At 33.6% G+C, this 72089-nt stretch overlaps 5 protein-coding genes across 5 annotated transcripts; all 5 read left to right on the forward strand.

Moving 5' to 3' along the window:
• The first annotated feature begins 28775 nt into the window (after positions 1 to 28775).
• LOC140866122 (putative disease resistance protein At1g50180) lies at positions 28776 to 29825 on the forward strand. Its single transcript, XM_073271020.1, has one exon. The coding sequence runs from the start codon at positions 28801 to 28803 to the stop codon at positions 29815 to 29817; it is 1017 nt and encodes a 338-aa protein (XP_073127121.1). The 5' UTR covers positions 28776 to 28800; the 3' UTR covers positions 29818 to 29825.
• A 19-nt stretch (positions 29826 to 29844) lies between these two features.
• On the forward strand, positions 29845 to 31409 carry LOC140866121 (putative late blight resistance protein homolog R1A-3). Its single transcript, XM_073271019.1, has 2 exons — positions 29845 to 29979; positions 30088 to 31409. Exons 1-2 carry the CDS (start codon positions 29886 to 29888, stop codon positions 31407 to 31409), a joined length of 1416 nt encoding a protein of 471 aa, XP_073127120.1. The 5' UTR covers positions 29845 to 29885.
• Positions 31410 to 43802: 12393 nt separating this feature from the next.
• LOC140862083 (putative late blight resistance protein homolog R1A-3) lies at positions 43803 to 45722 on the forward strand. Its single transcript, XM_073265086.1, has 4 exons — positions 43803 to 44089; positions 44191 to 44509; positions 44747 to 44988; positions 45095 to 45722. Exons 1-4 carry the CDS (start codon positions 43803 to 43805, stop codon positions 45720 to 45722), a joined length of 1476 nt encoding a protein of 491 aa, XP_073121187.1.
• Positions 45723 to 49091: 3369 nt separating this feature from the next.
• Positions 49092 to 49418, forward strand: LOC140862086 (putative late blight resistance protein homolog R1A-3). Its single transcript, XM_073265088.1, has one exon. The coding sequence runs from the start codon at positions 49092 to 49094 to the stop codon at positions 49416 to 49418; it is 327 nt and encodes a 108-aa protein (XP_073121189.1).
• A 3328-nt stretch (positions 49419 to 52746) lies between these two features.
• Positions 52747 to 53919, forward strand: LOC140862088 (putative late blight resistance protein homolog R1A-3). The gene is made up of 2 exons (XM_073265091.1): positions 52747 to 53039; positions 53115 to 53919. The coding sequence occupies exons 1-2, from the start codon at positions 52747 to 52749 to the stop codon at positions 53917 to 53919; spliced, it is 1098 nt and encodes a 365-aa protein (XP_073121192.1).
• The last annotated feature ends 18170 nt before the right edge of the window (positions 53920 to 72089 follow it).

Consider the following 72089-nt stretch of genomic DNA (forward strand, 5'->3'; position numbering starts at 1 on the left):
ATCTTTATCTGTAAATACATTTGCGAAATCAGTTGAGCAATGGTACACTGAACATGACTGCTGATTGATTCAGTTTAGTAGGGTAAACTGCTTTATTCTCTGAGATGATCAGTTGAGTAAAGATGTACTAATGAATTCAGTTTAGCAAGGTAAACTGAGTTTTAGTCGAGGTAGACTGAATATTTCTTTGCATTTCAGTTTAGTGCTGACGTCATCATTCTTGAATATCAGTTTATAGTTTGGCTTTCTTTTATAAATACCAAAAATAAATTTTCCAACAATTTCCCCCTTTTTGGTGTTTATCAAAACATTTCAGTTTGTCATATCATAAGCTGATATTCATTTGTTATGCAAATTTAATCATAGGAACTAGAACTCGTAAGAACACTTCGTAAGAACTCTTTCCCCTTTTTTGATAAACTGAAAGATATAAGAGTAGATAATATAAATTTCTTGATGTAAGAAAAGAAAATTATCGCCAATCAAAGGATGTTCTGTGAAATTCTGAACTACGAGCTGGTGGATGAGCCGCTGAATGAGAGCGTTGTAGAGCCTGAGATTCATGTTGAGCTCGCAATATATTCTGAGATAAGTCTGCTAACGAGTTCAGCTGCCGAGAGATCCCTTGGAAATTGGACTGAACTGAGTTGTGAAATGATTGAACAAAGCTATTCAAGTTGTCAACTTTTGTCTCCAAAGACTGATGAGAGTTTTGCAGATGAGACAATGAGCTAGTTGATTGAGTTGTATCTACTAGGAGCTTATCCAGTAGTGCAAGTTTTTCCTGAAGTTTTCCAAACTCAGCATTCATTGTTTGTCTCAAAAAGGAGATGTTGATGTCTGTAGTTTGTTGATTTTCTTTAAGACTTGTGATAGTCTTAGACATGGCATAAACTGAGTTCTCAATTTGAGAGTGAAGTCCTTTATCAGTGACTGAAAGGAATTCTTTGGAAAAGTCTTGTTTCTGTCCTTTAGGAGGAGAGGACGGAGTAATTGCGAACATTTCAATCTTTTCTTTGCCCTTATCCAGATGAGTTGATGATTCAGGAGCTGTTTGAACAACCATTGCTAGAGTTTGAGATGAAGTCTCTGTCTCAATAGCTTTGGCAGGAGGAGATGAATCTTTGATAATTTGATCATGTGGGGAAGATTCATTCATTGGTTCTTGCAACTCCTTGTCCTGAAGATGCACTAAGTAAATAAAAGTATCATCAATTGAAGTGAGTTTAGAAGGTGCTTCCTCTGCAGCAAACTCGGTTGGAGTAGGTGTGTCCTTGAGTGGAGATGGATTGTCCAAAGGCTGAGTGACTTTCTTAGATTCTGTCATAACTGATTCGATGGGGATTGATAACTCATCTACTTGAGACAGATGTGGTTCTGAGATTTCCATCTGAGTTAAAGTGAGTGACTCGTCTGTTTGATCATGAATTGGAGAAGATTGTGCTTCCAAGAAGAGTTGTTGAGGTTCTTCAAGTTCTTTTTGAAGGAGAGCGGGAGACACAAATTCTTCTGTAGCTAGCGCTGATATCATCAAAGTTGAGTTATTTTCTTCCTCAATGTGAGAGATAACTTCATCAACGTTCATAAGTTGAAGCTCGGGTAGAGCTTTATCAAAATCTGAAGGGTGTAGTTGCTGCTCGATGGTTGTATCCGGAGCAATTGAAGTTTTTTTTTGAAGTTCATCAAATTCCTGATCAATAGACTGATTGGAGGATTCAGTTGAGGCATGACTTTTCTTGTTCTTCTTGTGTTTGGATTTTGATGAGGAATGATTTTTGTGTTTCTTCCATTCAAATGCTTCTGGAATCTCCAATTTTTGATCAGTTTCCCAGAATTTGACTTCTGTTTGGATGTTGATGAGATCAGTCTGTAGTTGAGTGAATACAGCTCTGTCTTCATAAGAAGTTCTAGCCCGAGGATCATAATTTTGTTGGAATTCATCAACAATTTCTCCTAGCTTCTTTATCCGCAGAAGATCATAGAAATACTTTCTTCTCATCAAAGCTTCTTGAATATTGGCAGTCTTGACTACTCTTAGCACAATCTCTTCAGTTTTGACAAACTTAGAGAGCTCAGCTTTCTTGGTAAAGTGCCTGGCTAAGGTAGAAGTCCTGTATTGATGCCAAGTATCAAATATTTCAGCAGTGCGTTTCTCAGCATATTCAATTACTTCATCCATGGTCAAGTTAATCTGTAGTTGAATGGCATTGGATGGTCTGTCAGGATCTGAGGATGAAGCGATTTGTGAACTTCCTGCTACCAATTCCAAGCCAGAGTGAGTGTATTCAACGATTTGTTTCGAGGATAGACCACCGATTGGTCTTGCTGGAGGCAGAGCAATAATTGGTGAGATAGAGTGCAGGGTGGATTTCTGAGTTTTAACAATAGTGCTCAAATCTTCGGATGTTGGGATTTCTAGCGATGATTGATGACTCCGAAGTGGTTCAATCATCAAAGGTTTCTTTCCCTTTGGATCAGTTTTGGTTGTTAATTCCTCAGCTGTTTTATCAGTGAGATGAGTATCTTCAGTTGAGACCAAACTAGCTGGTTTAGGAATAATAGGAATGATCAGTTTAGAGGGAGAAGTCACAGCCTTTGCTTGTAATGTTCTTGTTCGCTTGATTTGAGGCAATTTAACCACTTCTTCACTGTCAGTCTCATCACTATCATCAATGACAAAATTTCTTTTCTTTTTGGTGGACTTCTTCGTTGGTGTTTTCTGCACTTTTGCGTTTGTTGAGTCAGCCGATTCTCTGGATGGAAAGTTTGTGAGATATTCATGATTCAGAATTCTGAACTTGTGCAGCTGGAATGAAGCTTGGAGAGAAATTCCCAGCGCTTCGAGAAGTTGACTGGCTTGAAGAATATAACCAGAGGATTGCTTTGTAGGTGTCATCATTTGAACAAAGATATTGAACAGAATGTTACTCCAATTGATCTTTACACCTTTCATGATAGCCGTCATTACTTTAAACTTTCTAACAGTTAGCCTAGCAAAGGATCCTCCTTTGGCCAAAATACTTTTGGCAACAATATCAGCTAACATTTGATATTCAGGTTTAAGATCTCTTTTGAGTCCAGATAAAGAAATCGGTTGACTAGAGCCCGAAAATAAATGCTGCATCTCGGTGATATCAGTAATTGAGATAATGTTGAAATCAGTGTTACCTGAGGTAGGTAAACTGAAAGTGCTGGCGAAGAATGCTTCACTGATCTGAACAGAATGTCCTCCAAGAGAAACCAATAGAATTCCATCATCTCCGAGCTTACAGTGATGATATAGTGACAATAGATCATTTTGGTAGATGCTCAACTTTTTTATATCTAAAAATTTGCGAAGTCCAGATTGTTCCAAAGCAGTGCAAACCTTGGATATCTCTAGTTTGTCCATTCCGTATAGGGTTTCAAAATCAACGACGAGAGCATTGAGAATGTAAACTGCAGATGAGGTAGCCATTGATATTCTTTCCTGTGAATCAATAGAAGAAAAGTTAGACTGAAGTTAGGGTTCCTTGAAGAACTTAGTTGTTTGTAAAATGAGATGAAAGACTTGGTCAATACGACACAGGAGTGACGTGGCTTTCAGAGGAATTTAAAATTCAAATTTAATAGTACAGTAAGGCGGGAGAAAGTATACGTATTTCCCTCTAAACATGCTACAGATAATCCTATAAAAAAGTGAAGCTTGTTATACGATAGCTATATAGAACAAATGAGTGATAATATTCCTTTGTTTGGTTTTGATCAAAATCCGTATGTGGTATGTGAAGCATGTCGTGACAAATATTTTGAAGCTGAGAAGAGGAAGATTGAAGAACGTGTTTTTGAAAAAGTAATGAAGGTCTGGCTAAAAATTGAAGAACTTCATATGTATCATCATGCTCAATTTTCTCCGAGAAAATTTGAGGATGCTGAGGAGATAGGTCAAAGGGCAATGTATTACATGATAGCACTGGATACTTTTGCACCCAGAGATATTTTCAAGGATAAAAATATTCTCTATATGATGCTTAGTAAAGAGTACATCACGTTGGTTCGCATTGCAACTGATGAGCTAACTGATCCTGCTGTTGTTTCTCTTCGAGCATGGGTGACAAGTTGGAGTTATGAAGTTTTTCTCATGATGAGGGAGATAAAAAGTGTGTGATTGTAACCTTTTTGATTCTGAAGTTTTAATAAAAATAGTTAATTTATCTAGACTGATTTTGTTCATCAACTGATTTTTCCTAAACTGATATGGTGCATCGTAGTTAATTGAGTGAAGGTAAACTGAACCACTAAAGGGCACGAGAAACTATGCTATCAGGTGATGATTACATGCAGTCAGTATTTTAAAGATTTTCTTGTCATAAACAGTGCCTTATTTTGTGAAAATTTATACGTGAGAGACTCTCGAAATTCCAAATACTTAATTTTAACATATAATAAATGTGAAAAAAAATCTTTGATAACTGGACTTCTAGTCTATATATGTATTAAAAAAATAAAGAAGTTCAGATAAACACTAGAGTAGAAGAAATGGAGAGCTGGAAAATTTCTCATGATGATTTTATCGAAGAAAAAGTTGCTCGACTGCGAGCAAACCTGATCCAAATGCAGTTCAGAGGTCCAGATGCACTCGATCCTGATGAGGTGCTACGTCTGGAGAAATACAAGCAAGTGCTTGGAATAAATGATGCTGCGTACGTCCTTGGCCGGGAAGGCATACGACTCCTGCTCTTGAAGAAGGAGTTAAGGGTGGTAACCCTTTTTCATGGCCTGGAAGAGGTGGAAAAGATGGCCCATTAGAGGAGCATCTTCGCCTGTTGAAAATGGCTGTGGAAATAGAAATGGATATTGTAAAAAGAGTTTATTAATAAAATGAGTTTTTATTTTGAAAGTGTTTTTTTTTTTTGTTTGATGCAAGTCTATCTGATGTCCTGCAAAAGAAATTCCCCCTTAAAATATGCGTAAACCTTTTAAGATAGAGAAGAATTTATCAATACTTAAAATAACAACTAGAAAGTTAGTTTAAAGCCCTGCAAATAATTCAGTTTAGGTCATACTAAATTGTTTGGACAAAATAGATAAACTAATTTTACTCTAAATTGATAAGTCCTAAAATATTTCGAAAGTAAGAAAACTTAGACTCTTGGAGAGGTTTTGTGAAGATGTCTGCTGTCTGTTGTTCTGTTGAAATGTACTCCAGTCGAATGTTCTTCTTTAGTGCATGATCTCGGATAAAATGATGCCTAACTTCGATATGCTTCGTTCTTGAGTGAAGAATAGGGTTGTAAGTAATTGAAATTGTGCTGGTGTTATCACAGAAGATTGGTGAATCATGTTCTTCAATTCCATAGTCCCTCAACTGTTGTTGAATCCAGAGCAGTTGAGCACAGCAACTTCCTGCAGCTAAGTATTCAGCTTCCGTCGTGGAGGTTGCAATGGATGTCTGTTTCTTGCTAAACCATGAAATCAATCTATCCCCAAGGAATTGACATGCTCCACTGGTACTTTTTCTATCCAGTTTACATCCAGCATAATCAGCATCTGAGTATCCAACTAGATTGAAGGAGTTGTGCTTAGCATACCATAGGCCAACATTTTGAGTTCCCTTTAGATACCTCAGTATCCTCTTTCCAGCTATGAAGTGGGATTGCTTAGGATTTGATTAAAATATTGCACATAAACATACTGCAAAAACAATGTCAGGTCTACTGGCTGTTAAATAAAGCAATGACCCAATTAGACCTCGATACATTGTAGCATCAACTGATATTCCCCCTTCGTCTTTGTCAAGTTTGATTGATGCACCCATGGGAGTTGTTGTAACCATGCAATTTTCCATACCAAACTTTTTGATTAATTCCTTGGTATACTTAGTTTGGCTTATAAATGTTCCACTGTCCATTTGTCGAACTTGTAATCCAAGAAAGAAATTCAGTTCACCCATCATGCTCATCTCGAATTTTTCCTGCATTATCTTTGAGAATCTAGTGCATAATTTGGGGTTAGTTGACCCAAAGATGATATCATCAACATATATTTGAACTAATAGAGTGTGATAACCTTTCGTAAATTTGAACAATGTTTTGTCAACTGTGCCTATAGTAAATTCGTGTTCAAGAAGAAATTTGGTTAGAGTGTCATACCAAGCTCTAGGAGCCTGTTTCAGTCCATAAAGAGCTTTATTTAAATGATACACATGATCTGGGAATTGATGATTTGTGAATCCTGGTGGTTGTTCAACAAACACTTCTTCTTGGAGTTTTCCATTCAAGAAAGCACTTTTAACGTCCATTTGATAAACCTTGAAGTTCTTGAATGAAGCATAAGCAAGAAATATTCTTATTGCTTCCAGTTTAGCTACTGGTGCATAAGTTTCGTCATAGTCAATTCCTTCTTCTTGTCTGTATCCTTGAGCTACTAATCTTGCCTTATTTCTAACCACAGTTCCTTCTTCATTTAGCTTGTTTCTAAAGACCCATCGAGTGCCAATGACTGATTGATGTGTTGGTCTTGGAACGAGATCCCAGACTGCATTTCTAGTAAACTGATTTAGCTCTTCTTGCATTGCATCTATCCAACAGCTGTCAGCCAATGCTTCTTCAATTTTCTTTGGATCTTCTTGAGATATGAAGGTTGCGTGAAGAAGTTCTTTAATAATTTGTCCTCGAGTCCTTAGAGGTGCTAAAGGATTACCAATAACAGAATTGAGTGGATGCTTTTTGGACCATTTCAGTTTAGTATTAGACTGATTTCCACTGATTACTTGAGCTTCAGGATCTTGACTAGTTATGTTAGTTTGGTCAAGCTCTGTGGTCTCATGGTGATGTTCTCTAATATCCTCAATTGTGTGAGTTTGGTGAGTATCAATTGTTTGATCAATGTTAAGATCCTCAACTACTGGATCAACTAGTTCCGGTTCAGGAGATTGAAGAGTTCTTGTGGGTGGTGAAGCTTCGTCTTCACTTTCGTCCTGATTATCATTGTCCAAATGTATTTCTTGAAATAGATCTGAGAGTTGATGAGTATTAGTTGTAACATCAATAGTAAGATCTTCATAAAAAATAACATGGATTGATTCCTCAACATTTAGAGTTCTTTTGTTGAAGACTCTATAAGCTTTACTGATTGAGGAATACCCTAGAAAAATACCCTCATCTGACTTTGCATCAAATGCAGTCAGATGATTTTTACCATTGTTGTGAATGAAGCATTTACTCTCGAAGATCCTAAAGTATGATACATTTGGTTGTCTGCCATTCCAGACCTCATATGGGGTTTTAAAAAGTTTCTTGCATATCACTGATCTGTTCTGAGTGTAGCAAGCAGTGTTCACAGCTTCTGCCCAAAATTTTTGAGAAATCTTGGAGTCAACTAACATGGTTCTCGTAGCTTCTTTAAGAGTACGATTTCTCCTTTCTACAACACCATTTTGTTGTGGTATTCTAGCTGCTGAGAATTCATGTTTGATTCCATAATGCTCTAGAAATGAAGATAAAGTATAATTGACAAATTCAGTTCCTCTATCACTTCTGATTCTGTCAATATTACTTGATCTTTCGTTAAAAAGTATTTTAAAGATTTTTATAAGTTGAGAAGCAGTTTGATCTTTAGATTTCAAGAAAATAACCCAGGTAAAACGTGAGTAATCATCAATGATGACAAGTGTATACTTCATTCCCCCTAAGCTTGTTACTGGGATTGGACCAAATAAGTCCATATCTAACAGTTCTAAGCATCGGGAAAATGAGTTATAACCCTTGTTTTTAAAAGATGATCTAACTTGCTTCCCAAATTGACAAGCTGAGCAGACTTTGTCTTTTGAAAAATCAATTTTGGGCAGTCCTGTTACTAGCTCGAGCTTACTCAGACTGGCAATTGATTTGAAGTTAAGATGATTCAGTCGCTTGTGCCAAATCCAGTTGCGCTTAGAATTGGAGGCTACTAGGCAAACTGGTTTGCTAGACTGAATATTCCAGCATACTTTATAAGTATTTCCATATCGATTTCCTGTCAAAATAATGTTACTAGAGGCATCCTTAATAATGCAGTTTAACTTTTGAAATTCAACAGAGTGCCCATAGTCACACATTTGACTAATGCTGAGTAAGTTATATTTGAGAGTTTCAACCAATAGGACATCTTGAATGATAATGTTGCCGTGGATAATCTTACCCTTACCCACGGTTTTACCCTTTGAGTTGTCACCAAAGGTGATAATGGGACCATTGAATTCAACAAGCTCAGATAATAGCTCATCATTTCCAGTCATGTGTCTCGAGCATCCACTGTCTAGGTACCATGATTCTTCTTCCCTTTTATTGATACCTGCTTCCTGCATTCACAAAGTTGAATAACTTTTGGTACCCATATCTATTTGGGTCCATGAGGGATTAATCCTTTAGGAACCCAAACCTGGAATACTTTAACCAGTTTTCCAGTTTGTGTGTTCCTATAGGTATGCACTAAGTTAGATGCTCTAGATAGTGGAGTGTAATGTGCTTGTGAAACTGTATGTTGTTTTCCTTTTCCAATATCCTTGTTATTTCTATATCGCTTTTGAACTGGATGTTGATTATGGTATTGACCCCTATTTCCTCTCATGAGATTAGGTTGAGATGCATTAGTCTGTTCAGGACTTTTAGCAATCTCTGCCTTAGATTCATGAGGATTGAAGCCAATACCAAATCTTCTTCTGTTCATCTGCTCTATTTGTTGCCAAGTCATCAGAATAGGTTTTTCATCTTCATTTTCCCTAACTGCTCATACAAAGTTTATGTATTTACCTTTGCACATATTCAGTTTAGGTAGAGTGCTTGATTCACCAGTTTCCACTGTCTTACCAAATCCAAGACCAGTTTTGTCATGGGTTGGTCTTTGTGAATCATTCATTTCTGTCAACAGTCTCGAAGATTTATTCCATGATTTTATTATTTCATCCATATTATGTTTTTCGATTGTAAGATTCTTGATATTGATCTTGAGCTGTTCATTCTCAGTTCGGAGCTCAGCAATCTCTGTTTCAAGACAGCTTATCTCAACTGATTGTTCAAAGGAGAGTTCAGTTGAGTTGTCTTGCAGATCCTTTTGCTTGGCTCTAACTTCATTGAATGCTAAGGACAGTTGATGATATTCATTTACCATATCATGAAGAGCTTTGATTAGTTCTTCTCTGGTAAATTCCTCAGGACTAAAATCAAATACCTGTTCACTGGTGGATGGAGATTCATGATCATTTGCCATAAGACATTTGACTTCTTCTTCATCATCACTTGAGCTAGAGGAACCATTTGATTCCTCTGAGTCAGTCTTTTTCTGCCCACTTGGTCTTACTGTCCTTTGCAACCAATGCTTGTTTTCCTTTGTTTGTTCATTTCCTTCACAAAGTTGGATCAATTTTTCCCAAATCTCTTTTCCAGTCTTGCATGTCTTGATTTTGCTAAAGGTATTCTTGTCAAGAGTCTTATACAAGATATCCTTAGCCACATTGTCCAGATTTGCCTTCTTTTTGTCCTTCGCAGTCCATTCGATTCTAGGTTTCTCAATGTATTGTGGAGCACCTCCAGAGAGGGCTACAACAGTATTGACCTTTGTGATCTCAAGAGGTCCATCAGTGATAACAAACCACATGTCATCGTTTAGTGCTGATAGATGTGCTTGCATGCGAATTTTCAAGTCATCAAAATCTTCCTTTGAGAACATAGGAATTTTGCTGAATGAAGTCATTTTGTTCAAGTGTTTTAAGAATAAGATAATAACCCCGCTCTGATACCACTTGATAGGTTCGATTGAAAGTCTAGAGGTGGGGGGGGGGTGAATATACTTTCAAGCAATTTTTAGCTAAGTACAATGGAACTCGATCGATTTAAGAATGAGTTCAAGGTTTATCTTAGTGTCAAATGTAGTTTGGCAAATAGAATGTGTGCGGAAAGATGTCAAGCTACAGATTTAAAACACTTGGTGTAAATAAGTTTAGGAGTATGAAGTATGAGGATGAATGGTAAACAGAAATGACAGAAGAAATTGTTTATGGATGTTCGGAGATTTCAAATACTCCTACGTCACCCCTACTTCCACTTCGGAAGGATTCACTAGAAGACTTTGACTTATACAAGCAATTTGCACAAACCCAATCCGATTTAGGACTTAATACTGCCTAAATAAGAACTCCTAGTATATCACCTTGGTTTCAGTACTAGACTGATTTTACAGTAGAGTAAATACAACTCGAAATCTTTTAGTACAAAGATCGACCCTTCAATGGTCAGAATGATGCTTATCAATGTGTGAGCTTTCGAGTTTCTTGATAAAGTCTTGAGCGTAAGATGTTTTTGAAATTCTTGCAGTGGCAGTGTGTCAACCCTTGAACTTTGATCAAGATCCCTATTTTTAAGCTTTGGTTTGCAACGGTCATAATTTCAAAATGTTCTTCAGATAGGATTCAAATTATTCCCGTTGGATTTGTCATTATCATCAACGATCTCTGATGCTGACATTCTCTTAGTATCGCGGCACTACATTCTGCAGATGTGTCAGAGTACGGACTATCTTTATCTGTAAATACATTTGCGCAATCAGTTGAGCAATGGTACACTGAACATGACTGCTGATTGATTCAGTTTAGTAGGGTAAACTGCTTTATTCTCTGAGATGATCATTTGAGTAAAGATGTACTGATGAATTCAGTTTAGCAAGGTAAACTGAGTTTTAGTCGAGGTAGACTGAATCTTTCTTTTCATTTCAGTTTAGTGCTGACATCATCATTTCTTGAATATCAGTTTATAGTTTGGCTTTCTTTTATAAATACCAAAACTAAATTTCCCAACATACATTTTCTTTGCCCACCAGTGTTTTGATGAAATGTGCAGACCTACCGGATGGTAATATAGATCACTGGGTAGCTCAGTTCACGTTGGATGGAGCACCTATCAAAGTAAATGGTCTCAAACAAAGCTTGAAGCCAGCATATCGACTGTTAGCCAACATCGCCGCAAAGACACTCTTAGAAAAGGCTGGATCTTATGACAATATCACTCTCGAAAAGCTTCAGTGCATGGCCTCTATTGCTTCCCATTTGAACTTCAACTGGTCATCCATTCTTTACTCTACTTTCTGCGAGATGATTCGAGGCAAAGGACAATCAGAAGGTTTTGCACTACAGATATGTCATCTTCTTGCAACATTGGGTGTGGACTCCGCAAATTTTGAAGCCCTACATGTCTCTAAATGGCTCAATGCAGTCACTATCCCCTTATTCTTGCTAAAGAATCAAGTAACCTCTGATCAATTAAGGACTATCAAACGGGAGATCGGGGCAGAACAACAAACTGCTATAAGTACTGCAGCTCCTCAACTTAAACGACCTCGAACTACCAGACGCACTATGTTTGTGGATTCTGACCTTGATGATGACATCAGTGACAATGCTCCTCTGGTTTAGGTTTTTGCTAGTTTTTCTCCCTCTCCTAAGAAGAAAACAACTTTCAAGCCATCTCAACTGAAACCAAAGAGGATCAAACTGTTATCAACCATTCACACTCCAACTTCTCAGCTGACAGCAGCAACGGTTGAAGTCTCTGCATCAATGACACTTCCTACTCAAACAGTTCCTATTCCTTAGCTGACATCCCAGCCAGTTGCAAGTACCATAGTCACTGCGGTACCTCTTTCAGTGGCGATGCCCATCTCATCGGTCGATGAAGCCTCAATTATCAGACAACAAATTCTAAGGACTCAGAATCTGGTTTTAAGCACCAAATTTCCTCCACTAAAAGGAATCACCTTCAACGAAAAAACGTCCTCAGCACCCAACACAACCGATCCTCAAGAAAAAGGGAAGGGAATCTTCATCCCACCTCCAAAAGCCCAATCAGTAGGCAAAATGGAGGTCCTCATCATCATTTTCAACATTATCAGGGCTGTCCGATTCAGAATTCAGGAATTTGATGAATGGATGAATTATCGCATCAACGTCTCATATTCTCAAATTCTATAGGAGAATAAGCTGGAATACCTCTCCAAGTTAGAGGACAAAATGTTCATTCTTACAGCTACCTCCAATCTTGAGACTGCACTCAACAGATACAAATTGGTTGACGTTCAGCTCCGTGATAGTCTCGCCATATACATTCTTTCTAAAAGAGAAGAGAACTATCAACCAATGAGCAAGACTACCAAGGATGACAGTGAAGTTATCTTACGTCTTAAGCAGTCAGTCAATGTCACTGATACCTTTCTACGAGAATATCGGCTCAAACACTCCATTCATTTACCAACCGAGGAATACGAGTGCGCATATCGAGCAGAAGTTCAGGCGATGTTTCCAATTATGGACTCTCACGACAATTCTGAACCATCTGAATTCATATTCTCAGCGGATGAACAGGAATTCATTGCGGCACAAGAAGAATGTCCTTCGACATACTTCTCATTTGCTTCCTCTTCTGCCGAACAGACGACATCAAGTACCGATCATGTTTCAGAACCTCAACTGATTGAACCAATTACATCAGTTGCTGACGACTCTCTTCCAGAGATTCCACTCACCTCAGTCTCAGACGTTATGAAAGCCATATTTGATGAAGTTCAGCCTACCTCTCAACTCATGAGATTCACTCAGCAGATTCCTCTCCGAACCCGACTGTTACAACATCACAGCCAACTAGTCCGATCAGTCCAATTAACCAAGAGATTACGATTGATGTACCATCATCCTTGAACACCAAAACGGTCACACCTCCAGGCACAAAGCATGTCATCTCATCGCTTGTCATGACTACTGCCGATGATCAAGCCATTACGCTCAAAGCAACAGGAGATACATTTGACGAACATGCTCCAGCTTCAGTTGCTGAACCAGAATCTACAACTTATGCTTTGGAACGCCTCATAGACGACCTTCGTTACACAACGCAGAGCCTTAGCAATCACATCCAAGGACAAGATGCTGGCATTGCAAGATCCAGGTCCGCGATTATGTCTCGTCTAAACAACCTATCTTCTGAGCTCGGCCACTGTGTCACTGAACTGCGAAAATACAAATACCACAATCTTCAAGCCATGGATACCATTTCCGAACATGTTTCACAAACTGTTCGTCGCACAAATGAGCACACCTCCGCCCAAATCTCGGTTCTTCAGGCTGATTTGACCGCTCACATTGACTCCCGTATTGACTCATTCCAAACCACCGCCGGTGCTCAACTTGGAGAAATTATCTCTCATCTTAACCGTGGTGATGTCAAAAAGGGGGAAGCATCCAGAAAATCAGTTGACACCAAACGCTAAAGGAAATAAGGTATATTAACTTTGTTTCAGCATCGTAGGTGTAATAAGATTTTATTGCGATTTATCAATGATTGCTTGTAAACATATTATGTATCAATCCAATTCATCTTCGCAATGAATTCATTTTGTAAAATCTGTTTCTTAATGATTTTTGGGGCCTAGGTTTTGTCATCACCAAAAAAGGGGAAATTGTTGAATCCTGACTTTTGGTGATAACAAAACAATACATCGTTGTTTTAGAACGGTCGCCATTTAATTGTATGCACAACTCATCTACCGACGTCAAGATATCAGCTGACCAAAAGATTTCAACTGGAATTAGCAGTCTCAGCTGATCAAAGCATATCAACCGCTACTTGTCAAGCGAGCCAGACATATCTACCGACTAAGATATCTACTGAACTTCAAAGATGGTCAGTTACACGCTACATTTAGAAGTTACAGATTCCCAGGTCTCGAAAAGTTGACAAGAAAACTTTCAATGCAAAGGACGAAGCATTTAAGGAGCCGTCTGATAAAGTGAGAAAGCCATCAATAGCATTTAATGTGAGAGACACATTGAATAGACTATTAAAGGCGCTCCCAGTACGAGATATTCAGAAGATACTATTATATCTGACAGCAGACGCCTCCCTACCATTGAAAGAAGAGAAAGACTTTGGAGAAGTCAATATAAATATCAGAATCTCTCTACAAGAAAATAGTCCAAGAATTACAAAGAATTCGCACACTTGAGCTCTTGAATCTACTTTGAATACTCGACCGCTCATTCAACCCTTGGCCAAAAAACATATCTGATCTACAAGGAGATCTCTTTAAGGGTCACTCAAATCATGTTGTTTGAAGAACACTATCTGCTACAAAGGATTTGAGAGTCTAAGTCGTCAAGAAACTTAGACGTCCATCGTCATCAACTGAAAAAGAGTTTGATAAGAACTTTAAATCTTATCACTGTGAATCTAGGAGTTCCATCTTAGGCATTGGATAAGTCCTAACTTGTCGGGTGTATTGCAGACGTTGTAATAACCAAAGTCTTCTAGTGAATCCTTCCGAGGTGGAAGAATGCAGACGTTGTAATAACCAAAGTCTTCTAGTGAATCCTTCCGAGGTGGAAGAATGGGTGACGTAGGAGATTGAGCTTCGAACATCCAGAAACATATCTGTGCTTATTTACGCTACTGCATTACTATATTCCATTATTATCAACTAGCATATTGAGAGTTGTTTTCGCACTATTTTAAGTAGCTCATATACGTCTAGCAGGCAAACAGAAAATCGGTTGAGTAAACTAACATTTGCTCAATCACATTGCATAAGAATTTAAGATTATCATAAGTGTGTATTCACCCCCCCTCCCCCCTCCCCCCCCCCCCCCCTCTACACACGCTATCGATCCCCAACATACATGGCTACGTACCCTCCATTGCCACATAAATAATGTTTTTTTAATTATATATTTATATGTGTGACTATTCAATTAACTAATTTATCTATCTATCTATTTTTTTTATATATCTAATCTAATATATCTAATCCAATATATAATATATCTTAAAAAGTGCGAGTTTGATTGTGTAATATACATTTTGTCCTTGTGTCAATATTAAAGATAGTGAGAGTTTAGTTGTGTCATTCTTATTTGTCCTTGTGTCAACATTAAATAAGGTGAGTGAAATTGTTTTTTATCTTAATTGTCTTCCTCTTGATTTTCTTACGTTTAAATTTATAATATATATATATATATATATATATATATATATATATATATATCTTCATGTCAAAAAATATTTAAAAATATCACAATTGTGCAAATATAATTTTGAACAAAAAAGTAGCCGGTAGAATGTTTGTTTTTGTTTCATCCGACATCGAACCGAAAGATGACACGTGTCCTCGTATATTTTCAAATATAGTTGAACATTTGAATCAGTGTATAGCATGGAGGCTAACGTCTATATCTCCAATAAATTTCTTGTCTTTTAGCCTACTAGGCTACTAGCTTGCTGCGTAGCTTTGATCTGGTCTGATTGTTCGATCTAGTATATGTATATATATATAATATGATAATAAATATATAAATATGTAGGTTTAATTGTGAATTTACATTGTTATCATTGTGTGTTTAATTGATCTAATTAATGAGTTTTCTTTATTAATTTCTAATGAATTTAATTATATGGTTTATGTTTAAACATTACTTACAAATTACATAAAACATGATGAAAAAATTATTGAGAGCTATTTTTTTCCATTTGAATTCTTATTTCTTATATCTTTAGTTGTGATTGGATAAAAATTATGATTTCAAATATTAATTTTTATTTTTATATATAAATATGCAAGTTCTATTATGAATTTACAAACATCCTCTTGTTTGTTTAATGATTTTAATAAATGTGGTTTTTTTTGATTTCTAATTAATTTAATTTATATGGTTTATGTTTATACATTACTTGTATAAAACATGGTGAAAACATTATTGTGAACTATTTTTTTTCTTTATTGCTTTCTAATGAATTTAAGTTATATAGTTTATGTTTAAACATTACTTACATAAAACATGATGAAAAAATTATTGTAAGCTTTTTATTTTCCCATATATATGAATTATTATTTATTATCTCTTTGGTAGTGATTGTTTGCTAAAACTTATGTTTTCAAATATTAATTTTTATTTTTATTATATATAAATATGCAAGTTTTATTGTAAATTTACAAATATTACATGGTTGCCCTTGTATGTTTAATAACTTTGATTAATGAGCTTTCTTTATTACTTTCTAATGAATTTAAGTTATATAGTTTATGTTTAAACATTACTTGCATAAAAATGGCGAAAAAATTATTCTAAGCTATTTATTTTCTTATTTGAATTATTATTTCTTATCTCTTTAGTATTAGTTGTTTGCTAAATTAAAATTATGTTTTCAAATATTACATTTTATTTTTATTATATATAAATATGCAAGTTCTATTGTGAATTTAATTATAAATATCCCCTCGTTTGTTTAATGACTTTAATTAATGAGGTTTTTTTTATTTTTAATTAATTTAATTTATATGGTATATGTTTATACATTACTCTTATAAAACATGGTGAAAAATTATTGTGAGCTATCTGTTTTTTTTTTTCATTTGTATTCTTATTTTCTTTATATCTTTAGTTGTGATTGTTAGCTAAAATTTATGTTTTCAAATAAATTTTTTTTGCAACCAATGTTTTTTAGTTGAAAGTTACAAATTAATTTAATTGTTTTTTTTATTTTCCCAATAATGATTTTGTGCATTGTTTGTTTGTTTGTTTTTTTTTCATAACACTTTATCCTTAAGAAGTCTATTGATTATTTTTAAAATAAGGCTAGAATTAATTTTTTTTTTCATTTTCTCATTAATTTTGGCATTGTTTGTTTGGTTGTTCTTCACACTTTGTCTTTATTTTCATTGATTGTTTTAAAAATAAATCTAGAACTTATGTGCTTAAATAAATTTTGTTGCAACCAATTAATATTTTGTGGCGTCGACTACAACTATAATGTGTTTTAAAAAAAAACTCTGCAACAATTGGTTGGATTACATTTATATCATTTACTTGTTTATACATTACTTACATAAAACATGGAGAAAACATTATTGTGAGCTATTTTTTTTCCATTTGAATTTTTATTTCTTATCTCTTTAGTTGTGATTAATTTGTAACTAAAACTTATGCTTTTAAATATTAATTTTTATACGTAAATATGCTAATTTCATTGTAAATTTACAAACATGTATTTTTTTTGTTAATGACTTTAATTAATGATGTTTCTTTGTGACTTAATAATTAATTTAATTTATATGATTTATGTGTATAAATTACTTGCATAAAACATAATGAAAAAATTTATTGTGAGCTATATTTTCTTTTTTTATTTCTTTTTCCATTTGAATTACTTGAATTGTATAATTAGTTTTTGTTTTGAAAATTTGTTTCATTTGATATTAACTCACAAGACACTATTATTAAATCTTAAGGCGGAAAAAAATTCAAAATATGATCATACAAGAGTCAATCACTAACTTATACATAAAAAAATAATTATCAACATAATATATTGAAAAATTTCTAATAATTAATTAAACACATATATTAAAAAATTTCTAATTAACTACGCTAAAGTCATTTATAATTATCATATTTTGTCTTTTGAACTAGCACCAGTTATTCTTAAGATTTTTATCACAATTCTAAGTCAGCATGTTAATCTTGAATCTTAATTATGATGTATATTTTAGTTTGTAAATAGTTCTTAAATTATTATTCAATAAATTTATTTTGACGCATAATATTGATATTTAGAATATTAATTTTAGATGTATATTGTATGCATGCAATACGTATAATCATTAATATAAAAGTTCAAAAAAAAAACCATAAAACATGAACTAGACAAGATATATAAAAAAACACAATTAAACAAAAAGTACCACAAATAAAAACTAAATAATTGTCTATTACCTATAGCTTACTAATATTGAATTCTAAATATTGAAGATCGGGGAAAGTGGGAGGCTTTATTTAGTTAAAAAAAATCTCAAAAACTAACATTTGATTGAGCAACAATGACTCACTGCAAAGTTAAAGTTAGTGGAGTAAAAGATGCAACACAACGTGAACTAATGAAACTATTAAATGAGTTAAGTTGTATAAAACTCAAATATACAAGTATCTCATTTAGTGTAAAGAGTTCACTCACCTTACGTAGTTATGTTGCATCATTGCACAATGTCAAAGTTCTCATACTGTACTTGTGACGTCCGAAACAGACAAGAGGGTGGAGAGTAATCGCCGGTGTCAAGAAGTTAAAAGAAGCGACTCTTGACAGGCTTCTAGGTGAAGAATAACCTGAATGAATCGACTTTAAATCGAAATGAGAGACGTCTGAGACTATGTAGGTATGTGGCTGAATGTGGTGTCCTCAAATGCTGATCTTGGACAAACATTGTCATAGGTAACCGCACACGCTGCTTTATTGATCCAGTGAGTGTCACACGGTTACAAAAAACAAGAGCTGAGCGATCCAACTAAACTGACTATATCAAGGGATATCAGACTCAACATGTTTATCACATGTTCATACATAACATGACGGGATACAAAAACATCATATGTTATATAATAATGCAATGCATAAACATGCATATTCAGTTGGATACCTATATATGTCAATAGTTATGTACCTCTAAAAAATTGGTTTAGGAGCACATAATCTAAGTACCAGCCTAAAGATAAGTGGATGTCATATCACTATATTTTTTTTTAAATCTAGAAGTATTTGCTAATCCAGAAGATACTACAAATAATTAACTATTAAGGATTCAAGACAATAATTCCATCTATCGTTAGTCTGTAGAAGTCAGTGCCTCAACTGAGCACAATTTCGCTACAAACTCGGTAGCACAATGCTCTTTGCTAGCCCTCGATAATATGGTTAGAAACACATAAATATAAACTGAATGACTCAGAAAACTCTGTTATACATAGGGAGAATCTCATGTCTATTTTAACTTATGTGTTTAAATCAAAGTTTTTTGCAACTAACATTTTTTATGATTTTTATTTATAATTTACTTAAATAAAACAAAATAAAAAATAATTTTGATATATTTTTTAAAGTTTCTAATTTTATATTGTTAGGATCGAAATACGTGTGTAGAGGGGGGGGGGTGAATACACACTTAAAAATATTTTAGAGCTACAATAGCTCGTTCTTGAAATGTTAAAAAATAAACCGAGCATCGATGAATTATATCGAGTTTGGTTTTCAAACCAAGCGGAATACACTCGAAATAATCCTTCATAGAAACCGAATAAACATTTTATAAATCATTTGAAAGAATGCAAGTTGAAATAATAAAAACAGTTTGGTTGAAGCATTTTATCAAACACTTTGTGTGTAATATTTTGGTCTATGAAGAACACTTAAAATGCTTCAACGATGCTTTCTAAAAATAGTGGCAATAATAATGTAAATGCGATAAACAAATAGAAACGAATTTGTTTATGGATGTTCGGAGCTCAATCTCCTACGTCACCCCTTCTTCCTCCTCGAAAGGATCCACTAGAAGACTTTGATTTATACAAACTCATTTGTACAAACCCAATTCAATTTAGGACTTATCCAATGTCTAAACAAGAACTCCTAGCCACTCTCGATCGTAGGCCTCAACCTCACAATCCGCATATTGTTTAACGTCTCTTATGCCAAGACTACAAACACAATGTTTAATGTCTTTGTGCTAAGACTTTCACTCAACTAATCTTTCAAAGCATGCCTCTCGTATGTGTGTGAGTGAGCTCTATTCAACTCATATACAAAGATATTGAACATGGAAGAGTGTTCTATAAAGTGGGTTTGGTGTATAGGATTTAACGTTGAAAGCTCATCTTTTCATCTTCTTCCTCACACCTTGGGCTTGCTCTCATTCTAGCTTATTTTTCTTCTATAATCTGCCCATGCTTTTAATCCCCATCAAAAGCTTGTGTTTGATCTTCAAAGTGTTGTATTTATAAGCTCCAAGAATTATTTGAACGTTAGATTCAATAATATGACCGTTTGAGATGTTTCTAGACACTTTCTGAAGTTGCAACGGTCATATTTGAGTTGCAGTCCATTTTCTGAAGTTGAGCTGATTTTACTGTTCATCGGACTGGTTTGACCGATTCGATCTAGTCAAACTCATCTGGTATGGTCAAGATTTGATCTGGTCTGGTCCAACTTTGATCTGGTCGAGCTTTGATATGCTCTGGTTCATAGTTGATCTAGTCTCTTAGTTGATCTGCATCATTCCAATTGATCTGCTTCGTTCATGATTCAATCTGATCTTTTCACTTGCTTATAGCTCTTGATTTACTGATTTATGGGCAAGGTGATGAACATAAAAGTTGTAGCCATTTGTCTTGGCTTTCCACGGAATCACGAATCGCTTGATTTCGAGTTTGTATGTGAAAGATATACTCGAAATACTAAGCTATGTCAGAAATTGTGTTCTGCATAATTTATGTGCAGATCTCGAAACTTCATCATGCTTTATCTGCTTCTTACACTCCGATTCAGATTGAGATTCTTGAAGATTATTTGTAGATCATTGTTTTAGCTTCGTAACGCATACAGAATCATCCCGTTTAGATAAGCGAGCTGTAAGTTATGGCTAAAATACCAGAGCTGGTCTGTTTGATCTGGTTGCTGTAGCTTTGATCCGATTCGCATCCAGCTCGATGTTGCGACCACTTTTTCACCTTGATAACTTCCGAATTAACTCATCTTTCCTGAGATATGACTTGTAGATATTTGAGTAAGCTTTCCAACCGTTTTGGCCTCAATTCATTTGGGTCACCGAGCTATGAGATATGATTGATTCACTGAACTGCGCCAGCTTGATGAACTTTGATTTCCAGCTCAAACCTTCCATCTTTGATCTACTAACTATAACATTTATGTTAGAAACACAATAACAAGTTTTGTTAACATCAAAATCAAGATTGCTTGTGTTTTACAACCCAAAATATAATTTGTAATAAGTTTTTTTTCCAACCAACGCTTTCTTGTGGATTATATTAATAAATTATTTTAATAAAGCATGATGATATATCATTGCGATAAGAATATAACAAAAGAAAATGATACGATAAAATCAGATATGAGAAGAAAAAAAATTGTGTATTCCAATGTTTTAAATTTTTTTTCCAAATTATTCACATATGAGTAATTAACATGAATTTTGAAATTTAATTCTATTTTCATTATCTTCCGTTAAGTTAATTAATTTTCGAGTAGGTGTTTTGTGAGACGGTCGCACAGATCTTTATCCTTAAGACGAGTCAAACTTGTTCATATTTACAAATAAAAATAATATTTTTGTTATAAAAATCAATAATTTTTCATGTGTGACCTAAATAAGAAATATATCTCATAAAGTTGACTAGTGAGATTGTCTTACATGAGTTGTTCTTTTAATTTTCTTTCAAATTCAAATTACTCCAACATATGTTCTTCATGTCCGAGATCCACTACTAATCATTTGATAAACATGTAATTAAATTAATTAAATTATTAACATATAAATAACTGAAAATTAAAGAAAACTTGAGAATTAATTATATAACTCAATCGATTACAATAAAAAATAGAAATCCTTAGATTAAAACCAACGGTTCCCTCTGCTCCTAGGTCATGGTAATTGACTGAATATTGATTCACCTTCTGCCTGAACAACTTACAAGTTGCACCATCCAATGTGTTCTCCATGATAGAATCAAGGACGTGAGTGAAATTTCCAAGTACGCAATAAATGAGTACACATGTTTTATATGCAAAGACTCCTTTGGTTAATCGGGATTGAAAAATTGGAACTCATGCTTAGACGATAAGAACCCCAGTATGAGCTCGATGTTCCAAAAATCCATTAAATGCAACAAATACTGATCGTGCTTTTGGACATACACTGTGTAACACCCGGTATTTTTAAATACGTAAATCCGCATGCATAATTAGGATATTTAATTATTTAAATTTTAGATTTATGGGTTAAATAATTATGTGAATTATTTGTGCATGATTTAATTTATTTTTAAGCATTTAACCCATAATTAGTGGTTTTTATGATTTTTAGTATTTTAATTATTTTATCGCGTTGACGGGACCGTGGACGGACGAGATGACAACTTTCCACCCAAATTATTTTATGAGTCTTTTTAGAGCCCAAAAATATTATTTTGAGTTTTATTATCTCAAAATTTTAAGTATTTAATTTTATATAATTTTAGGAGTCCATTTTTATCCAAATTGAGCCATTTTAATGACATTTTATTATCTTTAAAAATTCCCTAAATTAATATTTCGGGAATTTCAATTAATTATCAGGTTTCTTTTTTTTTTATTAGAGTTCTAAGCAATATATGTTATATATTAAAATCCTTATTAATAATTTTTAATTTACCTAAAACCTATTTTATTAATTAAAACCTAAACCTAATCTACCCAACCCCACACTCACACACGCCTCCATCACTCAGCCGACACCCCACTATTCATCATCCTCTCCATCGGTCGAGACAGTCCCAAGGACTCCATAGCCAATCCCCTCAAGTTTTTTTCTAGGTTTCTCGTCGCCCCGTCGTCCCGGAATCGTCATCTACGCCTACGTCTTTCCATTTTACGGTGCAAGGCATGATTCTTTCTTTAATTTTCGCACCATCTCAGTTATTATAGTGTGCGTATGGTGTATGCATCAAAACTTGAAAGAATTTTCAGAAAAAGATGGGTTTGTTCGGTTGCATGCACTTGGCTCTTGATTTTCATGGACATGCTCACGTTTTTATGGTTATGGGCGTCTGGGTTGCTGGTCAGAGGTTCCTAGGTTGAGGAAGGGTGGCTTGGACTCGAGTGGCTCGAGTGGTTCGAGCCAAACGAGCCCAAGATTGGAGCTAGTGCAGATCGGGTGCTTGGGGGTGCACAGACTAGGGTTCGGGAAGAGGCTTCGGCTTGGGCTTCGTGGACTGCATGGGGCTGGGGGCTGGGACAGGTTAGCACCGCCCAGACGTGGGCCACGTCTGGGCGGCGGCGCTCCGGCCAGGGGCGGCCGGAGCAGGCCGGCAGCAGCCATGGAGTGGCTGCTGCTCACGGCCGTAGCAGATTAGGGGGGAGGGGCGATCGGGTTTAGGGTTAGGTGATGGGTCCGGGTCGGGTTGGTGGTCCGGGTCAAGTCAATAGGGTCTAGGGTCGGGTCAAGTGAGTCCGGGTCCGGGTTAGGTGGGCCGGGCTCGAGTATTTTAATTTTTAAGTGACTTATGTTTTAATTAAGTTTTTGGGCTAATTAATTAGAAATAAAATTATTTGGGTCACTAAATAATTTTATTTGGGCTTCAAATAATTTATTTAAGTCAACCCAATTAATTTTATGGGCTTGGGAGCCCATGGGAATTATTGGGCCAGTCTTTGGGCTTTTAGGCCCATTGGGCCAGTTTAAGTTGTTATTGGGCTTAGAATGTTTTAAATGGGCTTTAATTATTTAATTGGGCTTAGAATAATTTTATTGGGCTTAAGTATGTTATTGGGCCAGTCTCAGTATTAATGGGCCAGATTTAAGTAAATGGGCTTGAGTGTTAGGGCCAGCAGTCCAGGACCATCCATGAGAAAATTGCATGTGTCCTGATTATATATTTAATTATTTTTATGCATTGAAGTTATTTTAATATTTATATGTTAGTAAGAAATTAAATTAAATATATATGAAGGACACACATTTTATTTAAGTACATGCATCCATGAAATAATTTTATGCATAATTGAATGTTTAAGGTTGAGCAATAATAAAATATTTTATGTTGGAAGTTAAAGTAGTGTGACAATTTAAGGGGGATTCGTCCCCATATGTGACCTATTGAAGGGCAGTTTACTGCCAATTTAAGAGGTGATTCGTCACCGCCACGTACGTTGGTTTCCACGCTGATCAGTATTTAATGTATGATTTAAGGTTACACTACGGATACAACCATGCGATGTTAGAAAATTAATTGCTCAACAATGTTATGTATTATGTTATTTAAGTTTATTTAAGTTAAGTTATGTTATGTAATTTTTAAGCATGCTCATTCATGTATATGTATGTATTAGTATTTAATTGTTTTAAATTATTTTAAACCCTTGTTATGTTAGCATGTTGGGCCTCTAGGCTCACTACACTGGTATGGTGCAGGTGAGTACGTTGAGGATGATGTTGTACCCACCGGAGGCGAGGATGTATGAGCGGACATGCAGTGACCCCGTGACCGTGATAGATGTCTGAGTCACATGCATGTTTATTTATGTCAGCATGCTACATTTTATATTATTTTTTCAGTGGTTGGGAATTTTGAATATTTTATGGAATATTGTCAGTGCATGCAAATTTTAATCATTTTATTTATGCAGTTTTTTTTAACTAAATGTTTGACTCAGATATTTATTTTATTTTAAAGAATGCATTTTTATTTAAGTATTTAATTGTTTATTTATTTATTTATTTTTAAATCTTTTTATTTTGTGCATATATGTATGGGCATATATGTACATATTTTATTTAGTAAGTATAAAAAAAAAATTTCCGCATATTTATTTATTTAATAATTATAGAGTTAGGGTCGTTTCAGATGTGACGCCCGGGGCTGAGGAGGCAGGGAGTGATCGCCGGTGCCAAGAGGTTGCACGGACAATGAGCGGCTCCTGGTAGGCTTCTAGGCGGAGGGAGACATGAATGAACCGATCCCGTGCCGGAATGAGAGGGGATTCTGAGACTGTGTAGGTATGGGACTACATAGTTGAGGAGGGCTTAAAAGATTTCATATGTACTGCTCATATCAAGAAGGTGCATCTTCTTTTCGGGAGCTCATCACATAAGAACTCCAAAGTTAAGCGTGCTTGACTTGGGGAAATTATAGGATGGGTGACCCCCTGGGAAGTTTTCCAGGGTGCGTGTGAGTGAGGACATAAGCACGCTGAAAAGACTCGTCTTGATACAGTGGGTCGTTACACACTGTCCTAGATAAGTACCACACACGATGTTCTATGGATCCAATGGATGTCACACAGTTACAAGAAACAAGAGCCAAGCGACCCTACTTGACTGACTATCTCAAGGTATATCAGGCTCAACGTGATTAGCACATATTCATACATACATTACAAAATAATCATGCATCATATCACAGATATCTCATACAATACTTACGTATCTCTAAAAAAACTGGTCTAGTAGTGCAGAGTTTATAAAGTCCCAGACTAAAGAAAAGTGAACATCATAACACTATTTTTTTTAATCTAAAAATCTTTATTAATTCAATAGATAATATTAATAACTATTAAGTATTCAGGACTATCTTTTATCTGTCGTTAGTCCGTAAAAGTCGAGAACCTCACAACTGAGCACAGTTTCATTACGACCTCAGTAGCACACTGCTCCTTGCTATCTCTTGATAATATGACTAGAAACACTCAAATATAAACTGAATAACTCATAAAACTTTGTTGCATGTACTCAAGTATGAGAATCTCACTAATATTTAACTTATGTGTTTAAATTAAAAATTTTTGCAACCAACATTTTGTTGTGATTTTTATTTATAAATTACATAAATAAAAAATAATAAAATATTGTTTTGATATGATTTTTAGAGTTTTAATTTTCTAAATTTTTATCATTTTTTTCCAACCACTGTTTTCTTTTGATTTACATTTATAAATTACTTTAATAAAATATGGTAAAAGATCATTATGATAAGAATATGACAAAATAAAATGATACGATAAAATAATATTTTAAATAATTTAGTAGTTCAAATATTTTTAATTTTTTTTTAAAAAACATATATATTTTTCCAAATTGGTTAATATGAGTAGTTAACATGAATTTTTTTTTTTTCCAAAAGACGCCTGCTGTGGCGGGGGTTAGGCAAACCCCTAACCGTTTATTAGATGAAGAAAAGAGATTTACAAGAGAGGGAGACTAGACCAAAACCTCTGAATACTAGAATTACAATAATGAAACTAAGAACAACCAAAAAGCCAAAACCAATTAAGAGTTATAAAATTTCGAGGAAGTACGAATATAAGGTAGACCAAACATGAATTGTTAAAATTTAATACTATTGTTGTTATATTTTGTAGACCAGGAAAGTACGAATATAAGGTAGACCAAACATGCATATATCATCCCTGTAAAATCTCGTTTCGCTGATAACCCCTTGTGAAATTTTTTTGAGCTAAAAACCCACTGTGTTTCTGGATCGGTAGCACGCGCACCCCTCTCGCTGTGTTTTGTGGCTCACGCGCTGTTAGATGCAAAAATGCAAGTGTTTTTTTTTTATAAATTTGGTTAGAAATACCCTTAAATCATACCCAATCAGTTCGGCCATTGAATCCGTCACTTTCATCTTCTCCGATCACGACTCCGATCAGCCGTATTTTCGACGTTCCTTGCTTGCTTTAGACTCCTCTTCACCTCCCCTACAAGCCTAGACATTTTCCCCTTCATTTTCTTCCCTCAATCTGTCGAGCTCCAACTCCAACCACCAATCTTACAAATAAATCCTGATCTGTGACCCTCTCGTCCAGACGAACAAAACGCACACATCAATTTCACCGATCCGTACTTCCTTTGGGAGGATAAGATAGGGGCAATTTCGTCATTTTTATTTTTCATTATATTAAAATTTTGAATGGTAAGGGTATGCTGTAAATGTGAAATCATAGGGAGTTATTAGCTCAAAAAAGGTTATCAGCGAACACGGGATTTTACAGGGGTGATATATGCAATTTTTCCAATAAAAATAATACTTCTGACATTAAAATTAATAATTTTTCATGGATGATCTAATAAGAAATCAATTTCAAAAAGTTTGCTCATGAGATTGTCTTACTAGAGTTTTTGTTTTAGTTTTGTTTCGAATTTTAATTACTCAATCATATGTTCCCTACGTGCAACTGCACGCATGTGCATGTTTTCTAGTCTAGTATATATAAATATGTAAATTTCATTGTAATTTTACAAACATGCCCTTTTGTATTTAATGACATTAATTAATGATTTTTCTTTATTCTTTCTAATGAATTTAATTTATCTGATTTATGTTTATATATTACTTGCATAAAACATAACTAAAAAGTTATTGTAAGCTATTTTTTTCATTTGAATTCTTATTTCTTATCTCTTTAGTTGTAACTGTTAGCTAAAACTTATGCTTCCAAACTAATATTAATTTTTATATATAAATATGTAAGTTACATTGTATATTTACAAATGTGTCTTTGTTTGTTTAATGACTTTAATTAATGAGATTTCTTTGTGGATTTCTAATTAATTTGATTTATATGATACATTACTTGCATAAAACAAGATGAAAAATTTATTGTGAGCTATCTTTTTTTTCCCATTTGAATTCTTATTTTTTAGAGAATTTATTATTTTGGTCATGCAGATTTGTCATTTTGAGATTTTGATCATCTATGTTTTCATATTTTAATTTTAGTCTGATATCTTTATTTTTTTGGCAGTTTTAGTCCTTTTTCCGACATGGCGCTGATGTGACATCAATGTAGTGCTGATGTGTATAGTGTCACGTAAGCATTTTTTTAAGAAAAAAAGACTGTAATTGTCAAAAATCAATATATGCAAGACTAAAATTGAAATATGAAAACTTAGAGGATTGAAATCGTAAAGTGACAAAAATAGAGAACTGAAATTGCAGGTTTCCCTATTTTTTATCTGTTTAGTTGTGGTTGTTAGCTAAAATTTATTTTTCAAATAAATTTTTTTTGCAACTTATCTTTTTTATTTTAAATTTACAAATTAATTTAATTATTTTTTATTTTCTCATTAATTGTTTTGTGCATTGTTTGTTTGTTTTTTTAATAATACTTTATCTTTAATAAGTTCATTGATTATTTTTAAAATAAGGCTAGATTTTTTTTTAATTTCATTTTCTCATTATTTTTTGTCATTGTTTGTTTGGTTTTTCACCACACTTTGTATTTATGTCTATTATTTATTTTAAAAATAAAGTTAGAACTTATGTGCTTAAATTAATTTTGTTGCAGCCATTATTTTGTGACGTTGACTACAATTAATATGTTTAATTTAAAAAAAAAACTATGCAAGTTCGTGTCAATAATTCTGATAAACACGATTTTTGGTTTTGAACAATTATCATGATACGGGAGTTGTTAGAACCTGTTTTTGTTTGGATGGAAGATTTTTGCTTGTCAATTTGTTGGATCCGGATCCTCTGCTGTGGAGAAAGAAACAACACAAGATACTGTGCATTAAATAGTATTCTTTAATTCATATCACATGGTTAAATAAATAATTAATTAATTAATTACACACCTGGAATATTAAAATCATGTCTATTTCAATGAACAGTATCATGTATTGTTTCTCTCTCCACAGCAGAGGATCTTTTTCCCAATTTGTTTGTGCATAATTTAATGATAACTGATAAAATAAAACATGACAAAAAAATGAAAAAAATTCATTATATCGTACAAAATTATTCATTATAGCATCTCTAATAAATTATATGGAAAAAATATCTTTAATACTCTTGATTTTAACATAGTCCATCGTATTGTTTTAACCAAATAAATTGCTAATGCAAAATTATGTTACACTTTACGAGAGTAGAGGTAATTTAAAAAATAAAATAAAATTGTTACGTTAAATTAAGTTCATTTTACATTTTAATATATTCTAAATTTGAGAGAATTTTCAAATTACTTTCATTTCATGAATACAGTACATTTTATATTATTATCATTATAACAAAACTAATTATTATTATTATTGTTAAATTTTTTTATAACGACGTGATTATTATTATTATTATTATTATTATTATTATTATTATTATTATTATTATTATCAATTTATATATATATATATATTGTTTTTCATTATAATTCTTGAAGGGATGTAAAATGAAACTCCGACTGAACAGCCAACGACAAAGAAAGAAACATGGCAGCAGCTTACGCCTCCCTACTCTCACTTGCTCGAACACTACGCGAGACTTTGAATCTTGAGCGCTGTTACAATCCTCTTGACAAAGAAAAAATTGTTTCCCTCCTCGAAAAAGTTGATTTCACCGTGAATTTCCTCGAACATCAATCCGAGGAGCATATTGGGGCAGTCGATCGTGAGGGAAATCGAATGAGACAAGCTGCTTATGAAGCTCAAGATTTCGTGGATTCGTATCTGTGCTCGATATCGAATACCGAGGCGTGCCACGAGGTGATCACCGTGGAGCAAGCCCTGAACAGCGCGCGGGAAAAGATCGATTTTTTCTTTGAAGAGATGGTGAAGATGAAGAATAGCTACGCAGGAGAAGATCGCCGACCCATTACGTACTTTTCTTCTCCCGCCGATTATTCTTCCGGTGGAAAAATGGCTGCCAAAGATATGATTGTGGGATTTGACGATGACTTTAATGCAATCAAAGAACGGATATACGAAGATTCGAGCAAGCTGCAAGTTATCCCAATTGTTGGGATGGGAGGAATCGGGAAGACGACTCTAGCTAGAAGAGCTTATGATGATTCATTCCTTACTCGGCATTTCGACATATATGCATCGATCACAGTTTCTGCAGAGTACCAAAGAGGGCAGATTCTTTCAGGACTTCTTCATCACTTGAAGATACTCGATGGGGAACAATCTCATCATCAGAGTGATACTGAATTGGAAAGACTAGTGTATCAAAATCTCAAGGATAGGCGATATCTCATTGTGATCGATGATATTTGGAGTACTAAGGCTTGGGATGATCTGAAGATGATATTTCCCGACGATGGTAATGGAAGTCGAATCTTGTTGACTACTAGGCTATCGGATGTTGCTGTTTATGCAGGATCTTGTAGTACTTCATTTCACCAAATGAGTTTTTTGAATGAGATCAAAGTTGGAAACTACTTCAGGCACGGATTTTTGGAAGCCAATCTTGTCCTCCCCAGCTGGTGGAGATTGGGAAGAAGATAGCAAGAAATTGTGGGGGACTTCCACTCACTGTTGTGGTGGTTGCGGGACTACTCGTTTCTTCGGGCAACATGGCGAAAGAAGGCTTATGGGAAAGTATTTCAGAGCATATAAGCTTGACCAGATCCACAATTGCACAGCATTGCTCAAAGATACTAACTTTGAGTTACGATAAGTTACCTCTTCAACTAAAGCCATGTTTCCTCTACTTTGCGGCTTTTCCAGAGGATTCTGAAATCGTTGTTTCTAAGCTAATCATGTTGTGGGTTGCAGAGGGATTTCTTCGACCAGGCGACCAATTTAAATGCTTAGAAGACGTGGGAGAGGGGTATTTGGAGGATCTTGTGAATAGAAGTCTGATTTTAGTGAACAAGAAAGGGTCCAATGGAAAATTCGAAAGTATTGGAATCCATGATCTGTTGAGGGAGATTTGTATAAAGAAAGCTAAAGAAGAGGGGTTTCTTCATCATGTTTCCTTTGAAATGAATTCTTGGAAAGATGCTGAACCGAATCTAAATCGCCGCATCAGCATTCATTTCACAAAGTCTTCCGAGGAATGCCGAATACAAGATTCAAGTGCATGTTCTCTTCTCCTTTTCTCTAAGAGAAACTGGAGATCGAGATTATATCTAAGTTGTAGGCGCCTCATTATCTTGGATGCACCTGAAGTAACATGGATGAATTTCTCAGATGTAATCTCATTGTTCATCGATTTAAGGTACATTGCTTTTGCCTTAAATCATACGACTTGCCCCAATGGATTTCCTGCCCCACTATATAAACTTCCCAATCTCCAGACTATAATTACTCACAAAAATGATTACCGACCATTGAAAATACCCTATGAAATTTTTGGCATGCCAAAGTTAAGACATCTGATCACAGTCATCCCTTTTCGTTTATCTAATATAGCTAAAATAACAAGTATTCACGAAAGTGATCTACAAACACTTGAGACGGTGATCAATTGCTCGTTTACCGAAGAGCTTATAAAAATACTTGTGAATCTAAAGAGATTGAAAGTTGACTTTGATATGGAAAATGATCATTGGGATGATCTTAATCTCAACAATCTTTTTCAACTTCAAAAGCTTGAAGAATTAGAAATCACTGTGCGCCAGCATAATCGGTTGATGATATGGAAGCATGCTTTTCCGGTCGGTCTTAAGAAGTTAACTCTACAAGGAGTTCCCTTGGCTTGGGAAAATATGACTATAATTGGGTCACTCCCAAATCTTCAGGTGCTCGAGATGATGTATATTTGTGCCCCTGAATTTTCCGAGTGGATCCCAATGGAAGGTCAATTTCTTCGACTGAAATACTTCCGTTGTTCATTAGATAATGTGATCAAGTGGGAAGTGGAAAAAGAGCATCTTCCAAGTCTTGAAAGCTTGATTCTTGCGTATGCTACGTTCATTGAGGAGATTCCCTTTGGTATTGGAGAAATAGATTCTCTTCAACTCATTGAGTTATGGTTCTGCACAAAATCATTAGTGAATTCAGCACAACGAATTCACGAGCAGCAACATGAAAATGGGAACCATGATTTTCAAGTTCGTGTGTTTGGTTCTACTGAAAAAATTTATGCTATTTGATCGTAAGAAAAATACGGTCTTCTCAAATCGAGTGATGATTGTATAGATTGATCAGTGAATAAAATCGAATCACTGAATTACTGTATCTAATGAAGCTACATAATGTGGGTAATGCCAATTTTGATCAATATGACAAACCAAATTTGATTTAGTAATACATAATTATTTTGGTTATGTGCTTCGATTATAAAACCAAATTCATTGAAGTGAAGTTGGGAAATTTTTTATGTACATACTTTTTATCCATGAAATCGGAATTTGAAATTAATCTTACAAGGATATAGCTAGCTACGAGAGTCATTGCATGTGAGGTTAATCTTAAGGAACACCACCCGTTTCCAAGTTCATGACGATGCTTTCTAGCATTCTAGCAGTTGCGGCCCTGCACGGTTCAAAGTTGGGTTTTCATGTTAGCATAGTGTATCAGACTCCCATAAATATTTAGATGCCTGATTTTAGTACCATATTTTTTGTCTAAGGAAAGTTTAAACATTACCAGTTGTTGAAAATGGAGAAGTGATTTGCTTTACTTGGCATAGCAAAATGTCTGTATGATGCCATCGCTCGTATAGAAAGGGGACTTGGGAAGGGAAAGGCTGTTGCTGATGGTGAGAAGCACTGGAGAACATCAATATCTGGTTGGTGGATAATGTTTCTTTCCAGAGTTTTTATTTTTCAAATTTCATTACTTATGGTTACTCTAAGATTATATATGTTCAAGCGATCGGTTTGCTCAACTATGTTCAAAGATGTTTTAGCCAGATGATGTGTAGGAACGAAGTGACACCATGTTAGCTCTGTTGTTGTATGAAGATACCATCAAACAGATAATGCAGAGGAAGGCTCTCGAACTCACACAAAAACAACACGAAGAAGATGATTCCTTAGAAGTGGATGGTGGAGAGGATGATGAATTTGATTACGGTATTTTCTAGTTTATAACTTTATACATGGATTAAGCTTTAGATGCAATGTCAATTTGGGATGTGGCCAAATCTGTATGGATTTGGGACAGAAGTGACAATTTGTCCCTTACAGTAGGGGCATTATTTTCTTCTAATGGGATAAGACTTACGAGCTATGTCTCATATAAACTTGTGTTGACAAATATCCAGTCAAATCTATTATCTATTATCTATTACTCTATTATCTATTATCTTCTATTATCTATCTATTACATATATAAATATGTGAGTTCAATTGTGAATTTACATGGTTACCCTTTTCATTATTATATAATCAATGTGTTCTTTTAATTATTTATTCATTTGACTCTTCAATGAACTCATTTATTTCAAATTATATCATTCACTTTTTCAAATAATCTATATATTATATATTACATATATAAATATGTGTGTCAATTGTGAATTTACATGGTTAAATTTTCTATTATTATATAATTATATAATCAATGTGTTTTTTTTTAATTATTTATTCATTTGACTCTTCAATTTACTCGTTTATTTCAAAATTATATTATTCATTTTTTCAAATAAAAAAGTAAAAATACTTTTACTATTTTTAACATATTTTTTACCATGCGTTCTAATTTATGTTATCCGATTATATAATATTTCACCTATGAACAAGTACGTGGAATACTAATAGGAATTTCAAGGAAATAGAAAAGTAAGAAAGTTACACAAAAAATTGTGAATTTACATGGTTACCCTTTTCATTATTATATAATCAATGTGTTCTTTTTATCTATTACATATATAAATATGTGAGTTCAATTGTGAATTTACATGGTTACCCTTTTCATTATTATATAATCAATGTGTTTTTTTAATTATTTATTCATTTGACTCTTCAATTAACTCATTTATTTCAAATTATATCATTCACTTTTTCAAATAATCTATATATTATATATTACATATATAAATATGTGTGTCAATTGTGAATTTACATGGTTAAATTTTCCATTATTATATAATTATATAATCAATGTGTTTTTTTTTAATTATTTATTCATTTGACTCTTCAATTTACTCGTTTATTTCAAAATTATATTATTCATTTTTTCAAATAAAAAAGTAAAAATACTTTTACTATTTTTAACATATTTTTTACCATGCGTTCTAATTTATGTTATCCGATTATATAATATTTCACCTATGAACAAGTACGTGGAATACTAATAGGAATTTCAAGGAAATAGAAAAGTAAGAAAGTTACACAAAAAATTGTGAATTTACATGGTTACCCTTTTCATTATTATATAATCAATGTGTTCTTTTAATCTATTACATATATAAATATGTGAGTTCAATTGTGAATTTACATGGTTACCCTTTTCATTATTATATAATCAATGTGTTCTTTTAATTATTTATTCATTTGACTCTTCAATTAACTCATTTATTTCAAATTATATCATTCACTTTTTCAAATAATCTATATATTATATATTACATATATAAATATGTGTGTCAATTGTGAATTTACATGGTTAAATTTTCCATTATTATATAATTATATAATCAATGTGTTTTTTTTTAATTATTTATTCATTTGACTCTTCAATTTACTCGTTTATTTCAAAATTATATTATTCATTTTTTCAAATAAAAAAGTAAAAATACTTTTACTATTTTTAACATATTTTTTACCATGCGTTCTAATTTATGTTATCCGATTATATAATATTTCACCTATGAACAAGTACGTGGAATACTAATAGGAATTTCGAGGAAATAGAAAAGTAAGAAAGTTACACAAAAAATTGTGAATTTACATGGTTACCCTTTTCATTATTATATAATCAATGTGTTCTTTTAATTATTTATTCATTTGACTCTTCAATTAACTCATTTATTTCAAATTATATCATTCACTTTTTCAAATAATCTATATATTATATATTACATATATAAATATGTGTGTCAATTGTGAATTTACATGGTTAAATTTTCCATTATTATATAATTATATAATCAATGTGTTTTTTTTAATTATTTATTCATTTGACTCTTCAATTTACTCGTTTATTTCAAAATTATATTATTCATTTTTTCAAATAAATCTATTACATATATAAATATGTGAGTTCAATTGTGAATTTACATGGTTATCCTTTTCATTATTATATAATCAATGTGTTCTTTTAATTATTTATTCATTTGACTCTTCAATTAACTCATTTATTTCAAATTATATCATTCACTTTTTCAAATAATCTATATATTATATATTACATATATAAATATGTGTGTCAATTGTGAATTTACATGGTTAAATTTTCCATTATTATATAATTATATAATCAATGTGTTTTTTTTTAATTATTTATTCATTTGACTCTTCAATTTACTCGTTTATTTCAAAATTATATTATTCATTTTTTCAAATAAAAAAGTAAAAATACTTTTACTATTTTTAACATATTTTTTACCATGCGTTCTAATTTATGTTATCCGATTATATAATATTTCACCTATGAACAAGTACGTGGAATACTAATAGGAATTTCGAGGAAATAGAAAAGTAAGAAAGTTACACAAAAAATTGTGAATTTACATGGTTACCCTTTTCATTATTATATAATCAATGTGTTCTTTTAATTATTTATTCATTTGACTCTTCAATTAACTCATTTATTTCAAATTATATCATTCACTTTTTCAAATAATCTATATATTATATATTACATATATAAATATGTGTGTCAATTGTGAATTTACATGGTTAAATTTTCCATTATTATATAATTATATAATCAATGTGTTTTTTTTTAATTATTTATTCATTTGACTCTTCAATTTACTCGTTTATTTCAAAATTATATTATTCATTTTTTCAAATAAAAAAGTAAAAATACTTTTACTATTTTTAACATATTTTTTACCATGCGTTCTAATTTATGTTATCCGATTATATAATATTTCACCTATGAACAAGTACGTGGAATACTAATAATAATAATAATAATTAAAAAAATTTATTATCTTACAAGTAGTATATGGATACTATAAATACAAAATTTCATATTGTACTTTACTTTTTTTATAATTAATTTATATATTATCTATTCTATTATTACCATTATTATATAATTTATAATCAATGTGTTTTTTTTAAATTTTTTTTATTAATTTGACTCTTCAATTAACATATTTATTTCAAAATTATACCACTCACTTTTTCAAATTAAAAAGTAAAAATACTTTTACTATTTTTAACATATTTTTCTAGCATGCGTTCTAATTTATTTTATCCGATTATATAATATTTCACCTATGAACAAGTACGTGGAGTACTAATAATAATAATAATTTTTCTTATCTTACAAGATAGTATATGGATACTATATATACAAAATTTCATATCGTACTTTACTTTTTTTAATTAATTTATCTATTATATATTCTATTATCTATTATTATTATAAATATATGAGAAAAAATTGTGAATTAACTCAAATATTTTTTGTTTTTTACACACTATTTTTCTGTGGTATCTTTTCATATTTTGTGCATCTAATATTTTTTATTTACTTCTTCTCTTATTTGAGTTTTTCCTAAAAAATATTTTTAACTTATTTAATACACACTATTTTTCTATTAATCTTATAAGATATAGTATATGGTTACTTAAAATACAAAAGTTGCATAATGTACTTTATTTTTGTTATTATCTATCTATTATCTATTTTATTACTAATATAAATGTATGTGTGACAATTGTGAATTAACTTAAATATCTTTCTTTTTTACAAATTATTTTTTTTGTTAATCTATTATTTATTATTAATATTATAAATATGAGTTATAATTAGAATTAATTTATATATCATTGTAGTTTACACACTATTTGAGTTCTAATTATGAATTTACTTAAACATTCTTGTTTTGTATACATTATTTTTTCATAAATTTTTCAAAAACATGATAAAATATCATTTTTTATGTCTTTTTTTAGATTTTATAATTTTTTTGAATTTATAATTATTTTATTTGTTGCGTTGACTAAAACTATAATGTGCTTAAAATTTTAAAAAAATTTAATGCAACCAACATTTTTTTGGTTACCTTTATAAATTACTTAAATAAAATAATTATATATTTAAATAAATTAAATATATGTCACGTGACTTGGTTTCCAATATCTAATTTGTTTTTAACTTTATTTTTATGGTTTTTATTTAAAAACTACTTAAATAAAATTTGATGTGTTATACTTTTTATGTCTAAATTTTCCAGTTTTTAAATCCCTTTAGTTGTTATTCTATCCTGATACACTACTAATCACTTGATACGTAAGCAAGTGTCCAACGTCCGTAAAATAGCCTGTGAAAACTTGTCCCAAAATAAACGACATTAAAGCAGAGCTTGTCACGTGTCTTTGTCTTTTTTCCAAAAAAAGGTGCAGTGGCTCAGAGGCTATTTGGACTATAGTAAATACGGAAATCGATGACTCTTTTAATCCTTTTTCTTTAATGAGAATATTTTTGAGCAATCCTTGAGTGCATCAGATCGAATGTCAGATGGAATATGGATCAGTTCAAAATGGTTTTCTTGTGTAGCAAAACTTTGTAGAAATTTGAGTTTTGAAATGCTAAAAGTAAAACTCTCACGTACTTCGCCCATTTAAAATATTTCATCTGGTTTTCAACCTCTTGGATAGCCAGGTTGATTGTAGTTTGGGTGGAAGGATCCATAGTTGTCATTTCCTTTCCTTCGATTTTGAACTGCTCCAATCCAGAATCCGTTTTGATCATATCTTTCCCCGTTATCACAATTACCAGATCATATCGTGGAGATTGGAATAGATGGAATAGCGGGGAGCTAAATTGGTGGAGTGATCATATGCTTGACCATCTTGGATATCTTTTTCTTTGGGTGACGGGTTATCTTAGGAGGTTTGGTATGCTTCTTCTAAGCTGGTTCCTTGGTTGGACTTGATTTTGTCTTGATAACCAAGCCATCCGTTGGTGATATATAGATTCTTGGTCCAGTAAGCTACATTAGATATCTCATTCAAAATCTTGTGCACATGAAAAGTTGAAGTAGCACATAGCTGAATGCCAAAAATTTTCAAAATACAACTGATTTGGACCATGAACTCATTGAGATTGGATATTAGGGATGGTGATCATAGAAGTGAGATTCTTGAACAAAATTTCAGACAAGTTGATCTGGATCCCAGCAGTGATAGCAGCCATCACATGCAGCTAGCTTTTCCACGGTGATGGTATAGCTGCTTTTCCACTGTGATGTTATTAAACGAACACGTGTTAGCACGAAGAGACTTTGCTACAATATCAACAAGAAGTCTGTACTCCATCTTTATGTCTTTATTCGTGCATGATGACTTGATAAGAACATTTTTTATGGAGTATCTTGACTTTATTTCTTTTCGAAGTTGCCCAAAAATTAGGGAGAAGTCAGTGAGTTCAGGTGAGGGCAGATCAAACCCCTCGATGAATATTGAATCCTTAGTGATGGAGATTGAATCCCATCAATAGAGTTTTATACTTATATCATTTGTGACGTTCACGGCCTGAAAAAATTTGGGCAATGCCTACTTATAGATCTGGTTGCCACAACTCAAAAATTTTCACAGTCTAGATGCTTATAGAGATCGGAACATATATATATATATATATAAACAATTATAAGTGAGTTGACATCGGTCGGCATGAAGTGAAAAACAGTCGATACGAGTTGGAATTTCTTCAAAATAAGTCAAACTCGGTGTACTCGGTTCATATCAGTAGATATATATAAACTAAAAATAAGTCAAAACCAATCAAAAATCAGTCTATGTGAACTAAATATCAGTCAAATATCAGTCCATATGAATTGGAAATCATTCCATATGACTCCTCATGTGTACTTGAAATAACTTGGTCAAATGTGTGTGTGAGTGTATACACACACTAGAAAGGTAGGTCATAAAAAGTGTGAAAGTCAACTTGGAGAATGTTTTGGGAGATTGGAGACATGGTTGCAACATAAATTTGTGAAATGAAGAACATGAAAGACTTAAATCAGATAGAAAATTTGTAAGCACAAAAATTCTAAATGCGGTGAAGAACAACAAGAAGAAGAGATTGAGTTACAAAATATTTAGTATATATACAGTCGCTTAGGTAAATTCGTCGGTCCACGTGACAATATGTTTAAAATTTTAAAAGTTAAAGGCGGTTTAAAAAAATTAGTAAAAAATAAAGCGTAAATAAAAATAAGTAAAATTTAAAAAGAGTAACTAATTTTGACAGTTTCATAGTACATTAATATTTTCGAAGTGATTGTTAACTAATTCAGAACTATTGGATAAGATTAGACTAAGTTTTGAAAAATTGAGATGTACCAGCTTGATTTCAAAATTGAATTGTATCAGCTTGAGTTCAAAATCGAGTTGTACCAGCTTGAGTTTAAGAGTGAGTTATACTAGATGGATTTTCAAAATTAGGCTAACAATTGTCTTATCAGTTCAATTTTTCATTTCTCCCGAGTCAATTCGTAATCAATTTAAATCAACTAAACCAGTAAGTATGAAAACTTAGCTCGAGTAGTGGCTTAGTGAAGATGTTTGCCACTTGTTGATCAGTTAAATATATTCAAGCTAAAATTCATTCTTCATAACACGATCTCGAATGAAGTGATGTCTGATGTCAATATGCTTTGTTTTGGAAATCTTTGAGACGAATCAACCTTTCTCGGATTTTCAAATAAAAATAATACTTTTGACATAAAAATAATAATTTTTCACGGTGTCTCAAACAAGAATTTCGTCTCAAAAAATTGACTCGTAAGATCGTCTCATAGGAGTTTTGTGTTAATTTTGTTTCGTTTTTTAATTACTCCAACATATGTTTTCCACGTGCAACGCACGTGCCTGATTTCTAGTCTATATAAAAGTGACACTTTAGTTGTGAATTTACATTTTTATCCTCATTACAATTCATTTAATGATTAATTTTTTCCCATTTTCAAGACTTTTTAAGGTTTTTTATGTCATTCTATTGAGTTATTCAATGCTTATTTAATTTGTCATTATTTATTTATTCTAGGTAAAATTAATTGTTAATATTTAATTAATGTCCAAAAATTAAAGTTTAGTTGTTAATTTACATTTTTATCATCGTTTTAATTCATTTAATGGTTAATTTTTGTCATTTCCAAGACTTTTTGAGGTTTTTGAGGTCATTCTGTAGATTAATTCAATGCATATTTAATCTGTCACTATTTATTTATTTTAGTTCATCTCCTAAAATTAAATTTTTATTTTTATTATCAATTTATTTCATTTAATGATTAATTTTTTGTCATTCCAAATACTTTTTGAAATTTTTTATGTCATTTTGTAGTTTTATTCAATGAGTATTTAATTTATGACTATTTATTTTATTATAGATAAAATTAATTGCTAATGTCCTAAAATTAAAGTTTTATTAATTGAAAGTTATATTAACATTTTTTTCTCTACATCAAAGAAATTTATTATTTTTGTGAAATTATTTTCAACATTTATCTTTAACGCTTTGCTTTTAGTCGTCATTATTCTAAATTTTTTAACCTAATATTTTGATTATTAAACTTTTAAACAAATAACAAATTAAATCAAATCAATTATTTTAATCATCTGATTCAAGATAAGTAGAATCATATCATAATCATAAATCGATATTGTATTCCACTTATATAAGAAATGTATCTCATATTTTATTCAATCAATCCGTTTATTTTTTGGAATTTGGTAATTTAACTAAAATTTTTTGTATTCATGTTTTTAGGAAGAATAACTATAAAACTAACAGTGATGTATAACTAAGTAATATTTTATAAAACTTTAGGGACCAAAAATATTTCAGTGATAAAATAAAAGTGTAATCAACAATATTTATACTTTTTATCAAAGATAAACAAATATATAATTATAAGTAAGTTTCATGTTGATGTTTGAACTACAGTATAATACTTATTAATAATATATATATGTATATATAACTGACAATTTATCTATATCTATATAAAATTGGCGCTTTATTTATGAATTTAATAATTAGTTTTATCATTTTTAAGGTTTTTGAGGTTTTATTCATTGTATAGTTTTGTTCAATGAGTATTTACTTTGTATCTATGTATTTATTATAGATAAAATCAATTGCTAATATTTAATTCATGTTCAAAACAAAAGTTTTATCAATTGAAAGCTATATTTTTTTATTTGTCTATAAATTTACAAAATTTATTAATTTTTTTAACTTACTGTCAAGCTTTATCTCAATCGCTATGTTCTTAGTCTTTTAAAATTTTTAACTTAATTTAGTATTAAATTTTTAGAACACAAAAAATTTCAATCGAGTTATTAACTTTTACCGTCTTGTTCAAAATAAATAAAATCATATCATAAATCGAGATTTTATTTTACTTAAATAAGAAATGTATTACCCTCTTTTATTCAATCAATTAGCTTATTTTTTGCATTTGGTAATCTAACAAAAATCTTTGGTATTCCATTTTTTAAGAAGGAGGACTACAAAAATAATGGTGATAACTAATTATGTAATTCTTTAAAAAAATTTAGGGATTAAAAATATTTTAGTGCTGAACTAAAAGTGTAATTAACACTGATATTTTTTTGTCCAAATTAAAAAATATATAATTATAACTAAATTTTATGTTGATGTCTGAACTAAATTATAATATAATATTTATCTATATAAAAGTGGTTATTTAGTTATGAATTTACAGTGTTGTATTTATTTTTTTTTAATTTAATGACTAAATTTTTTATCATTTTTAAGGTTCTTTTATGTCATTTTGTAGTTTTTTCAATGAGTATTTAATTTATGTCTATTTATTTATTTATTTATTTATTTATGTGAATTAATTATTAATATTTAATTCATGTTCTAAAGTTAATGTTTTACTAATTGAAAGCTATTTTAATCTAAAAAATATATATTAATTTGACAACTTACTTTCAACCTTTATCAGCATCGCTATGTTTTAGTCTTTTAATTTTTAAACATAATATTTCGATCATTATAGTTTCGCGAAAAAAAATTAAATTGAATCATTAACTTAGTCATATGGTTCAAATCAAGTAAAGTCAGATAATAAATAATTGAGACTATATATCACATATAAATGAAAGATATTCTCCTATTTTATCCAATCAATTCGTTTTAATTTGTTCATTTTTTTTGAATTTAGTAATCTAACTAAAATTTTTGGTATTCCAGATTGTAGGAATAATATTATAAAACTAATGGTGATGACTATGTAATCTAACTATGATAGTTTACTGAAAAAAAAATATTACAAGATTTGAAGAAATAAAAAAAATTACCTTGATTATGGCATACTATATGTATGATTTTTCAGAAGAAGGAAAAAAAAAAGAAAGACATTTACTACATATTAATATTTTAAATTTTAAAATAAGATTATGACAAACTTATGAAACAATTATTTTATCATTAATTAAATAAATAATTGTATGAATAAATTAATTTTTTGGCATAAATTTTTTAATACTTAAACATAAGAGTTTATGTTAGAAAAATTATTTTGTATTGAATTTTTTTAGGACATTAATTATTTTATATGCTAAATATTATTGAATGTATATTAAATTTAATTTTCAAAGCTAAAGAAACAAAGTTATTCAATATTTTAGAAAATATACACAAAATTGTGAATGTATTATGCATGAGCAAAAAACTTGAAAATCAAAGCAAGTCATATGTACATCATGTTTTATCAGACGTAAAAAAATATATATGATTTAGATACACTTTATTCATAGAAGATCAAATTTTATCTTTAACTAAAACTTTTAAATTAAAAAATTATTATTATTTTTCACTAACTTTTTAAATCTTAGGTTTTGGTCACTAAGTTTTCAAAATTTTTTTTTTAAGACTAAATTTTATTTTAATCTATTTATACCTTGTGGTGACACTGAAAAATGCTTATTTTGCATCGAAAAATACTGACATAGGCATTATAAAAATGATGCAACTTAAAAAATTGTTGACTTATTAGATGTCATGTCAACAATTGAATTAAAAATAGTCAAAATTAAAAGTTAGTGTATCAAAACTTAAATTTGACAAATCAATTGACTAAAAATCAAAATGTGATGTGTTAATGGAACAAATTATTTTCTTTCAAATAAATTACTGTTTTAATTCGCAAATCAATAGAAGTAAATTATTATTTAATAAATATTACTTTTGTTTAAGTGCAATAACTATTCATACTGAGAAGAACAATCGAAACATGATGTTTGAGATCCAACATAATTTAAAATATTGGATAAGTATTGTTACCAATGACTATAATTTTTGAAAATGCAATAAGCATTTGACCATATAATATGTATCAAAGTGAAGGTCATGACTTCGATTCACATTGATTGCAAACATAATTATTGGAAAAGAGATTATTGGGTATATAATTATATTTTTGATATGTAAAACAATCAAAATGTAGTGTTTGAACTGTTACACAGATTAAAATATTTGAATTGCACAATTATATATCAACTATATATAGCTTTTAATAAAATGCAAAACGCTCGGTCCTACGGTTTATAAAAAATCAATGTATTTTTTTACATTTCTCGACAGTTATATAACATATGTTATTGTTTTAAAGTCATTAATTAAAAAATAAATTAAAGACAAGGTATAAAACATAAAAGTATCGATTAGATACCATAAATCGATCGTTAAAAAAAATTAAAGACAAAATGTTCTCACTTCAATAACTAATTAGAGATCAAATGATTATAACCGAAGTTTGAAATTGATAGTACAATATATAACACTTATTAAAAATAGTAAGTAATCAACTAATAAAATTATTATAACGTGTCACGTGCGTTGCACGTGCAATTTTCTAGTGTAACATAAAAATGTATCTTTTTCTTGTGCTAAATGATCAATTAAATAATTAGTTGGTCAACTCTAAAAAAATATATATAATACAATGCTACGAGTTGTGTCCTACGTGCTAAACGATTAATTAAAGAAGAGGTTAGTCAACTATACAAAAAGATAATAATGATAATAATAAGTCAATTACACATGAATTTATGCATTATAAAGACAATGCATCTCTTCTTTCTGTCCATCTTTGTCTCCCATGGCCGCTGCTTATGTGGCGCTTCTGTCCCTTGCTCGATCACTACACCAGATTTTGAATCTTGAACGGCATATCAACGCTCACCACGAAGAAAAAATTATATCTCTCCATGAAAGGATTAGTTTTATATAAAATCACAAATGTTTCGCATGAAGCGCAAGATTTCATGGATTCGTATCTGTGTAAGGTGTCAACAACCCATGATGATTGGAGTTCTTGTGATGAGGTGACCTTGTATCAAAACTTTGAGAGGATTAATTTTATTGAAGAAGAAACAACGAAGATGAAGAACATGAGAAACACGATAGAAGATCTCCGATCCAGAACTTATCCTTCTCCGGTTGATCATTCTTCCACACTCAAAGTCACAGTTAAAGACATGGTTGTGGGACTCAATAATGACTTGAATGCAATCAATGAATTGTTATACGAAGATTCCACTAAGCTCCAAATTATCCCAATAATTGGGATGGGAGGAATCGGGAAGACGACTCTAGCTAGAAGAGCTTATGATGATTCACTCCTTACTCAACATTTTGATTGCTATGCATGGATCACAGTTTCTGTAGAGTATCAAAGAGGACGGATTCTTTCAGGACTTCTTCATCACTTGAAGAAACTCGATAGGGAACAATCTCATCATAAGACTGATGCTGAATTGGAAATACTAGTGTACCAAATCTCAAGGATAGGCGATATCTCATCGTGATTGATGATATTTGGAGTACCAAGGCTTGGGATGATTTGGAGATGATATTTCCGGACGATGGTAGTGGAAGCCGAATCTTGTTGACTACGAGGCTATCCGATGTTGCTGTTTATGCGGGATGTTCTAGTACTTCGTTTCACCGAATGAATTTTTTGAATGAAGATCAAAGCTGGAAACTACTCCAGGAAAGAATTTTTGGACAAGAATCTTGTCCTATCAAACTGGTGGAGATCGGGAAGAAGATTGCAAGAAATTGTGGGGGACTTCCACTCACGATTGTGGTGGTTGCGGGACTATTCCTTTCTTCCAACAATATGATGAAAGAAGAATTGTGGGAAAATATTTCGGAAAATATAAGTTCAACAGAACCCACAATTGCGTTGCAATGCTCAAAGATACTATGTTTGAGTTATGATTGGTTACTTCTTCAGCTAAAGCCATGTTTCCTCTACGTCGCAGCTTTTCCAAAAGATTATGAAATTGATGTTTCTAAGCTAATAATGTTATGGGTTGCATAGGGATTTCTTAAACCAGGGGATCAATATAGATGCTTGGAAGATGTGGCAGAGGGGTATTTGGAGGATCTTGTGAATAGAAATATGATTTTAGTGCGTGAGAAAGGGCCAGACGGGAAACTCATTACTGTTGGAATCCATGATCTGTTGAGGGAGATTTGTACAACAAAATCTGAAGAAGGGGTTTCTTCATCATGCCTCGAATGCTGGGAGAGAAGTTGTTGCAAATCCAAAGCGTCGTCTCAGTTATCATTTCCCACAGCTTTTCCAAGAACTGCGAACACTAGATTCAACCGTGCGTTCAATTTTTTGTAAGATATATTTCACTTTAGGATTGTCTCTATGTTGTAGGCGCCTCAGTGTTTTGGATGCACCAGGAGTGACTTGGACAAATTTCTCAAATGAACTCTCAAGATTCATCAATTTAAGGTACATTGCTTTTGCATTAAACAATATGTCCTTCCCCAATGGGTTTCCTGCCTCAATCTCTAAACTTCCCAATCTCCAGACTATAATTGCTCATGGAATTTACCATGGAATATTGCAATTGCCCTATGAAATCTTGAGGATGCCGAAGTTGAGGCATTTGATCACTAGCCAAACATGTTACATATCCAATCTCTCAGACGTAGGAATGGTTTCCGAAAGTGATCTAAAAACACTTGACAGTGTGATCAATTTCACATTTACTGAAGAAACCATTAAAATACTTGCGAATCTAGAGAAATTGATACTTGTTATAGCTAAGAACTGGAGTGATAATTGGGATGATTATAATCTCAAAATTCTTTTCCGTCTGCGAAACCTTGAAGAAATACAAGTATTTTCCCGTTTTGACAATGATTTTTATGTGCGCTACACTCCTAATCTTTCATTGTCATGGAGCTTCGCTTTTCCAATCGGTCTTAAAAAGTTAACTCTACGAGGAGTTCGTTTGCTCTGGAAAAATGTTGTCACGCCCCGAAACGAGCCTAGTTGACATCGGCGTTGTTTAACATTTCGAATTGAAAAAAAACAAGCCACGTAGTATAGATAACAGCCTTCAACCAGTCTTTTACATAACCAAATATGTCTTTACAAAATAGGAAATGCGACAATAGCGGAAGCGACAAAATAATAGAAAATAACTACTAATAAAACTTCAACTTGATCACCAACCCCAGAATGCATATTGTTCATCCTCTTCTAAATTTTCTTCGGTATCTGGGGAGGAAAGTAAGGAGGTAAGTGTTTTGGGAAACACTCAGCAAGTGGGGGCCGATCGAGCACGATAAACACCAAAATATATTTACATGTACTCATGTATATTTCATAATCTCGAAACAAAATAAGCATGATGAATTTGAACAAATACGAAGCAAATATTGCACTGTTAATTATCTCATTTTCTGTGGTTCTACTGATCAGTCCCCTGTATGTTACTCCTCTAAGGGGCGAGGCCAAAGGAACGGTTATTATAACCCACCGCATCAGGGCCATATCAAATCAAATCAAATCGTCGGAAATTCCTTAACCATTTCTAAATCGACTCTTAACAGTGCATCTCAAATATTTCCAAATAATTCTAACATGCTTCAAATAATATCACGAATAGCCAATAAATAATATATATCAAAGTTAAACAAATATTATCATGCTGATCGAATTTTCAAAAGTATAAGTATTTATGTTATAAAACTTAACTCACACGCAAAAATAGATATAAGTATAGAAACTTATATCACGCAAAAGAAAGGTAGAAGCCCACTTACCGTATTCGATTTCTAAAAAAATCGTGTAGGAGTAAAGATTATTGGAGAGCCTCGACTGGAGTAAAAATTCAAATAGATTCACGGCAACAATCTGCTCGATCTTAAGGAAATAAGCTTCTCAACTTTGGACAGAAAGTGCAACTCCTAGCTCGACTTAGGTGATGCCTCTTGAATTGAACCCAACCACTTTCTTCCTTAGATTATTGTAGGTTACTTCTCGAACCTGGGCAGACCACAAAGCTTCAGAAATGAGCAAAAACTTGCTCTCGAAATGGACAGAAATTCCTTCAAAAATGGATAGAATGTTTACTTCGAAACGATACCGACTTTTTCCGAGTTTTTTGGAAACTTTGAAGATCAACACCGAGCAGAGATTTCCGAGCTTCAAACTCCTGCTATTGAGTTTCAAATTTAGGAAGGAGATAGGCTCAAAATTTGGACAGAAACATGATCTCAGATTTTTGCTTACTGGTTTTCGAAGATAGCCAAAATAATCATTCCGATACGATGCCAACTTCTTTGAGAATTCTGGGCAGCAACTTAATCCTTTGAATTGCTCGATTCAATCGCTGCTATTGATCCGTAAAATGGGCCAAAAATCCGCTTCTTGAATCCTTGCTAACTCGACTGCAATTCGATGCTTAAAATGGCTGGAACTGGAGCTCGAAATGAACAGAAATGAACGGAACTCAAAGCTTGAAAAAAATGTTGTTGCTGTTCGAGTATGGAGTGTTGGAGGGATCGAAATTGGTGTGTTTCCCATCAGCTCAATCCATAATTTATAGGCTTCAAGTAGCTACTGAAAAGCCTCCCATGATCAGTCATTTAACCTCCATAATAATCATTTAATCACCATTACATGACTGTTACACTAGCTGTTAAAATTCTTCAGTTTCAGATTTGAAAAGTTCTCTGCCTTCACTCCTTGGGTTATGGTTCATGCCTTCACTCCTTCTGTTATGGCTCATCATTGCTTGCTTGGTGGCTGGGTTCTCACATCCCACCCTTCTTATTGAGAGTTTCATCCTCGAAACTTGAGTCGTTCTGCGATCCCTCCAACACTCCATACTCGAACAGCAACAACATTTTTTTCAAGCTTTGAGTTCCGTTCATTTCTGTTCATTTCGAGCTCCAGTTCCAACCATTTTAAGCATCGAATTGCAGTCGAGTTAGCAAGGATTCAAGAAGCGGATTTCTGGCCCATTTTACGAATCAATAGCAGCGATTGAATCGAGCAATTCAAAGGATTAAGTTGCTGCCCAGAATCCTCAAAGAAGTCGGCATCGTATCGGAAGGATTATTTTGGCTATCTTCGAAAACCAGTAAGCAAAAATCTGAGATCATTTTTCTGTCCAAATTTTGAGCCTATCTCCTTCCTAAATTCGAAACTCAATAGCAGGAGTTTGAAGCTCAGAAATCTCTGCTCGGTGTTGATCTTCAAAGTTTCCAAAAAACTCGGAAAAAGTCGGCATCGTTTCGAAGTAAACTTTATATCCATTTTTGAAGGAATTTCTGTCCATTTCAAGAGCAAGTTTTTGCTCATTTCTGAAGCTTTGTGGTCTGCCCAGGTTCGAGAAGTAACCTACAATAATCTAAGGAAGAAAGTGGTTGGTTTCAATTCAAGAGGCATCACCTAAGTCGAGCTAGGAGTTGCACTTTCTGTCCAAAGTTGAGAAGCTTATTTCCTTAAGATCGAACAGATTGTTGCCGTGAATCTATTTGAATTTTTACTCCAGTCGAGGCTCTCCAATAATCTTTAATCCTACACGATTTTTTTAGAAATCGAATACGTAAGTGGGCTTCTACCTTTCTTTTGTGTGATATAAGTTTCTACACTTATATTTATTTTTGCGTGTGAGTTAAGTTTTATAACATAAATACTTATAATTTTGAAAATTCGATCGGCATGATAATATTCGTTTCACTTTGATATATATTATTTGTTGGCTATTCGTGATATTATTTGAAGCATGTTAGAATTATTTGAAAATATTTGAGATGCACTGTTAAGAGTCGATTTAGAAATGGTTAAGGAATTTCCGACGATTTGATTTGATTTGATATGGCCCTGATGCGGTGGGTTATAATAATCGTTCCTTTGGCCTCGCCCCTTAGAGGAGTAACATATAGGGGACTGATCAGTAGAACAACGGAAAATGAGATAATTAACAGTGCAATATTTGCTTCGTATTTGTTCGAATTCAGCATGATTATTTTGTTTCGAGATTATAAAATATACATGAGTACATGTAAATATATTTTGGTGTTTATCGTGCTCGATCGGCCCCCACTTGCTGAGTGTTTCCCAAAACACTCACCCCCTTACTTTCCTCCCCAGATACCGAAGAAAATTTAGAAGAGGATGAACAATATGCATTCTGGGGTTGGTGATCAAGTTGAAGTTTTATTAGTAGTTATTTTCTATTATTTTGTCGCTTCCGCTATTGTCGTATTTCCTATTTTGTAAAGACATATTTGGTTATGTAAAAGACTGGTTGAAGGCTGTTATCTATACTACGTGACTTGTTGTTTTTCAATTCGAAATGTTAAACAACGCCGATGTCAACTAGGCACTCCCAAATCTTCAAGTGTTCGAGATGGTAGAAAATGGTATGAATGGGTTTCCTGAGAGTTGGACGACAGTGGAAGGTCAATTTCTTCAACTCAAGTACTTCTGTTCTTCATTGGATAATTTGGTGAAGTGGGAAGTGGAAAAAGACCACTTCCCAAGCCTGGAAAGTTTGATCCTCAGGAATTCTTACTGGATTACTCATATTCCCTATGAATTAGGAGAAATAGATTCACTTCAACTCATTGAGTTGCAGTACTGTCTGGAATCGCTAGTGGATTCGGCAAAGCGAATTCAGGAGCAGCAACACGCGAATGGGAACTATGCTTTTCAAGTTCGTGTCATTAGACATTAATCATGTGTTGTGAACAATTATTTTTGGCAGCATTTGAAAGTGGAAATTGTGAGAGTTGTATTTGTTTGGGTGGAAGATTTATTGCTCGATTACTCGATCTAAAATAATTGAATACGTGATGGCACATGGAGGTTTCCAGCTACCATTGATGCTTTGCTTGTTTCAAACATTCAAAATTTATATCAAACATTGTCCGCGTGCGGCGTGCGTGCTGCTAATAGAGTAGCACATTTCATTGCCCATAAAGCTTTAGCAGATGGGGAGTCTGCTGATTATTTTGGATCGATTCCATTCTTTTTGTGTAATATTGTAAATATGGATATGAATTGTGATTAATGGAATCCTTCTTACCATAAAAAAAAAACCTATACAATTTTTCATTTACCTTTGTTTGGCAAGATATTTTTCTATATCTGAAAGGTGAAGGAAAGTTCATAGTAGCGTATGCTTCCATTTCCTTGTATGCATCTCTACATTTTTCTATATTCAGTTACTTTCCGGTTACTTCAGATAAGGATGGACAATCTTTGAGACTATTTTTACATCGCATAGAATGGAGATGTCCTTTACTTAACACTTCGCGGTTGCCTGATATCTTATGTTCAGTATGTCGAGTGTAATTGAACTCTCGAATACTTATTGGTGTTTGAGCTTCTAACTGCTTGCTTTCGAAAGCTTGACGATTATTTTGGTTGAACATGTAGCTGATTCTTAATGAATTATAGTTTTCAAAACTTTTCATTTCATGGAATGAGTCCGTCTTCATAATATTTCTGCCAGCAGATTGCCATTGTTTTCGAAACAAGAATTACCATTATGTTGTAAAACCATGAATGGAATGGCCTTATATCCATTCAAATTTTTTTATAGAAAAATGTTCAATAAAAGTCTTTTTTTTTCCTTCAAAAATAAAAGTATTTTTAAAAAATATATATATATAATAAAACGTAAAACTTGAGAACTTCTATGTTCTAACTAGAGATCACAAAATCTGTTATGTTTCTTAGCACCGTTATAGTTGCGTGCACATTTCATTATATAAAGTTTAATTGTGAATCAAATGAGACCTAGATGAGGTGATAAATGAGTTAAATGTCCATCGAATTATATTATTTTAAAAAAAAATGAAAAATTTTACATTAAGTATAACTTTATATAATTACATACTAGTTATTAATATATATTTTTTTACAAGGAAATATACAGATTAACAGATATACTATTTTTTTATTTTTTAATTACAAAATTATGATGTCAAAAAAAAATTACAAAATTATGAACTTGTACATCGAGCTGCCTCCGAGCTAGACTGCCATTCTATCCATCGCTTTCCCGTCTCCATGTTTCTTGTACATATAATAGAAAATAGATGGAATACAACCACCGCCAAGCGCCGCGCCGGGCTCCGCCGCATCCGTCGATGGGGCGGACGTGAGTTTGATTAAATGCGACGGAAGGCGTTACTTATGCCGGTGACCGTGGCGGCGCCGGTCGTCATGACAAAGTCGATGGACTGGGGGTATTTTTTGTACTTCGTGTATTGTATATATTGCATATTTTCCTTCGAAAGTTATCTTTTTGTCGCATTATTCAGTGGTTTACTATGTATTGTGTTAGAATCTGTTCTAAAATAAGCTCTGCCATTTTTACCTTCTTTGTTAGATGTCAGGTGTAAAAGATAGTTTGTATTTTTTTGCGGCTGTAACAGAATTTAGGTTCGAATTGGAATATGCTGGAGAATGGGAGTTACCATTGTTTTTCCAAGGTTTCATTCTTGTAAATGACAGTATACACGAAGGATGCAATTAATGGGACGAAGAAAGAAACATATGAAAAGGAGATAAAGAATGATTACAAATTAATAGTGATAAATAGAAAAGAGTTTGAAAAAGGTAAATAATTTATATCCCGGAACGATAGAGATCGTGACAGTATGTCTTATCTGAAATGGTATTTAGACAGTGTCACTTCTTCGCTATGACAGTACGTCTTATCTAAATGGTATTTAGTTAATGTCACTTCTTAGCTTTTCCTTAACAAAAGCTCTTCTTGTAAGCTCTCCCAAACACATAAACTTTGATTGTTGATCTAACAATGCACTTATGTCATATCACGTTGATTTATTTACTATTGATTTATAAATAATTTCTTTATGTGATGTTTTCACGCATACATGTCGTTCCTTAGATGATATCCGAAGCAGGAGTCATGCGTACTTATCTTTCTTATGTTATTGCTTTTATTAACATTGTTATTTTTATAGGTAAATTGTGCTAGATAATCATTTATAAATAATTGCAACTTATTAGTGCTTTAATAGCTTTATTTTATTGTGATGATTGGAGTTCTTGAGATGAGGTGACCTTGTATCAAAACTTTGAGAGGATTAATTTTATTGAAGAAGAAACAACGAAGATGAAGAACATGAGAAACACGATAGAAGATCTCCGATCCAGAACTTATCCTTCTCCGGTTGATCATTCTTCCACACTCAAAGTCACAGTTAAAGACATGGTTGTGGGACTCGATAATGACTTGAATGCAATCAATGAATTGTTATACGAAGATTCCACTAAGCTCCAAATTATCCCAATAGTTGGGATGGGAGGAATCGGTAAGACGACTCTAGCTAGAAGAGCTTATGATGATTCACTTCTTACTCAAGATTTTGATTGCTATGCCTGGATCATAGTTTCTGCAGAGTATCAAAGAGGACGGATTCTTTCAGGACTTCTTCATCACTTGAAGAAACTCGATAGGGAACAATCTCATCATCAGACTGATGCTGAATTGGAAATACTAGTGTACCAAAATCTCAAGGATAGGCGATATCTCATCGTGATTGATGATAAGGCTTGGGATGATTTGAAGATGATATTTCCGGACGATGGTAGTGGAAGCCGAATCTTGTTGACTACGAGGCTATCCGATGTTGCTGTTTATGCGGGATGTTCTAGTACTTCGTTTCACCGAATGAATTTTTTGAATGAAGATCAAAGCTGGAAACTACTCCAGGAAAGAATTTTTGGACAAGAATCTTGTCCTATCAAACTGGTGGAGATCGGGAAGAAGATTGCAAGAAATTGTGGGGGACTTCCACTCACGATTGTGGTGGTTGCGGGACTACTCCTTTCTTCCAACAATATGATAAAAAAAGAATTGTGGGAAAATATTTCAGAAAATATAAGTTCAACAGAACCCACAATTGCGTTGTAATGCTCAAAGATACTATGTTTGAGTTATGATTGGTTACCTCTTTGGTTAAAGCCATGTTTCCTCTACGTCGCAGCTTTTCCAGAAGATCTGAATTGATGTATCTAAGCTAATCATGTTATGGGTTGCAGAGGGATTTCTTAAACCAGGGGATCAATATAGATGCTTGGAAGATGTGGCAGAGGGGTATTTGGAGGATCTTGTGAATAGAAATATGATTTTAGTGCGTGAGAAAGGGCCAGATGGGAAACTCATTACTGTTGGAATCCATGATCTGTTGAGGGAGATTTGTACAACAAAATCTGAAGAAGAGGGGTTTCTTCATCATGCCTCGAATGCTGGGAGAGAAGTTGTTGCAAATCCAAAGCGTCGTCTCAGTTATCATTTCCCACAGTTTTTCCAAGAACTGTGAACACTAGATTCAACCGTGCATTCAATTTTTTGTAAGATATATTTCACTTCAGGATTGTCTCTATGTTGTAGGCGCCTCAGTGTTTTGGATTCACCTGGAGTGACTTGGACAAATTTCTCAAATGAAATCTCAAGATTCATCAATTTAAGGTACAGTGCTTTTGCCTTAAACAATATGTCCTTCCCCAATGGGTTTCCTGCCTCAATCTCTAAACTTCCCAATCTCCAGACTATAATTGCTCATGGAATTTACCATGGAATATTGCAATTGCCCTATGAAATCTTGAGGATGCCGAAGTTGAGGCATTTGATCACTAGCCAAACATGTTACATATCCAATCTCTCAGACGTAGGAATGGTTTCCGAAAGTGATCTAAAAACACTTGACAGTGTGATCAATTTCACATTTACTGAAGAAACCATTAAAATACTTGCGAAACTAGAGAAATTGATACTTGTTATAGCTAAGAACTGGAGTGATAATTGGGATGATTATAATCTCAACATTCTTTTCCGTCTGCGAAACCTTGAAGAATTACAAGTCTTTTCCCGTTTTGACAATGATTTTTATGTGCGCTACACTCCTAATCTTTCATTGTCATGGAGCTTCGCTTTTCCAATTGGTCTTAAAAAGTTAACTCTACGAGGAGTTCGTTTGCTCTGGAAAAATATGACCATAATTGGGTCACTCCCAAATCTTCAAGTGTTCGAGATGGTAGAAAACGGTATGAATGGGTTTCCTGAGAGTTGGACGACAGTGGAAGGTCAATTTCTTCAACTCAAGTACTTCTGTTCTTCATTGGATAATTTGATGAAGTGGGAAGCGGAAAAAGACCACTTCCCAAGCCTGGAAAGATTGATCCTCGGGAATTCTTAATGGATTGCTCATATTCCCTATGAATTAGGAGAAATAGATTCACTTCAACTCATTGAGTTGCAGTACTGTCTGGAATCGCTAGTGGATTCGGCAAAGCGAATTCAGGAGCAGCAACACGCGAATGGGAACTATGCTTTTCAAGTTCGTGTCATTAGACATTAATCATGTGTTGTGAACAATTATTGTAGATCATTCCAGATATTTAATTTTGAATTAGTCAAGTACTGGAGTGTTAATTAGTTTCTCAAGTAATGGGTTAATGGGTAATTAGACTAGGAAGTTATTTAACTTCTAGGTAGTTTATCTTTTGTTGACATGTAAAACTTGTGTTTTGTAGTTTTGTACATGTGTGGGCATTCACAGAATATTCAGAGAGAGTTGAGTGGATTCCATCACTTGTATAACTCTTGTATTTGAATGAAGGAATTTGGTTCTGGGAAATTTTCTTTGTGTCTCTTTTATAATCTTTCTCATATTTACACTTCACACACATATTATCAACTTTATACAGCATTCCCTTAACTATTTTCGCTGCCTAAATCTCAACAAATTGGTATCAGAGCCAGGTTGAGGGTTGAGGGTGCAACGATGACGTCCACAAAGTTTGATCTGGAGAAATTCAATGGAAACAACGATTTTGGATTATGGAGGATTAAAATGCGAGCGTTGCTGGTTCACCAAGGCCTCGATCTTGCCTGGAAGGAGCAGAAAGAATTACCAGCAAGTTTATCGGCCCAAGAAAAGGCTGATTTACTTCACAAGGCCCACAGCATACTGATCTTAAACTTGTCTGATTCGGTTTTGAGGAAGGTGGCAAAGGAAGATACAGCTGCTGGAGTGTGGAGTAAACTAGAGTCTTTGTAGATGACAAAAACTCTAGTGAGTAGGTTATTCTTGAAGCAATCCTTGTATGCTTTCAAGATGAGGGAGGATGGTGATCTCGAATCTCAACTAGATGCATTTGAGAAAATAATCCAAGATTTGGAAAACATTGGAGTGGCGGTGGATGATGAGGATCAGGTACTCTTACTGATAAATTCTTTACCAGGATCATACTTAAATTTTGCGGACACGTTGCTGTATGGAAGAGAGAGTTTGTCTCTGGAAGATGTCCAAAGTGCACTGAGATCTAAGGATTTAAAAAGAAATCAGATGCAAAAGACAGAGACAGGAATGGTGAAGGATTAAATGTGAGAGGAAGGCAACAAAAGAATGAGATCTATAAACAAATAAGTAGACCAAGGTCACTGTCAAAGACAAAGATGAAATGCTTTGTGTGTCATAAAGAAGGGAATTTCAAACGTGATTGTCCAGAGAAGAGGAAGAAGAAGTCGAAGGATGATGATCAAAAGGATGAAGCTAATGTTATTGAGGGATATGATACAGCCGAAGCTCTCATGGCTTTTTCTGATGCTTTGATGACTTCCTCTGGAAATCTCATGGAGTGGATCTTAGACTCAGTATGCACGTTTCATATGACACACCACAAGGTATGGCTTCAAAACTTTAAAAGTTTATCTGGGGCCAAAAGTAATTCTCGGAGATGATAAAGCGTGTGCAGTGGAGGGAATAGGCACTGTGAGTCTCAAATTACATGATGGCATGGTAAGAACATTGCAGGATGTGAGATACATTCCTGAGCTCAAAAGGAATCTTATCTCACTTGGTGAATTTGATAAGGCTGGATACACTTTTATCGGAGACAACAAAAGCTTGAGGATTATCAAGGGAGCCATGGTCATGTACAAGGGAGAAATGAGACATGGGTTATATCATCTGCTGGGAAAGGTTTCAACAGATCCAATCTGTAATCTTGTGACCGGGCGAAGGAATACAACATCCTTATGGCACAAGAGACTAGGGCATGTGAGTCACAAAGGTATTCATGAACTCAAGAAACAAGGAGCGTTGGGGGATCATCATGAGGATGATTTGGAATTTTGTGAGTATTGTACTCTTGGCAAAACTCAAAAGGTGAAATTCAACACTGGACAACATACAACTAGATCAAAATTGGACTACATACACATGAACTTATGGGGACAAACAAAGACTCATTCACATGCTGGTGCAGTGTATCTCTTGACCATAGTGGATGATTATCCCAGAAAACTATGGGTCTTTCCACTTGCCAGCAAGGATCAGACTTTCCAAAAGTTCAAGGAATGGAAGACACTGATTGAAACTCAATCAGGGAGGAGGATCAAGGCCATAAGGACTGACAATGGAATGGAATTCTTGTCAAGGGAGTTCAAGGATCTATGTGCAGAAGGAGGAATACTAAGGCACATGACTGTTCCAGGTAATCCCCAACAAAATGGCTTGGCTGAGAGGTTCAATAGAACCTTGCTTGAGAGAATACGGTGCATGCTTATTGATGCAAATCTGCCAAAAACATTCTGGGCAGAGGCTGCCGTCATAGCAGCATATTTGATTAATAGGTGCCCTTCTACAGCATTAAAATTCAAAACTGTTGGAAAACTGTGTTCAGATCAATTAGAATTGATACCCGGTGCAGCGGAAGTTTAAAAATTTATTTTATTAATATGGAATGATTCCATATCTGGGTATCAAAACTTTACGATTAAATTTGTGTAAGTAAAACAAATAATCACTATTAAATATTTTACCTTGAAATCTCGAAGCGAGATTATGAACACCAACAGAATTTAATCTGCTCTTGTTGTATATCCCAGGAACTGATGAATGAACGTTTCTTCAATCAGGTCCACGAATAGAAAACAAAACCCTCTGATTGACTGCACTAGAAATCAATCAGAAGTTTGCGTAGAGAATAAACAGATATGATCTGTTAATTCAGATTGTAATTTTCACAAAAATCACAACCCGAATTTTCTCCAAAAGGGACAGAGGATTTCGAAAATCCCCTTGAATAATATAGGCTGAAATTCAAAAATTGCAAGACTGAAAATCTTATGGAATTTTCAAACACTGCAGTATATTTATAGATAATTTCTAGTTATAATTGTATCAGGACTCTAACTCCTTAAAGCCCACAATCCATAACTTAAGCCCAACAAGCCAAGCCTGTTGTTATAGAAATTAATATAAAATTCATCGTGACTCCGATTGATAAACTGATTTCACCAATGTGCACAGAAACCATTTCTGCATCTTTTAGAGTCAAAATAATTTTTCTGAATCCGAATTCAGTGATTTCCAAAAATGCTCATCCCTATGTCATTTTAGGAAATTTCACTCCCTTTAGTTAAGAAGTCCAACTTCTCTTTCATTAAATTTAACTCTTTAAATTTAACTATCTCTACAGGGTTTTAGTAATCCATTACTTGTGTAACCCTCAATGGTTCAGGAATACAGCTAGCCGTGGGTTCACAACTCCAACTTCTCTTTCATTAAATTTAACTCTTTAAATTTAACTATCTCTACGGGGTTTTAGTAATCCATTACTTGTGTAACCCTCAATGGTTCAGGAATACAGCTAGCCGTGGGCTCACAACTCCTTGTGACTCGGAACAACAATTTCCGACTTACCCATCGAATCATGGTAAGAGCGCCTAGCAACATCGCCCCATGATTCTCTAGGTATTACTGATAGTGCCTGCAAGAACCAGTAGATTTTGGTTAGCATACAGTACGGTCCCTTCATCCATATATCCCGATCGAATCAACAACCATTGGTATATCGAGAGTTGTTCGAGATTCGATAACTATGCATAACATCTTGGAGATCTATTAGTGACATCGCATGTGTTACTAGGAAAACCCATTAACCTAAAACACATCATGTACTCTAGCCAGAGATTCGTCACACTAATATCTCCTCAGATTGCATAGGATATCCACACTCGCAAGTATGTGGTGAATCCTTGACAACAAAGCATCGACTCCTATATGTGTCGTAACTGTACCCAATCCCGACACCTGATGACCCCAATAGAGTCGGTAAATGAGTCAAATTACAGTACTAGCATATAGAGTCTCAATGATGTTTCAAGTAATAAGGACTAATGGTGTACAACCAAAACCGCGAACTTTATCCACTCGATAAGTGATAACCACTTGGAAAGTCCGAATAGGGTAGTTCGATCATTCATCATATGAATATCCATTTGCATGCTTTGAACATCTCTATGTTCCATACCAATGAAACGTGGTACTCGGCATCACAAATGCTAGTCTCAATCTCGAGCGATCCTTATCCTTATTTGCGGACGGCTCAATTGACTAGGAACAGTTTAGAATATACAGTGACTATAAGATGTGTTTCATGATAGCCATCCCCATGTGCTACCACATCTTACATACACTATAGTATATTCAAGGTCTTTATCAAAACAACAATAGTATATCATAATATAACAATATGAAGAAAGATAAAGTCAATGCCATTATAAAAGTGTAAATTATATTAAACAAAAGATTGTTTTACATAGAGTCATAAAAGCCCTTATCCACAAGTTGGCTAACCGGGCACCCACTCTTTCAATATCCCACTTGCCCTAAAGCCAACTAGTCATACTACGTAATCCCATTGCTTCGCGATGTTTGTCAAACAATGGTCCTGGCAAGGGCTTAGTAAGAGGATCAGCGATATTGTCTGTAGAGGCCATTCTCTCGACACTGATGTCTCCTCTTTCCACGATCTCCCGGATGATGTGGTATTTTCTCAGTACGTGTTTGAACTTTTGATGAGACCTTGGTTCCTTTGCCTGAGCAACGGCACCCGTGTTGTCACAGTACACCGGGACTGGACCAACAGCTTCAGGAATTACACCCAACTCTTGGATGAATTTCCTTATCCAAACCGCCTCTTTAGCAGCAGCTGATGCTGCAATGTATTCTGCCTCAGTGGTGGAATCCGCTGTGGTGTCCTGCTTGGAACTCTTCCAAGAGACAGCACTGCCATTGAGCATGAATACAAATCCAGAGGTTGATTTCGAGTCATCCACGTCACATTGGAAGCTAGAGTCGGTATAGCCTTCCAACTTCAATTCTCTCCCTCCATAAATCATGAACAAATTCTTAGTCCTTCGCAAGTACTTAAGAATATCCTTCACGGCTTTCCAATGCATTTGACCGGGATTGGCTTGGTATCTGCTCATGACGCTCAGAGCATAGGCCACATCCGGTCTGGTAGATATCATCCCATACATGATACTACCTATGGCTGACGCATATTACACGTGTGTCATCTTCTCTATCTCTTCGTCAGTCTTGGGACACATAGACTTGGATAGAGAAACTCCATGACACATAGGTAGATGTCCTCTCTTGGACTCATCCATAGAAAACCTTTTCAATATGGTATCGATGTAGGTTGATTGAGTGAGTCCTATTATTCTTTTAGATCTATCTCTATAGATCTGAATTCCTAGAATATAGGATGTCTCACCTAAATCCTTCATCAAGAATCTACCTGATAACCATATTTTTGTTGACTGCAACATCCCTACATCATTCCCCATGAGTAGGATGTCATCAACATAAAGTACTAAGAATGTTACCGCATTCTTAACTACTTTCTTGTACACGCATGGTTCCTCTGGGTTCTTGATAAAACCAAAATCCTTTATCGTTTCATCAAATTTATGGTTCCTACTTCTTGATGCTTGTTTGAGACCATAGATTGATCTCTGAAGCTTGCATACCTTATGCTCGCTTCCCATGGATGTGTATCCCTCAGGCTGCATCATATAGATCTCTTCCTTAATGTTTTCATTAAGAAATGCAGTCTTTACATCCATTTGCCATATCTCATAGTCATACCATGCTGCTATGGCAATAAGGATTCTTATGGACTTGAACATTGCGACTGGTGAAAAAGTTTCATCATAGTCAACTCCTTGTCTTTGAGTATAACCTTTTGCCACCAATCGTTCCTTGTAGGTCAATACCTTTCCATCAGGCCCAAGCTTTCTCTTGTAGATCCATTTTCACCCAATTGGAACAATTCCATCGGGAGGATCTACTAAAGACCAAACTTGGTTAGAATGCATCGAGTCTATTTCCGATTGCATAGCTTCAAGCCATAAATTCGAATCCGCATCAGAAATTGCTTCCTTGAAGTTTCTTGGATCACATCCAATGTCGGGTTCACTTTGATCCCCTTCAAGAAGAAGACCATATCTAATAGGAGGCCTAGAAGTCCTCTCGGATCTCCTAGTAATAGGCATGTCTTGTGATGATTTTTGAGGTGTAGGATCACTATTTTGTATCTCGGGTTCTTCTCAAATTTCTTCGAGTTCCATCATCTTGCCTTTCTTATCCAATAAGAACTCCTTCTCCAAGAAGGTGGCATTCCTTGAAACAAACACTTTTGTTTGAGCAGGATGATAGAAATAATATCCGATTGAATTCTTCGGATACCCTACAAAATAACATAAAGTGGATCGACTATCCAAATTATCTCCCACTGTCTGCTTCACGTAAGCAGGACATCCCCAAATCCTCAAGTACGAATACTTAGGAGTTTTTCCATTCCATAACTCGTATGGTGTTTTATTTACTGCTTTAGTGTGGACGTTGTTTAACAATAATACCGCCGTTTCAAGCGCGTAGCCCCAAAACGAAGGTGGAAGCTCAGTGAAGCTCATCATGGATCGAACCATGTCCAACAAAGTTCGATTGTGACGCTCCGAAACACCATTAAGCTGAGGTGTCATAGGAGGAGTCCACTGAGAGAGAATCCCATTCTCTTTTAGATAGTCCAAAAACTCGATACTTAAGTATTCTCCACCTCGATCCGATCGAAGTGCCTTAATACTTTTACCTAGTTTGTTTTCTACTTCAGCCTTGAATTCTTTGAACCTTTCAAATGCTTCAGACTTATATTTCATTAAATATAAATACCCATACCTAGAATGATCATCAGTAAAGGTAATGAAGTAGGTGTTGCCACATTTAGTACCAATCCTAAATGGACCGCAAACATCTGTATGGATCAAATCCAACATATTTTGACTACGCTCAGGTTTCCCTTTGAAAGGAGATTTAGTCATTTTTCCCTTTAGGCAGGACTCAAAAGTAGATAGAGAGTTAATATCAGACATATCAAACATGCCCTCTCCCACTAGCTTGTTCATCCTCCTTGAGGAAATATGACCTAGCCTAGCATGCCAAAGGTTTGCTGGGTTTTGATTATCGTTTTTCCTTTTAATTGTTGTCACCGGTTTATCAACATAATTAATTGGAACGTCTTTTAATTTTAAGCTATATAGATCGTTTTCAAGTTGTCCATTTTCAATCAAACATTCATTCTTGTAAATATTGCAAATCCCATTTACAAAATTGCAAGAAAAACCATCTCTATCAAGCATAGAAATAGATATAATGTTTTTGACCAAATCCGGAACATATAAAGCATCTCTCAAAAATAACTTAAAATTGTTTTGCAAAACTAAATAAATGTCTCCTATAGCTTTGGCTTCGACTCTAGAACCATTCCCGAGCCTTAGCTGGGTCTCAACCATCCTTAGCTTACGACTTCTTGTCATCACCTGCAAATCATTGCAAATATGAGATCCACATCTGGTATCCAATACCCAAGAAGAAGTATTAAGCAAAACATTTATTTCAATGTAAAACATACCCTTTGCAGTTCGCAACTGTTCGAGGTATTCCTTGCAGTTACGTTTCCAATGACCGGGTTTCTTGCAGTAATGGCAAACTTTTTCATCTTTTATCCCAATTGAAGCCTTGTCCTTTCCCTTCTTATTTGGTACAATCTTCTTGGGCGGGGCAGAAGGTTTCTTACCCTTTCCACTTGGTCCTTTCTTAGAGTTAGAAGAGGAGCCAACCAAGAGTACCGGTTTATCCTTCTTTAGTGTGGCTTCATATGTGACAAGCATATTGACCATCTCTTCAAGGGTGGCCTCTATCTTGTTCATATTGAAGTTCATCACAAAACCGTCAAACGATGAAGGAAGTGATAGAAGCAACAAGTCCGCGCTAAGTTCATGCTCCAAAGTCAAGTCGAGTGTTACCAACTTTTCAATGAGCCCAATCATGTGCACCCCATGCTCACGGACCGAAGTCCCATCTCGCATGCGGCTCGTCATGAGCTCTCTGACGGTGGCATACCTCTCCGACCTTGACTGAGCTCCAAAGAGTTCCTTGAGGTTCTTGTGAATGTCAGCAGCATTCACGGTATCCTCGAATCTCCTTTGAAGCTCATCAGACATCGAAGCCTGCATGTAGCATTTGGCCTTGATATCATGGTCCCACCATAAATCAAGTTTGGCCAACTCTTCCGGACTTGTATTAGCCGGGGCTTCCTTCGGAGGCGGCTTCTCTAACACGTAGAAAGCTTTTTCCGAAGTAAGAATAATTTTCAACTTATGGAACCATTCCGTATAGTTTGCGCCAGTCAATTTGTTTTGTTCGAGAATTGAAAACAGTGGATTGCGTGGATTCATCGTAATATAATACTGAAAAGGAACCAGACAATAATCAGTGATTTGTTTAATTAATTTACTAAGACATAAAATATGGCGAATTTTATTTTATGAATTACACTCCCACTATTTTAACGATTTCACTACCCTCTAATGAAAACGGGAAACTGTTTTCCTTAGTGAGAACATGGAGTCCAATTGACAAATCATGATCCCGAATAATATCAGCCAACCATAATTTTCAAAAGGTAGAGCCCAATTACTTCCAAAGTAACCCCCATGTTTTTACCTCATGTCCAATAAGGGCCCAATAATATGACGTCGTTTATTGTGACATGTCAAGATAACCCATCAATATTAAGTTGTGATGGACGGTCGCCATGTGGATCCCCAATAATATGAGTCAATCCTATGGGAGTTCCACCCAACTTACAACATGTGTCGATCCAATGTACAGCTTTCCGACGAACGGGCCACCCCAATAATATGAGCCGGACCGTATCCGCGGGTAGCATCTCATACATTGATCGTTGATGGAAGGTAGGAATATTTAAACAATATTTAAATTCCCTTTTTATTAATCTTGATATCAATTTTAAATCATATTTAAAATGAGGGATTTTTTAATTTTGAAAATTTGTCTCATCATGCAATTTATGTATGCTTGCGGGATTCATACAATTTAGTCTAAACATGCATACATCAATAATATCATATATTATTTAAGGATGATCGATCTCATTAACTAATCGACCCGTGGTTGCCAATCACGAGTCTAAGTCCAATCCTAGGTGATATGTAAGTATGCAATGCAATCCTATTACATTGTGCTTCCAATTTACATTTCTTCGGTCTTCATTGTCTGCTGGGCCCACCATTTCTTCAAATCTTTGTCTCCCACTAAGTCTAATAAATTTACAATAAATTTCGATGACAAATATGGGATACATTTTTAGGGGTGGGAACGGGCCATAAACCAGGCCCACTTTTATTACATATGATAATCATATTGGGCTATAAACCAAGCCCATTAATAAACACCAACAACAATAAGACAAATGTAAATCACCTAACATACACCTAAAACATTGGTCATGGCAATCGATCATCCTTTATCCATTAATTAATTTAATAATTAAATAATTGGATAAACATGCAAAGGCATCATAATTTAAAAGATAAAATCATATTTTATCTTATCCATCCATAAGATCATATCTTATCATCAATTGTACCAAGATAATTAATTTTATAAAATTTAATTTAACGGATAAAATTTATAAATTTTCCAAAAATTCAAATTTATCCAAAAATCAATTTTAAAATTTTCGGACTCGAACAATTCGATCCGATGCCTCGTGAACCAATCAAAAACAATTTTCGATCGGATCAAAAACTAAAATTTCAAAAAATTAAAATTTTAATTAAAAATTAAAAAATAATTTTTCCGGACTGCCCGGGACAATCCCGGACAGCCCGCGCCCCAAAAGGGGCCCGGGCTGGGCAGCGATCAAATCGCTGCCCATGATCGCTGCCCGATTTGCCCATTAAAATTTAATTTTAAATTTTTGTTTTGTTTCAAAAAACCGAGGCTTAAAAATTTTGTACAATCGATTAATTTAATCGTTTGATCTGAGCAACCTGGCTCTGATACCACTGTTGGAAAACTGTGTTCAGATCAATTAGAATTGATACCCGGTGCAGCGGAAGTTTAAAAATTTATTTTATTAATATGGAACGATTCCATATCTGGGTATCAAAACTTTACGATTAAATTTGTGTAAGTAAAACAAATAATCACTATTAAATATTTTACCTTGAAATCTCGAAGCGAGATTATGAACACCAACAGAATTTAATCTGCTCTTGTTGTATATCCCAGGAACTGATGAATGAACGTTTCTTCAATCAGGTCCACGAATAGAAAACAAAACCCTCTGATTGACTGCACTAGAAATCAATCAAAAGTTTGCGTAGAGAATAAACAGATATGATCTGTTAATTCAGATTGTAATTTTTCACAAAAATCACAACCCGAATTTTCTCCAAAAGGGACAGAGGATTTCGAAAATCCCCTTGAATAATATAGGCTGAAATTCAAAAATTGCAAGACTGAAAATCTTATGGAATTTTCAAACACTGCAGTATATTTATAGATAATTTTTAGTTATAATTGTATCAGGACTCTAACTCCTTAAAGCCCACAATCCATAACTTAAGCCCAACAAGCCAAGCCTGTTGTTATAGAAATTAATATAAAATTCATCGTGACTCCGATTGATAAACTGATTTCACCAATGTGCACAGAAACCATTTCTGCATCTTTTAGAGTCAAAATAATTTTTCTGAATCCGAATTCAGTGATTTCCAAAAATGCTCATCCCTATGTCATTTTAGGAAATTTCACTCCCTTTAGTTAAGAAGTCCAACTTCTCTTTCATTAAATTTAACTCTTTAAATTTAACTATCTCTACAGGGTTTTAGTAATCCATTACTTGTGTAACCCTCAATGGTTCAGGAATACAGCTAGCCGTGGGCTCACAACTCCTTGTGACTCGGAACAACAATTTCCGACTTACCCATCGAATCATGGTAAGAGCGCCTAGCAACATCGCCCCTCCCTAGGTATTACTGATAGTGCCTGCAAGAACCAGTAGATTTTGGTTAGCATACAGTACGGTCTCTTCATCCATATATCCCGATCGAATCAACAACCATTGGTATATCGAGAGTTGTTCGAGATTCGATAACTATGCATAACATCTTGGAGATCTATTAGTGACATCGCATGTGTTACTAGGAAAACCCATTAACCTAAAACACATCATGTACTCTAGCCAGAGATTCGTCACACTAATATCTCCTCAGATTGCATAGGATATCCACACTCGCAAGTATGTGGTGAATCCTTGACAACAAAGCATCGACTCCTATATGTGTCGTAACTGTACCCAATCCCGACACCTGATGACCCCAATAGATTCGATAAACGAGTCAAAGTACAGTACTAGCATATAGAGTCTCAATGATGTTTCAAGTAATAAGGACTAATGGTGTACAACCAAAACCGCGGACTTTATCCACTCGATAAGTGATAACCACTTGGAAAGTCCGAATAGGGTAGTTCGATCATTCATCATATGAATATCCATTTGCATGCTTTGAACATCTATATGTTCCATACCAATGAAACGTGGTACTCGGCATCACAAATGCTAGTTTCAATCTCGAGCGATCCTTATCCTTATTTGCGGACGGCTCAATTGACTAGGAACAATTTAGAATATACAGTGACTATAAGATGTGTTTCATGATAGCCATCCCCATGTGCTACCACATCTTACATACACTATAGTATATTCAAGGTCTTTATCAAAACAACAATAGTATATCATAATATAACAATATGAAGAAAGATAAAGTCAATGCCATTATAAAAGTGTAAATTATATTAAACAAAAGATTGTTTTACATAGAGTCATAAAAGCCCTTAGCCACAAGTTGGCTAACCGGGCACCCACTTTTTCAAAAACACCTCAGGAAATCTGGAGTGGGAAGCTGCCTGATTACAGTATGTTAAGAACTTTTGGTTGCTTAGCATATGTGCATACCAGGCAAGACAAATTGGATGCTAGGGCATTAAAGTGTATTTTTTTGGGATATTCAGAAGGTGTTAAAGGCTACAAACTTTGGTGCCTGGAGACTGGATACAAGAAGTGCTTAATTAGCAGAGACGTGGTGTTCAAGGAAGATGAAATGGCTATGAGGAAGGAGAAAGGGAGGGACCTTGACAATACTCCATTTAGTTCAGAGAAGGAGAATATTACTCAGTGGGAAATATCAGAAGCCACTGATATGTCTGAACAAAAATTGTCTCAAAGGATTGAGGAGCAAAGGGAATCCCCTCCACCTACTGAAAACTTGGAGGAGCCAACACAATATAATCTGGCCAGGGAGAGGACCAGGAGACAAATTATACCCCCTGAAAGGTATGGCTATGCTGACATAATTTCTTATGCTTTAGCTATAGCGGATAACATACAGGAACAAGGGGAGCCTACAAATTATATGGAGGCTATACAAGGGAAGGATAGTTTGAGATGGATACAAGCTATGGAGGAGGAGATGATGTCCTTAAAGGTAAATCAAACATGGGAGTTGGTGGTTAGACCTAAAGAACACAAGCTGATATCTTGCAGATGGATTTACAGGAAGAAGGATCATATAAATCCATGTAATCCTCCTAGATATAAGGCGAGGTTAGTTGCAAGAGGATTCCTTCAACAGAAAGGAGTGGATTTTGGTGACATTTACTCACCAGTTGTAAAGCATAGGTCAATTAGAATCCTCCTGGCATTGGTGGCACAACAAAACTTGGAATTGCATCAACTTGACGTCAAAACTGCATTCCTCTATGGAGATCTGGATGAGAAAATCTTCATGGAGCAACCTGAAGGATTTGTGAGTAAGGGACAGGAAGACAAAGTATGTTTGCTGAAGAAATCATTATATGGATTGAGACAATCCCCGAGACAATGGAACAAGAAATTCAATGCATTCATGGAAAGTCAAAAGTTCAAAAGATGCAATTCGGATCTCTGTGTGTACTTTAAAAGGGGATTCAACCAAGATCCCATCTACTTGATGATATACATAGATGATATCTTGATTGCAAGCCGGGATAAAGCTCACATACAGAGATTGAAGGCTGGATTGAAGGAAGAATTTGAGATGAATGATATTGGTGAAGCTGTCAAAATCCTAGGCATGGAAATTGCGAGGGACAGGAGAAAGGGACTTCTATATCTCACTCAAAAAGGATATTTGGAGAAGGTACTGAAAAAATTCAGTATGCTTGAGGCCAATGGAGTTCAGTTACCAATGGCATCTCATTTCAAGTTGTCCAAGGATCAATCACCAAAAACAGAGGATGAAGAGGATCATATGGATAAAGTGCCATATGCAAATGTTGTGGGATCTATTATGTACGCCATGGTATGCACAAAACCGTACTTGGCATATGCAATGAGCGTGATCAGCAGGTTTATGGCAAAACCTGGGAAGATTCATTGGCAGGCTGCTAAGTGGACATTGAGATACTTGAAGGAAACAATGAATTATGGCCTGAGATTTGGGGGATCAGACTCCAAAGACAGGGAATTGGACTTAGGCAATGATGGAGGAGCTGGAATAGTCAGAGGATATAGTGATTCAGATTTTGCTGGGTGCAAAGACAGCAGGAAATCACTTTCTAGTTATGTATTCACCATGTTTGGGACTGCAATAAGCTGGAGATCAAGCTTGCAGACAGTAGTAGCACTCTCCACAACTGAAGCTGAGTTCATATCATTAACTGAAGCAGTAAAAGAAGCCTTGTGGATCAAGGGATTCTTAAGGGTGCTCGGGATAGAACAGAACAAATGGGTAATCTACTGTGATAGTCAAAGTGCGATTCATTTGGCTAGAAATCAAGTGATTCACGAGAGGACTAAGCATGTGGATGTGAAGCTACACTTCATCAAGGAGAATATTGAAAGAGAAGAAGTGTACATATCAAAGATTGGAACTCAAGACAATCCGGCAGATATGTTCACTAAGGTCATACCCACTAAAAAGTTTGAGGACTGTCTACAGAGTACAGGGATCGAAGACTCTTGAATTCAGGAATGAAGGAGGAGATTTGTAGATCATTCCAGATATTTAATTTTGAATTAGTCAACTGGAGTGTTAATTAGTTTCTCAAGTAATGGGTTAGTGGGTAATTAGACTAGGAAGTTATTTAACTTCTAGGTAGTTTATCTTTTGTTGACATGTAAAACTTGTGTTTTGTAGTTTTGTACGTGTGTGGGCATTAACAGAATATTCAGAGAGAGTTGAGTGGATTCCATCACTTGTATAACTCTTGTATTTGAATGAAGGAATTTGATTCTGGGAAATTTTCTTTGTGTCTCTTTTATAATCTTTCTCATATTTACACTTCACACACATATTCTCAACTTTATACAGCATTCCCTTAACTATTTCCGCTGCCTAAATCTCAACAATTATTTTTGGTAGCATTTGAAAGTGGAAATTGTGAGAGTTGTATTTGTTTGGGTGGAAGATTTATTGCTCGATTACTCGATCTAAATAATTGAATACATGATGGCACATGGAGGTTTCCAGCTACCATTGATGCTTAGCTTGTTTCAAACATTCAAGAGTTGCTGCTGCACCAGACCTCGAGATTATGTCAAACATTGTCCGCGTGCGTGCTGCTAATAGAGTATCACATTTCATTGCCCATAAAGCTTTACCAGATAGGGAGTCTGCTGATTATTTTGGATCGATTCCATTCTTTTTGTGTAATATTGTAAATATGGATATGAACTGTGATTCATGGAATCCTTCTTACCATAAAAAAAACCTATACTATTTTTCATTTACCTTTGTTTGGCAATATATTTTTCTATATCTGCAAGCTGAAGGAATGTTCAAAGTAGTGTGTGCTTTCATTTCCTCGTAAACATCTCCACAATTTTCTTAGTTCGGTTACTTTCCGGTTATTTCAGATCAGGTTGGACAATCTTTGAGACTATTTTTCCATCGCATAGAATGGAGATGACCTTTACTTAACACTTCGCGGTTGCCTGATATCTTATGTTCAGTATGTCGAGTGTAATTGAACTCTCGAATACTTACTGGTGTTTGAGCTTCTGACTGCTTGCTTTCGAAAGCTTGACGATTATTTTGCTTGAACATGTAGCTGATTCTTAATGAATTATAGTTTTCAAAACTTTTCATTTCATGGAATGAGTCCGTCTTGATAATATTTCTGCCAGCAGATTGCCATTGTTTTCGAAACAAGAATACCATTATGTTGTAAAACCATGAATGGAATGGCCTTATATCCCTTCAAATTTTTTTATAGAAAAATGTTCAATAAAAGTTTTTTTTTTTCCTTCAAAATAAAAGTCTTTTTTTTAAAAAAAAAAAAAATATATATATATATATATAATAAAACGTAAAACTTGAGAACTTCTATGCTCTAACTAGAGATCACAAAATCTGTTATGTTACTTAGTACCGTTATAGTTGAGTGCACATTTCATTATACTAGTAAGTAGCACGTGTCACGCACATGAACGACGTATTAATTTATTAAATATAATATAAAATAAATTTAAATTTATTTATATTTATAATAAAAATTAAATTATCAATAATTAAATTTTCAAATAATCTATAATTGTTTGATTTTTTTAGATGTATTAAGTTTCTAATAGTTGTTAAATGTCATATACTTGAGTCTTAAATATTATTTTTCTAATGACATTTTTTTACTTTTGTTCACAATTTTATACATAGAATAGATTAAATACGTAAATGAGATGAAAATAATTTTTTTCTTGTCAAACATATATTCACTTTTAAACATATCGCGTGTAAATAGATGATAGAAATGTTAAAATATGAACTTAGGGTGATTAATGACATAATTAATAGCACAATTACATCCAAATAATTTGACTTACAATATTGCTATAATATTTATCATCTAACTTCAAAAAATAATCAATTTCATTTTTCAATTGTTAATCAAATCAATATAGTATATTAGCAAGTCATAAATGCATAAATTAAACCACATTTCTTTTTTCCTTTTATGCCCCAAGTAACAAACTAATATCTCAATTTTACGTTTATATCCCAAAATATTTTCAATCCAATAAAAAATAACAAAAATATAATCATGAAATTATTAACCTAATTTTTATTATTTCAACTGTATTTTAACTCTCTTTCAATAATTTTTTCTATAATGAATTGTTAAAGTATAAAAATACATTTCTAAAAAAAATCATAAATAAATAACCAAATAAAATTCTAATTCTAATTATTTAAATCAAAATAAAATCCTATAGTACTATTAAAATAAGTTTTTATCATTTATTTAATATTCCTTATAAGTAAATGAAATAATTTTTTTTTTTACTTTCTGAAAAAGTCTAAATTTTAAAATTGTGTCTTTTGGCTTCCCGTCACTAAAATACTAAAGAAATAACCAAATAAAATTTAAATTCTAATTATTTAATAAAAAATAAAATCATATAACACTATTAAAATAAGTTTTTATAATTTATTTAATAGTCTTCATAGGTAAATGAAATAATTTTTTTATTTTTGAAAAAATTTAAACTTTAAAAGTTGTGTTTTTTGGCTTTGCGTCGCTATTTTTCTTGAAATATTATAGTAATACTATAAATTACATTGAAGTGCAAATACACATGTAACAATTTTTTTTAATTTTATAAACTATTTAAAAGATGAAATTGTTGATATTTGTTTTTTAGGCTCTTAAAATTCAGATTTGTTTTAAGGAACAAACCAAATTAAATGAATATAATCAATGTGCAAATATTTAGTTAATATGCAATTAACGGATCCATTAACTGCAATTCAATTAAAGCAATTAATTCATATATTATTATTATTATATTATATTATATATATATATAATCGAAATATATATTTACTTTTATACCCTTATTAAAATTTGACTTTTACTTTTATATCTCTACATATTTTTATATATATGATCTTACATAAAGTGTAGAATAAAAGTACAAAATTGTTATTTCACAATTCTAAAACTATATCCTTTTATTCACACTTTTATATAAGTAATAGATAATAGATAAAGAGTAATAGATATTTATTTTTTAGGCTCTAAAATTCAGATTTATTTTAAGGGATAAACCAAATTAGATGAATGTAAACAATATAGATATTTTTTTTTATTGATAATTGGTTTTAATATTAAAATATCATTTCTTATAAATCTGTTTTTGTAAGGACCCGATTTTACTATATTAATTAATTCGTGTGTTAAAAATATGTATTACTAAATATCGGTTTATAGACGATATTAAAATGCATATTTAATTTATAGAGCACACAAGAGTTGAAATAACTCAAACCGGATCAAGTTTTAACCCCGAATAAAATAAAAGAATACACACGATTAAACAAGATATATATTAAATATATATATCGGATAATTGCTCGTATCTCCTTCGTTCGTGGCCGGATTTCGAAAATAAATATAGATTCGAAATCCTCTCGACGAGAGCTAGCTAGTGGTACTAATTTTGTAAGGTTTTCTCGCGTTTTTCGAAACCCGACTTCAACAGTTGTCGTTCCTTTGTCGCCGTAAGTTGCTGAAAACTCAAATTTTGTTGATGGGTTTTGCTTCGTTTTGGTATAAAACTTTTACAGAAAACCCGCAACTCCGGCGACCTCTGTTTCCAGCCGACCATCGCCGCCATCCACGGGTCTTCGTCGCCTGAATTTGAGTTCTTGGGGTGTCTTGAGTTTGAACCAATATCTTAGCTCAATATTCCGAATTGCTTGAGTGTGAACAGATTTTTAGGTAAATTTATGTGATTTTCGGTTCAATTGTTGATTCAAATAATTGATAAGTGTTTTGTTTTGGATATAGGAAAAACATTTCGTGGAATCAAGGTATCAAACCAAATTCTCAGACTGACTTATGGAATAATGAAAAATTCAGATTTTGATAAGTTGGATATTTCGACTTTTAGAGTCGTATATTCACTATTTGGACATTGATAGTATGCTTTAATATGAAATATGAATATTTGGAAATATTAGTTTGATTTTTAGACTTAGTTCCGATAATTCTCAGATTTGTACATGAGAATAGAAATTAATATGAATAAATGATTTTCCACAGGATTGGACTATTTGAGAGATACTTGATATATTTCTGTGGTAAATTAAGTGTTGGTTGAG

This window comes from Henckelia pumila, chromosome 4 (genome assembly GCF_033568475.1).
Source record: "Henckelia pumila isolate YLH828 chromosome 4, ASM3356847v2, whole genome shotgun sequence".
Lineage (NCBI taxonomy): Eukaryota > Viridiplantae > Streptophyta > Magnoliopsida > Lamiales > Gesneriaceae > Henckelia > Henckelia pumila.

Bases quoted from the DNA above. Each gene is read 5' to 3' on its own strand.
- LOC140866122 (XM_073271020.1), top strand. From the start codon at position 28,801: ATGGCAGCAGCTTACGCCTCCCTACTCTCACTTGCTCGAACACTACGC.
- LOC140866121 (XM_073271019.1), top strand. From the start codon at position 29,886: ATGGCGAAAGAAGGCTTATGGGAAAGTATTTCAGAGCATATAAGCTTG. The intron at 29,980-30,087 runs GTTACGATAAGT...TGTGGGTTGCAG, and splicing joins CTCAAAGATACTAACTTTGA to AGGGATTTCTTCGACCAGGC.
- LOC140862083 (XM_073265086.1), top strand. From the start codon at position 43,803: ATGAAGAACATGAGAAACACGATAGAAGATCTCCGATCCAGAACTTAT. The intron at 44,090-44,190 runs GTATCAAAGAGG...TGGAAATACTAG, and splicing joins TGGATCACAGTTTCTGTAGA to TGTACCAAATCTCAAGGATA. The intron at 44,510-44,746 runs GTGGTTGCGGGA...TGGGTTGCATAG, and splicing joins GACTTCCACTCACGATTGTG to GGATTTCTTAAACCAGGGGA.
- LOC140862086 (XM_073265088.1), top strand. From the start codon at position 49,092: ATGGTAGAAAATGGTATGAATGGGTTTCCTGAGAGTTGGACGACAGTG.
- LOC140862088 (XM_073265091.1), top strand. From the start codon at position 52,747: ATGTTATGGGTTGCAGAGGGATTTCTTAAACCAGGGGATCAATATAGA. The intron at 53,040-53,114 runs GTGAACACTAGA...TCTATGTTGTAG, and splicing joins CCACAGTTTTTCCAAGAACT to GCGCCTCAGTGTTTTGGATT.